Below are 72,089 nucleotides of genomic sequence, written 5' to 3' on the forward strand. Positions count from 1 at the left end.
CTTGTAACCGAGCCCTGCTGAGTGACTCGCGGCTCCCACAGACTCCCTTGGTCCCGCCGGACCCAACGACGACAAGCGTATCCCCCAGCTCGAGGATTGTGAGCTGTGCGACGGGTACGCTCCTGCATTTGATCCATATCCCCAAAGACTGTCCCGCTACCTCCTACTCCCCTCCAAGACTCTGAGAGCCCACGCTCTGCTTGTATATATTTGCCGTGCTGATCATAAAGGTCCTACCACTTCAATCTGATAAAGATTTGCTCGTAAGAATTCCTCGTATGGTGTCTCTCTGTCGTGTGGTACCGAGTGTGCGATCCTAGATCTGAGGTTCCTCCCCTGAGGAGTCTCCCGCCAGTGCCCGGCTACGATACCTCGAGGGTGGGTCTCAGGGCAGTCAGGGCCCCCTCCGGGCCCCTCTGAGGTCGCCTTCTAACACCACCCTTGCCTGTTCAAGACAAAGAAAAGCAGCCAGGATACATCTGTTTCTCTCCATGACACCTGCCTCTTTTTCCTTCCTTTCCTTTAAACATTCTACCACCCTTGCCTGTTCAAGAGAAAGGAAGGCTGTCAGGATTAAACTACTCCTTTCATGATCACCTTTAGGCTAAGAGAGTAATTTAAGCTCAAACTAAATACCAATTCTCGAGTCCTCCCCTCATCTTATCTCCCTATTCTGGACAAAATAGAAAAGACAATGTGCTTTGGGCCAGTCCTCAGTGGATAGCCCATGATATCCCACCCATCCCTCGAGATGCTCTCCTGGGATCTTGTGCTAGTGTAAGTGTTGTAGGATCAGAAGACTTTGATGTTCGACAGCGGGGGGGATGATGTTGAGGTCATTGCAACCCTATGGTACATAAGAAATCTGCACAAATAGCAGGTGCTAGTCATAGTGTACCTTCTGAAGCGCAGCGCACTGTATTAACCCACATGCACAGCGCATGGCACTATGCGGTCTCTGCAGGCTTGCTAAGGTGGTGGAATGTTGCTTGTCCGCTGACTTACCCTATGACTCTGGGTTCGAAACCTAATGCTGCTGTGAAATCATTTTTAACACTATGTGTTTGGGTTTCCTCCATCCCACAGTTCCCTGGATCCTAAAGCTGTAAAGTTAATGTACTGTAATCCACTTGCCCCAATTAAATGTAATTAAATAATATATTACGCGAGCAACATTGCCTTATGCACCAGCATTGCCCCTGCAAGGCACACCATGAGGTGGTGCCGGTACATCAGCTGTAGAACTGTTGGACTGGCTAGAGGCGGTAATTCAAACACTAGGCGACTTATATCAGGATGGTGCCCTACTTCCCTACATTACATACTTCAAAGAGCACACCTCACCCCAGCCAAAATAAATAGATTTTTCCACTGCAAGGATGCAGCCTGCCCTAGATGTGAGGCCACTGGCACTGATCTCCTTCACATGCTGCGGGAATGCCTTACCCGCCTGCAATGGCCACACACTATAGCATACCTGGTAGGAGTATATTTACACCTCTACCCTAGAGGCAAACATTTGAAGGTCACCTCCTGCTTTCTAGACCCGGATATACTGGCAGCTAAGCACCTGATCACGAAACGATGGAAATCACCTGATCACAAAATGATGGAATTCACCTGACCCTCCCACCTTCATGGCCTGGAGGCAATTGCTAATGGTATGGGCTAGGGCGGAGAGTGTGGCATTTTGCACTGAGGATACCTTATGTCTTCATAAAAAGCCTATAGCAGTAAACTGGGACACCATTCTGCATGGCTTTCAGGGCGCACAACCAGGCGATACACGGGTCTCCGTCTCTGCCTCCCTGACGAACCCAAATACTGTAGGTTCTCGATCCCCTCTTGCGCAGTTGGGGGGGTGGGCAGGGAGGGGAGGGGGTCCTTGTATCAACGCACTATCTCCTCCCCGCGGCGTTCGGAGATGTGAGAGCGCCGGACATACTTGCTACTGCCACAAATAGGGGCGAGTCAACACTCCACGTGGACCAAGCTCTTCCTGTTTCCTCTTATTTATCCAGCCCTTATTTTTCCCACTTCCCTAAACTATGTTGAGAGGCCACCGCTTCATTAGCGATGACTGTGGAGACACAATTTTATCCAATGTGCGCTAAACATAGAAGTACATAGAGTATTATATGGACATGACTCAGCATGAGCGTGCTCCTTATAAGGTAATAGAGAAATTATATACAATTTGTTGACTGTCGTATGTATGGTAGTTATGCTTGCACTGGAACTCCTATGCCTTATGGATGTGCCTGTTCGTTTTCTCAAACATATGCATGTAGAAGTGTAATAGCACAAACTGTGGTGAACAAAAAGAAGTGGGAAACCACAGTGTGATGGGGTGGGTCAAAGTCTAAGAAGGGCCTGTTGATCTTGTGTTTAGATTTCTCCTTCTGTTTTACTGAGATCACCTGTTTATTGAAGCGCATGCAAATGGTCTCATCACCGAGGTATATGGACTGTAGTGCACGGACCATCCGCACCAACAAACTGTTGATGGAATACTTGCAAGGGCTCTTACCTGTAAGGCCCTTTTGCTACAGTTCTCTGCTCAATCCTAAGCTCTCTGTACCAGATGCCTAGATTTGGTAACGTCGTCCTAATGTATCTTACGCCAACTCTGATAGCAACTGTGCAAGCTATATGCAATGATTGTAACACAAAATTCAATACACAGATTAAAAAAATGAAATGTAATTAAATAGGAACATTTTATTAATGCAGTTTTTAAACACTGTAAATAACAAATATTTCTATTACCCAATGTAATGGTTTGATATTTAGCAATCTTTGGAGGATGGAAGGTAGAAACTGCCTTGCTAGGATTAGAGCTTGTAATTTTCAGATGATTTTGGATGTCAGAGGTGTGCGTTAAGTTGCTGAGCAACATCACTAGCGGTGCTGGTGTTGAATTGTTAACGTGGCGGGTGCTCAGCACCACTGTTCCCTCTACGCTGGGCACCTGGGTGGGCGCTCACTTAAGATTCATCTCCCATGCAGTGAGCTGTCAGGGGTATGCATTGCAAAGGGTGCTCTTGCTGAACAGCTGGAGAGCTCGTTATCTACTAAGTGGAGAAAGGAAAACAAAACACAGCAGCAGCAGGAACATGAAAAGCAAATCAAAGGGTGGGGGATTTTTTCTAGTTACCTACAGAACATTAGAAAGCCCTGTGAGAATCATTTTACGTGTTCAAAATATTTTATTGAATTGTATAATAAAACAAGGACAATACAAAAAAAGAGCACCGGACTAAGTACCCATACAAGTATTTCTAAGGTGAATAATAAAAAAATAGCAGTGCCTATATATTAAACAGATACAATATAATATGATGGATGATATGGCAGTTGCGAACCATTTAATTACCAAACGCTGGAAGCATCCTGATCCCCCAAAGGTAAACATGTGGAGATATTCAATGTGCATCTGGGCCAAAGCAGAGAGCGTTGCTTTAAGATGCGAAGATACATTAGGCCTGTGTAAAATACCTCTAGCCGCACACTGGGACGCAATACTGGTGGATTTAGCGCCCCCGTGGGCTGCCGCAGCCTCGCCTCAGGTCCCAGCAGAAACCAAGACCTGACCAGCGGAGACACCCACAGATTTACCTCTTCTGTGCGCATGACGGCCGGGAGCCGTCACGTGTCATGGTGGGCGTGTGCGCATGACGGCTCCCGGCCGTCCGAATCCCCGCCCACTAATACAAACGCCCGCACGGCGCGGGAATTCCCCGCGCTTGGAAGGGGCTAAAACCAGGATAACACGCAACCTAGCACATATCCTCCACTACACTCATAAGCACTGCTAATGCAGAGTCATTCATAATAACAAAGGAGAGGGAGGGTTTAGGAGCACAAGCACCGGTTCCTAGTTCACACCTATTATGTATTGATTTGTCCCAGTTTAGTTGACATCCGCCTCCATGGTTTTCTTTCAAACCGAGCAGTAATGGTTGATATAAACAGAATGGTAAAATGTGAAGCTCACGAGATAAATGCTATTAATCTTAGATGTGATAACATGTAGCCATATGGGCAACTCAACTGATTGTACAGAAAAATTGACAAATAACCTGCATATGTTGGTAAAGACTGTTAAGCATATAAAATCAATTAAAACAGATTTTCACAAAAAAAATATGATGGATAATAAATTAAAAAGGAAGGGGAAGAATACATACTATCATCAATGTAGAACAATCTTAATAGACCTACTTATAATAACCATACATTTGTTACAGATCTCCAAATAGCATATGAAAAAAAATCTAATATAAACAATAATTATAGAATCATTTTAAAATCTGCTACAATTGCTGCATTTTTGATAATTTACTTTGCATAGTTTTCTTCTGTCTATCAACTTACAAAAAGATCCAAATAAATTATGAGTAACATGGTAAAACTAAAAGGGAAATGCCTGCTTTGGTGATAACACAAGCGTTACAACAAACAAATGATGGACGGAATGCTGACAATGCATACAATGCATATGGCCATGTCTGAACTGGGGTGGCGTAGTGGGCAAAAGAACGATGGATTTAACCCAGATCTCTTGACTGGGGGAGAATGTCTGCATTTTCAGCATTCCGTCCATCATTTGTTTGTTGTAACGCTTTTCGCCCTAAGTGGGATGGGTATTCCCAGATGTGGGACCCGTGCTCACTACGCCACTGGAGTCAAGCTATCCTGGCTGATGACGGCTGATAGCCAGAAACCGGTCCTAGGATGCTTGATTCCGGTCCAGGGAAGACATGGCTTGGCAGTTCGGGCTGGACTGTTCCCATGAGGCACAGGGTCAAGACTGATTTGCATATGGCCATGTCTGAACTGGGGTGGCGTAGTGGGCAAAAGAACGATGGATTTAACCCAGATCTCTTGACTGGGGGAGAATGTCTGCATTGCCAGCATTCCGTCCATCATTTGTTTGTTGTAACGCTTTTCGCCCTAAGTGGGATGGGTATTCCCAGACGTGGGACCCGTGCTCACTACGCCACTGGAGTCAAGCTATCCTGGCTGATGATGGCTGATAGCCAGAAACCGGTCCTAGGATGCTTGATTCCGGTCCAGGGAAGACATGGCTTGGCAGTTCGGGCTGGACTGTTCCCATGAGGCACAGGGTCAAGACTGATTTGCATATGGCCATGTCTGAACTGGGGTGGCGTAGTGGGCAAAAGAACGATGGATTTAACCCAGATCTCTTGACTGGGGGAGAATGTCTGCATTGTCAGCATTCCGTCCATCATTTGTTTGTTGTAACGCTTTTCGCCCTAAGTGGGATGGGTATTCCCAGACGTGGGACCCGTGCTCACTACGCCACTGGAGTCAAGCTATCCTGGCTGATGACGGCTGATAGCCAGAAACCGGTCCTAGTATGCTTGATTCCGGTCCAGGGAAGACATGGCTTGGCAGTTCGGGCTGGACTGTTCCCATGAGGCACAGGGTCAAGACTGATTTGCATATGTCTGAACTGGGGTGGCGTAGTGGGCAAAAGAACGATGGATTTAACCCAGATCTCTTGACTGGGGGAGAATGTCTGCATTGTCAGCATTCCGTCCATCATTTGTTTGTTGTAACGCTTTTCGCCCTAAGTGGGATGGGTATTCCCAGATGTGGGACCCATGCTCACTACGCCACTGGAGTCAAGCTATCCTGGCTGATGACGGCTGATAGCCAGAAACCGGTCCTAGGATGCTTCATTCCGGTCCAGGGAAGACATGGCTTGGCAGTTCGGGCTGGACTGTTCCCATGAGGCACAGGGTCAAGACTGATTTGCATATGGCCATGTCTGAACTGGGGTGGCGTAGTGGGCAAAAGAACGATTGATTTAACCCAGATCTCTTGACTGGGGGAGAATGTCTGCATTGTCAGCATTCCGTCCATCATTTGTTTGCTGTAACGCTTTTCGCCCTAAGTGGGATGGGTATTCCCAGACGTGGGACCCGTGCTCACTACGCCACTGGAGTCAAGCTATCCTGGCTGATGACGGCTGATAGCCAGAAACCGGTCCTAGGATGCTTGATTCCGGTCCAGGGAAGACATGGCTTGGCAGTTCGGGCTGGACTGTTCCCATGAGGCACAGGGTCAAGACTGATTTGCATATGGCCATGTCTGAACTGGGGTGGCGTAGTGGGCAAAAGAACGATTGATTTAACCCAGATCTCTTGACTGGGGGAGAATGTCTGCATTGTCAGCATTCCGTCCATCATTTGTTTGTTGTAACGCTTTTCGCCCTAAGTGGGATGGGTATTCCCAGACGTGGGACCCGTGCTCACTACGCCACTGGAGTCAAGCTATCCTGGCTGATGACGGCTGATAGCCAGAAACCGGTCCTAGGATGCTTGATTCCGGTCCAGGGAAGACATGGCTTGGCAGTTCGGGCTGGACTGTTCCCATGAGGCACAGGGTCAAGACTGATTTGCATATGGCCATGTCTGAACTGGGATGGCGTAGTGGGCAAAAGAACGATGGATTTAACCCAGATCTCTTGACTGGGGGAGAATGTCTGCATTGTCAGCATTCCGTCCATCATTTGTTTGTTGTAATGCTTTTCGCCCTAAGTGGGATGGGTATTCCCAGACGTGGGACCCGTGCTCACTACGCCACTGGAGTCAAGCTATCCTGGCTGATGACGGCTGATAGCCAGAAACCGGTCCTAGGATGCTTGATTCCGGTCCAGGGAAGACATGGCTTGGCAGTTCGGGCTGGACTGTTCCCATGAGGCACAGGGTCAAGACTGATTTGCATATGGCCATGTCTGAACTGGGGTGGCGTAGTGGGCAAAAGAACGATGGATTTAACCCAGATCTCTTGACTGGGGGAGAATGTCTGCATTGTCAGCATTCCGTCCATCATTTGTTTGTTGTAACGCTTTTCGCCCTAAGTGGGATGGGTATTCCCAGACGTGGGACCCGTGCTCACTACGCCACTGGAGTCAAGCTATCCTGGCTGATGACGGCTGATAGCCAGAAACCGGTCCTAGGATGCTTGATTCCGGTCCAGGGAAGACATGGCTTGGCAGTTCGGGCTGGTCTGTTCCCAGGAGGCACAGGGTCAAGACTGATTTGCATATGGCCATGTCTGAACTGGGGTGGCGTAGTGGGCAAAAGAACGATGGATTTAACCCAGATCTCTTGACTGGGGGAGAATGTCTGCATTGTCAGCATTCCGTCCATCATTTGTTTGTTGTAACGCTTTTCGCCCTAAGTGGGATGGGTATTCCCAGACGTGGGACCCGTGCTCACTATGCCAGTGGAGTCAAGCTATCCTGGCTGATGACGGCTGATAGCCAGAAACCGGTCCTAGGATGCTTGATTCCGGTCCAGGGAAGACATGGCTTGGCAGTTCGGGCTGGACTGTTCCCATGAGGCACAGGGTCAAGACTGATTTGCATATGGCCATGTCTGAACTGGGGTGGCGTAGTGGGCAAAAGAACGATGGATTTAACCCAGATCTCTTGACTGGGGGAGAATGTCTGCATTGTCAGCATTCCGTCCATCATTTGTTTGTTGTAACGCTTTTCGCCCTAAGTGGGATGGGTATTCCCAGATGTGGGACCCATGCTCACTACGCCACTGGAGTCAAGCTATCCTGGCTGATGACGGCTGATAGCCAGAAACCGGTCCTAGGATGCTTCATTCCGGTCCAGGGAAGACATGGCTTGGCAGTTCGGGCTGGACTGTTCCCATGAGGCACAGGGTCAAGACTGATTTGCATATGGCCATGTCTGAACTGGGGTGGCGTAGTGGGCAAAAGAACGATTGATTTAACCCAGATCTCTTGACTGGGGGAGAATGTCTGCATTGTCAGCATTCCGTCCATCATTTGTTTGTTGTAACGCTTTTCGCCCTAAGTGGGATGGGTATTCCCAGACGTGGGACCCGTGCTCACTACGCCACTGGAGTCAAGCTATCCTGGCTGATGACGGCTGATAGCCAGAAACCGGTCCTAGGATGCTTGATTCCGGTCCAGGGAAGACATGGCTTGGCAGTTCGGGCTGGACTGTTCCCATGAGGCACAGGGTCAAGACTGATTTGCATATGGCCATGTCTGAACTGGGATGGCGTAGTGGGCAAAAGAACGATGGATTTAACCCAGATCTCTTGACTGGGGGAGAATGTCTGCATTGTCAGCATTCCGTCCATCATTTGTTTGTTGTAATGCTTTTCGCCCTAAGTGGGATGGGTATTCCCAGACGTGGGACCCGTGCTCACTACGCCACTGGAGTCAAGCTATCCTGGCTGATGACGGCTGATAGCCAGAAACCGGTCCTAGGATGCTTGATTCCGGTCCAGGGAAGACATGGCTTGGCAGTTCGGGCTGGACTGTTCCCATGAGGCACAGGGTCAAGACTGATTTGCATATGGCCATGTCTGAACTGGGGTGGCGTAGTGGGCAAAAGAACGATGGATTTAACCCAGATCTCTTGACTGGGGGAGAATGTCTGCATTGTCAGCATTCCGTCCATCATTTGTTTGTTGTAACGCTTTTCGCCCTAAGTGGGATGGGTATTCCCAGACGTGGGACCCGTGCTCACTACGCCACTGGAGTCAAGCTATCCTGGCTGATGACGGCTGATAGCCAGAAACCGGTCCTAGGATGCTTGATTCCGGTCCAGGGAAGACATGGCTTGGCAGTTCGGGCTGGTCTGTTCCCAGGAGGCACAGGGTCAAGACTGATTTGCATATGGCCATGTCTGAACTGGGGTGGCGTAGTGGGCAAAAGAACGATGGATTTAACCCAGATCTCTTGACTGGGGGAGAATGTCTGCATTGTCAGCATTCCGTCCATCATTTGTTTGTTGTAACGCTTTTCGCCCTAAGTGGGATGGGTATTCCCAGACGTGGGACCCGTGCTCACTATGCCAGTGGAGTCAAGCTATCCTGGCTGATGACGGCTGATAGCCAGAAACCGGTCCTAGGATGCTTGATTCCGGTCCAGGGAAGACATGGCTTGGCAGTTCGGGCTGGACTGTTCCCATGAGGCACAGGGTCAAGACTGATTTGCATATGGCCATGTCTGAACTGGGGTGGCGTAGTGGGCAAAAGAACGATGGATTTAACCCAGATCTCTTGACTGGGGGAGAATGTCTGCATTGTCAGCATTCCGTCCATCATTTGTTTGTTGTAACGCTTTTCGCCCTAAGTGGGATGGGTATTCCCAGATGTGGGACCCATGCTCACTACGCCACTGGAGTCAAGCTATCCTGGCTGATGACGGCTGATAGCCAGAAACCGGTCCTAGGATGCTTCATTCCGGTCCAGGGAAGACATGGCTTGGCAGTTCGGGCTGGACTGTTCCCATGAGGCACAGGGTCAAGACTGATTTGCATATGGCCATGTCTGAACTGGGGTGGCGTAGTGGGCAAAAGAACGATTGATTTAACCCAGATCTCTTGACTGGGGGAGAATGTCTGCATTGTCAGCATTCCGTTCATCATTTGTTTGCTGTAACGCTTTTCGCCCTAAGTGGGATGGGTATTCCCAGACGTGGGACCCGTGCTCACTACGCCACTGGAGTCAAGCTATCCTGGCTGATGACGGCTGATAGCCAGAAACCGGTCCTAGGATGCTTGATTCCGGTCCAGGGAAGACATGGCTTGGCAGTTCGGGCTGGACTGTTCCCATGAGGCACAGGGTCAAGACTGATTTGCATATGGCCATGTCTGAACTGGGATGGCGTAGTGGGCAAAAGAACGATGGATTTAACCCAGATCTCTTGACTGGGGGAGAATGTCTGCATTGTCAGCATTCCGTCCATCATTTGTTTGTTGTAATGCTTTTCGCCCTAAGTGGGATGGGTATTCCCAGACGTGGGACCCGTGCTCACTACGCCACTGGAGTCAAGCTATCCTGGCTGATGACGGCTGATAGCCAGAAACCGGTCCTAGGATGCTTGATTCCGGTCCAGGGAAGACATGGCTTGGCAGTTCGGGCTGGACTGTTCCCATGAGGCACAGGGTCAAGACTGATTTGCATATGGCCATGTCTGAACTGGGGTGGTGTAGTGGGCAAAAGAACGATGGATTTAACCCAGATCTCTTGACTGGGGGAGAATGTCTGCATTGTCAGCATTCCGTCCATCATTTGTTTGTTGTAACGCTTTTCGCCCTAAGTGGGATGGGTATTCCCAGACGTGGGACCCGTGCTCACTACGCCACTGGAGTCAAGCTATCCTGGCTGATGACGGCTGATAGCCAGAAACCGGTCCTAGGATGCTTGATTCCGGTCCAGGGAAGACATGGCTTGGCAGTTCGGGCTGGTCTGTTCCCAGGAGGCACAGGGTCAAGACTGATTTGCATATGGCCATGTCTGAACTGGGGTGGCGTAGTGGGCAAAAGAACGATGGATTTAACCCAGATCTCTTGACTGGGGGAGAATGTCTGCATTGTCAGCATTCCGTCCATCATTTGTTTGTTGTAACGCTTTTCGCCCTAAGTGGGATGGGTATTCCCAGACGTGGGACCCGTGCTCACTACGCCACTGGAGTCAAGCTATCCTGGCTGATGACGGCTGATAGCCAGAAACCGGTCCTAGGATGCTTGATTCCAGTCCAGGGAAGACATGGCTTGGCAGTTCGGGCTGGACTGTTCCCATGAGGCACAGGGTCAAGACTGATTTGCATATGGCCATGTCTGAACTGTGGTGGCGTAGTGGGCAAAAGAACGATGGATTTAACCCAGATCTCTTGACTGGGGGAGAATGTCTGCATTGTCAGCATTCCGTCCATCATTTGTTTGTTGTAACGCTTTTGGTGATAACACAAGCATTATAATTACCCATTTCCTGCAGGGGAGACATATGGGGACCATTAACCTCAACATGTCGCGTCTTGCTAAACACATGTGCACGCTGACAGACGCAGTGCGGAACATGACCACAGTTGTGGCAGAGGGCAATGAAAAACTCAGTGAGGACCTCCAGGAACTCACCCGTGCCATCAGAGCAGGACAACACAGTGAGCGCCGGAGGCATAGACAAAACTTGCTCCGTTCCACTGCATCGACCAGGGTCATCACAAGGCTCTGCAACAGCACTGCTGTGTTGTCCCGCCGCTCCGTGTCACTGCAGGTGGACCTCAGCCATTACTGTGGTGACGTGGCAAAGACCCTAGGCCAGGTGACCACTGCAGTGGAACACTTGCAGTCTGGAACATTCAGTGGCAGCAACTTGGGAGGGGAGGACGGCAGTGAGGCTGCTTCAAGTGTAAGCAGCGTTTCCGTGATGGAGACCAGCACCAGGAGGCGCAGTTCGCGCTGCTCCACAGCCACAGGGACAGGGCGTGGTGAGGTGGAGGAGACAGGTGATAGGAGGCTGGGCGTTCGTGGCAAGCACCACTAGTCATACTGTACGGCATCCCTGACCATGGTGGGGTAACCATGGCCCACTTTTATTTTACTATTGCACTCCCGTGACTACAACGGGCATGTTTTTGTCCTCAATGTGTGGGGGAACCCTACTTTGCATTTCTGGGTGACATCACATACATCGGTGCTCCTGTGCATTAAACAGTAGCACCACTAATGAAATCGTCATGGCTAATTATTACCTGGGTCAGAAATGATGTTGCGTGATGTATGTCCGCCTCCTTTGGCCCTCAGCTGTGTTTGGAACGTGTGCCTGTCGGTGTTGTGCGGGTGGTCGGTCATCCCGGTAGTCGTCATTCCTGTCCACCTCTATGGGTATCCCCCTTCTGGTTGCAATGTTGTGCAGCATGGCACATACTGCTACAATCTTGCAGCAGGTGCCTGGTTTATATTGCAAGGCACCACCAGTCTTATGTAAGATTCGGAAGCGACTCTACAGAATCCCAAAGGTCCTCTCAATCACATTTCTGGTGCTTATGTGGGCCGCGTTGTAGCGTTGCTCCTGTGGTGTTGCTGGATTGATGTAGGGGGTGAGGATATATTCATGCAGGGCGTATGCACTGTCACCTACAGGATGGAAGCAAAGGATTAGTGACAGTCATGATGATACATGTGTGATGCTGATGTTTTGATGAGGTATGTGTACGTACCAAGCAGGAGTCCCTCTCCGAATTCTCCATTGAGTAGACGCCTGTGGATGCCACTGTGTCTGAATATGTAGGAGTCGTGTGTACTCCCTGGAAATTGTGCCACTAAGTCCGTGATGATGTGCTTGGCATCGCACACGACCTGCACGTTGATGGAGTGGTAGGACTTCCTGTTACGGAAGATGTACTCATTGGCTGAGGGTGGACAGATGGGGACATGCGTGCAGTCAATGCATCCTATGACATGGGGGAATTGGGCCACCTGGTAGAATGCCTGTTCGGTGTGGTCCAACTGCTGTGCGGTTGTGGGGAAGCTGATGTGGGTATGTATCATTGTCAGCATGGCATGAATTAATTTGTGGAAGAAGCGTGATAGTGCGCTTTGTGATACGCCTCCCGCTACCGCTATGACCCCCTGAAAACTTCTAGACGCCAGTAGGTGCAGGCTGCATAGGACCTGGACGTGCGCAGGAATAGCATTGGTCCGACGTGTCTGGTGCTGCAGTAGTGGTTCCAGGTCTGCAATTAGGCGCATAATCATAGCACGATTGAGACGATACTTTTCGTAGACCTCATCCTCATTTTGGCCAAGCAATGTGATGCGCACTCTGAATACGCTCTCCTGGACCCTTCTCCTGCGCTGTGCTGCTGCATTAATTCTCATCCTCCTTGCAAGCACGTAGAGGGCTGCCATTTTGTGAAAGGAAACAGGGTCACCTGGCCCTATTTGTATGTCTTTCTGATTGTTAGCATCTGTGGCACACTAGGGTTAATTTTTGGAAATAATGTTTTTTTCCTGCAACTTTACCTCCTGGTTCTGATTCCCCTTAATCTGCTCATGCAAAATAGTGAATTTGGGAGTTTTCGGTATTTGCGACTTTTGATGCATTCATTGGCGATTCTTTATTTGCGATTGGCTAATGCCAGGCGCTAATAGTGATTTCGGTATTTCCGATTTTTTTATTTAGCGATTCTTTATTTTAACGGGGCATTTATTTGCGATTCTTTATTTTACCGGGCAGTTATTTAGCGATTCTTTATTTTTTCGCAATTGGTGTTGATGCATTGGGATTTGTTTTTTGCCACTCACTAACGGGTGATTTTTGCGATTCGGTATTTTAGCGAGTGGATTTTTGGTTGATGCATGTGCAGCCAAATGTGCACCATTTTGAGTAATATGCGTAGCAACAAGAAACATTCTAAACCTTTCAAGATAGCTAGTAACATGCAGCCTTGCCAATGGAAAGTTTGGAAACATTGTTAATCAGATTTCTTTTACTTCTGGGGATACATTGATAAGAATACAGATGATGACAAAATGAATAATGGCACTAAAATCTCACTGAAAACCTGTGTATACTAAAGTTGTGGCTTTTTCGAGTCAATGGCCATTGGTTTCATATGCTGTAGATTGATCTGTTGTGACACATATTTTCTCTTATACTGTTGTGGTGTGTTTACTTTTGCAAAGCACATCAGGGTATTCAGTGTTTGTTTGCAGAAAACAGTTGATATGATCTTTTCAATAGCAACGAGTGTGGCAGAGGTACATACAACTTAGCTTTAGCTAGAATCTACGGTGCAGTTTGTTTACTACAGCAGTCATCTGTTTGTTTTGCAATAATAATAAAAAGTGTATCACGCAGATTTTAAAGTGCACATATCTGTTTTGGACTTGCCTGCCAAATCATCTGTTTATGTCAGTGGGAAGGGGGAAAGGCAGGACGTATATGTCACACAGTGGTCTCTATGTTAGTGGGGGTGGGGGAGCTTGTGTGATACCTTTATTCGAAAAGCTGGAGTGCCCTAAGTTTTGGCTGGCTAAAGCATGTGAATTCTATGTGCATGAGGTATTGTATTAATGGCCTCCATTTGCACTGAAATCTTTGGGCTGAATTAGTCAGGTTGTGAGATAACCGCTCCATTGCCAAGAGGTGCCATCCTCGAGCAAACCATTGTGCAGCAGAGGGAGGTACTGACTGCTTCCACATGCCAATAGTAAATGGCTGATAAGGGTCCAGTTTGCATGGGTCATTGCGACTAGTAGGACGTATGCCCAGGATAATCGTGGGGTATAGGCCTGGGACAGGAAAGCCTATGATGCCCTAAATATACCCCAGAATCTCCTTCCAATATGTAGCAATCACTCTGCAGGACCAACATATATGACAGAAGGTTCCCTCTTCCTCTCCACATTGCAGCAGAGTGGGAAGACATCCAAAAAGATGGTAGACAAACGGGCAGTTGTATAGTGCCATTGAAACATCAGTATGTATGCAGTCTCATGTAAAGAAAGGCTTCAGTAGATTTTAGGGATATCTCGCCATAATGTTTCCCATGTCACGGTTGCCGTTCCTCCCCCTACCGGCGAACTACAAAGATGGCCGCTGCCCAGGAGCGCGCATGCGCGGAGGCGGTCAGGCAAGTCAAATCCTGCCTCTCCCAAGCAGTGACGCTTTGCGTCTTATTTCGGGATAGTGTGTCACTTCTGCATTACTAACCTGGCACTTCCGGGGCGCATTGATCCTCGTCCGCGTCCTGCGTCATCGCGGCGTTTCTCCTGTTTAGGTCGTCTCGGTGTTCCGCGTCCTGGTCGTTCATTCTGCTACCTATATAAAAAAGAAAGGAGCACAAGGCAAAGCTGCATTACCGAATTTGACGATAACAGCGCTCTCGTGCTGACATTTAATTTAGTATTTTTTTTTGTTTGCAAATTACTTATCTGATCCTGTGTTCTCGGCGCTGTGGGGATCCATTCCTGCATTCTATGTACCTGTTTTTGGAGAAAGAATAAGGACAATTAATTACCTGAACTTTAAGGTTTTACTTCTGTTGAGTTGTTAATGATAGAGATCCACAGGAATAGTTTCACGTTAAGTCCTGGTTGATAGGTGGGTTCATCTGGTACGAGCATAGGTCATTTTGTATCCTAAACCCCTTTTCCGAGTATCCCATACTTAGTAGTTCCTCATTATTTTTCCAGCACCAGACACAAGCCCTACACCCTACCTATTCATATTAAATGGAAGAAGGGAGTCTTCAAGGTATGGCGTAGTATTGTATAGGGAATAAAGGGATAGAAGGTGAACCTTTCCACGTACTAATTTGTTCTCTCTACTTCTCTCTTATCTACAGCCTTTTGCCTTGTCCTGACGGGCCTGTTGCCATTAGGGTTTTGACATGGGATCTTTTCCCCTTTTTCCTTGTATTGTTTCCCTTCTTCCCCGAGTTACCATTGTCACTTTGACTATGTTGGGTGCAATAGGTGGCTCCTTGAAGATGTGGACCTTGCTTCATGTTCATGACGTTCCTGTGGAAACATTGTTGAGAACTTGACAGAACGCGAAGCCAAATAGAAAAGAACTCTTTTTCGCCCGAACGTCATGGAGATGAGTCAAGTGACCCTTACAGATTTAGCCCACTTTTTAGGTAGCTTGCAGATAGAAACACAGGCCCTATCAGCATGGGTGGATACTATTCAGCGGGGACTGAGGGCTGAACCCGGAGTAGGTCATATGGTCGGGACCCCGTTTACTCCTTCTACTCAGACTCCTGGTGCTAGCCTTCCGGTAATACAAGTCACCACACCACAGTCCATTCCATTGGCTCTCCCAAGCGGTTTTTTGGGGATCCTACTAAGTTTGAGACCTTCATTAGCCAGTGTCAGCTTCACTTCATGTGTAAAGCCACTTGCTTCCCAACAGATTAACCGAAAGTGGCATTTGTTATATCCTATTTGGGGGGGTCTGCTGCCAATTGGACCATACCTCTAATAGAAAGAAATGATCCACTGTTACAGGACTATACCGCCTTCAAGAGAGAACTCAGGAAATTATTCGATAGGCATTCCTTCATGCAATCAGTGGACTCTGAGCTCCTGAACTTGAAACAGGGAACTAAGGACTTAACTACATACATCTCCACATTTAACAGATTAGTGGGAGAAGCCGGATGGCCAGAGGACAAGCGTAGTGCCTTGTTTTATCGGGGCTTGAGAGAAGACCTAAAGGACTTGTTAGCACAGGTAGTCGACCCACCTGAATCTTGCACTGCCCTTATAGACCTTGTTGTGAAGTTAGACCATAGGATAACTGAAAGAAGGAGAGAAAGAGGCAGGTCAGAGGGACGTGCCTTTGTTTACAAAGAGAAAAAATCTGAATCCGAGAAAACAACCGAAGAACCTGAACCAATGCAAATAGGGAGCTTAAGAAGGCCTCTTGGCGAAGAAGAAAAGAAGCGTAGACGGGACAAGTAATTGTGCTTATACTGTTGAAAACAAGGTCATTTTCTTAGAGAATGTCCAGTAAAACCGACACAGGTAAGGCGTTCGGAAAACTAGAAAGCCCGAAGTCTCATGAGACAAAGGCTTCGGGTAACTCAGGAATGATTGTCTCGCAAACAGCTTCTGTACCATGTCATTTCTTTTTTCCTCACGTCTTATATGGGGCCACCAGGTTGCAGATGTACAAATAATGGTGGATTCTGGTGCCTAGGGCAATTTCATGGATGTACAATGGGCTAAAGAGAAGAAAATTCCTTGGGTGTCTAAAGATTCATGGGAGGAAGTCACCACCATAGATGGTAGCAATCTGAAGTCTGGCCCTATCACACATGCTACTATTGACATAACGTTAATCATTCAGGAAAGACATCATGAACTCATTGCATTCGATCTCATACAATCCCCTCAGTCTCCAGCCATATTAGGGTTACCCTGGCTATGTCAACATAGTCCACTTATTGATTGGAAGGCAATGATGCTCGCTTTTAATACAGAGTACTGTAACGAACATCTTCTTCCTGACACAAACTGTCCCGAGAGGGTCGGAGCTCTCACCAGTACTGAGAAAACTGAGTTACCTCTCATTTATCAGGATCTCAAGGAAGTGTTTGACAATGAGAAGGCCACTAGCCTTCCACACCATAGGTCCTTTGATTGTAGAATAGACCTATTGCCTGGAGCTCGCATACCCTGCAGTAGGGTGTACTCCTTAACGGAGAAGGAGAATCTGTATTTATGGGAGAATTTGGATGGAATGTTAAGGATAGGATTTATCCGCCCTTCCAGGTCACCAGCTTCCTCTTCTCTCTTTTTTATACCAAAGAGAGAGGGAGGTCTTAGGTGCTGTATAGATTATAGGGCATTAAATGCCATTACCATTAAGAGCAGGTATCCCCTACCACTGATATCCTCCCTCCTTGATCAAATAAAAGAGGCCCAAGTATTCACCAAGCTAGATTTAAGAGGAGCCTACCATCTCGTGAGAATCAAGGAGGGAGATGAATGGAAGACAGCCTTTTGTACTAAATATGGTTTATACAAATATTTAGTGATGCACTTTGGGCTGTGTAACGCCCCTTCGGCTTTCCAGTTTTTTATCAATGAAGTCTTAGAGGACATGTTGGACCTATTTGTCATTGCTTACATTGATGACCTCTTGATTTACTCCCCTTCCCAGCAAGAACATGAAATTCATGTTAGACGAGTCCTTGAACGTTTTTGGGACAACCATTTATATTGCAAGCCAGAAAAGTGCTATTTTCATACTCAGGAGGTAATCTTTCTTGGATTCGTGGTGACACCACAGGGGATCAGAATGGACCCACAGAAAGTCGAGGCCATTACACGTTGGCAAGCACCACAAAGGGTTAATAAAGCGTCTGTAACTTTTACAGACGCTTTATTAGCAATTTTTCCGATTTGGCTTCACCAATAACCAAGCTTTTGAAGGAAGGGGTTGAGTTTTAATGGACTGCTGAGGCAGAGAAGGCCTTTATCACACTTGCGGAAGCCTTTACTCAGGCACTCGTACTGAGGCATCCAGATCCTTCCCAACCCTTTGTGGTCGAGGCTGATGCCTCTCAAGTGGCCGTGGGAGGGGTGCTTTCACAAACAGATCCCATTAAAGGATGCCTTCATATCATTGCATACTATTCACGGAAACTAACCCCGGTTGAACTGATTTATACTATAGGTGACAAGGAGTTATTACCTATTAAGAGAGTATTTGAGGAGTGGAGGCAATACCTGTTAGGAGGCAACCATAGGATAACTGTTCTCACAGGTCATCGCAATTTGCAATTTCTGAAATCCACAAGGATTCTATCCATGAGACAATTACCCTGGACTCAATTTTTTAGTGACTATGATTTCACAATACAATTCCAAGTGGGGAAAAAGAATGGCAAAGCAGATGCTCTATCCTGCTTAGGTTGCGAAAACATAGAACTACAGGGTGAGCCTCCCCCCATAATAGCTAGAGAGAGAATAATCGGTGCTCTGTATTCAGAAGAGGACTTCTTAAGAACTGCTAAGGAAGAACAAAAATCCCCGGCTATGAAGGAAACCATTGGTACCCAAGAAGTCACTAGAGTTAAAGATCTATTCTACGTCCAAGGGGGTTTAGTACTCCCCACAAACGAGTTGAGGTTACAGGCTTTAGAGGGTAACCACGCTCATCCTCTTGCTGGACACCCAGGGTACAAGAAGACACTGGAGTTACTAAAGAGACACTTTTGGAGGCCTAGTATGGGGAGGGACTCAAAACATTATATTCAGACATGTCATGTGTGTGCTCAAGGGAAAGCCTCTCACCAAGCTCCTGTGGGACTGTTACAGCCATTACCCACTCCGCCTAGTCCCTGGCATACAGTATCCTTAGACTTTATTGTAGATTTACCAAAAACGACCCAAGGGAACACTGCTATCTTACTTGTGGTAGACTTATTAATCAAGATGGCCCATTGGTCCCATTAAAGACTCTCCCCACGTCTCGAGTACTAGCCTTTGTATTTGTTCAACATGTTGTAGGCTTACATGGCCTACCCACCATACTAGTGTCAGATAGGGAAGCTCAGTTCATCTCTAGATTTTGGAGGGGGTTGGGAGACCTGTTGTAGATAGACATACGGTTATCCTCGAGTCACCATCCCCAGACAGATGGCCAAACTGAGAGAGTAAACCAATGTTTTGAACAGTATGTCAGGGGCTAAGTCTTACATTCTCTTTCAGAGTGGGATGAGATGGTATGGATTGCTGAGTTTTCATATAACAACAGCTGCCACTCTTCCACTGCTTACTCCCCTTTTTATTGTACATATGGTTTTTACCCACGAACCATGCTATTCCCACATTCCTCCTCTTGTTCAACTCCTGCGGCTGCACACTTTGTAAAAGCGATACAAGATGTACACAAAACAGCACAGATAAACCTAGAGAGAGCTAAGGCAAGCTATAAAAAAAGGGCGTATCTTCACAGACGCACAGAGCCTGGATATAAGCAAGGGGACGAGGTTTGGTTCTCCACTAAGAATATTACATTGATAGGGTCTTGCAAATTCAAACAGCAATATATAGGCCCATACAAGATATGGAAGGTGGTGAACCCTGTTGCTATGAAGTTGGACCTTCCGGTCTCACTAAAGATTCATCCAGTATTTCATGTATCTCTTCTGAAACCGGTAGAACCGGGCATGCGTCTCCCTGACGTCCCAGCTCCTGTGACGGTGGACAATGACCTAGAATATGAGGTCGGGGCAATCATTGATTCACGTAGAGTGAGACGCAGGCTTCCGTATCTAGTGCACTGGAAAGGTTACGGTGTTGAGGAACGTACTTGGGAGTCAGCCAGTCAGGTGCACGCCCCTCGGTTATTGCGTTTGTTTCACAGGCGAAATCCTGATAAACCCAAGCCAGTAGGGGGGTCCGTGGGGTGTGTACTGTCACGGTTGCCGTTCCTCCCCATACCGGCGAACTACAAAGATGGCCGTCGCCCGGGTGCGCGCATGCGCGGGGGCTGGTCAGGCAAGTCCAATCCTGCCTCCCGAGCAGTGACGCTTTGCGTCTTGTTTCGGGATAGTGTGTCACTTACGCATTACTAACCTGGCACTTCCGGGGTGCATTGCTCCTCGTCCGCGTCCTGCGTCGTTGCAGCGTTTCTCCTGTTTAGGTCGTCTCGGCGTTCCGCACCCTGGTCGTCCATTCTGCTACCTATATAAAAAAGAAAGAAGCACAAGGCAAAGCTGCATTACCGAATTAGACGATAACAGCGCTCTCGCGCTGACATTTAATTTAGTATTATTTTTTGTTTGCACATTACTTATCTGATCCTGTGTTCTCGCCGCTGTGGGGATCCGTTCCTGCATTCTATGTACCTGTTTTTGGAGAAAGAATAAGGACAATTAATTACCTGAACTTTAAGGATTTACTTCTGTTGAGTTGTTAATGACAGAGATCTACAGGAATAGTTTCACTTTAAGTCCTGGTTGATAGGTGGGTTCATCTGGTACGAGCATAGGTCATTTGGTATCCTAAACCCCTTTTCCGAGTATCCCATACTTAGTAGTTCCTCATTATTTTTCCAGCACCAGACACAAGCCTACCTCTTCATATTAAATGGAAGAAGGGAGTCTTCAAGGTACGGCGTAGTATTGTATAGGGAATAAAGGGATAGAAGGTGAACCTTTCCACATGCTAATTTGTTCTCTCTTACCTACAGCCTTTTGCCTTGTCCTGACGGGCCCTGGGTTTCAACGTGGGATCTTTCCCCCTTTTTCCTTGTTTTGTCTCCCTTCTTCCCGGGTTATCATTATCCCTTTGACTAAGCTGGGTGCAATAGGTGGCTCCTGGAAGTTGTGGACCTTGCTTCATGTTCATGTCGTTCCTGCGGAAATATTGTTGAGAACATGGCATCCCACTGTTTAGGAGTAATTTCCCCTGAGATAATGTCACCCCATGTGGATTGATACTTATGAATACGATTCGGAAGCGAATGTTGTAGCACCTGGTAGGTATTAGATATCAGCCCTCATGTACCATCAAAAGGGCATACGAGCCTCTCGAAAAGGGTGTATTGGCGAACAACTGCTGGGTAAACCTCGGGGTACAGCGCCCAATGCTTCTGCTGGTGATATTGAAGATGCGTGGTGGCCAGGAGCTTAAATTCAGGCCTGCAATCTTAAAGCCAGAGATGGTCTCAAAGGCCTGTAGACATTCTACAACGCTGGGGAGCAACATCTCAGGTTGCGTCAGGGTAAGAAGGAGGTCATCTGCAAATAGGTGTAGGAAGGTGGAATCTGACTATATGGATGCCCTCACTTTTTTTTCCTGGTGTTTGAATGGTTTTTGACTAGTCTGGCTGGGATCCTGCTATCCAGGACCCCAGCCTATCTGCTTACTCCCTTAAATGATGGGTGTGCATATTAGATGCACTAGTGATTGGATACTGTGGTACCTTATGAGCCCCTAGTATATGGTACCTTAGGTACCTAGGGCATAGGCACTTCACAGGCCTACCAGGGGCTGCAGCATGTATTATGCCACCCCTGGGAAGTATTCACAATCTGACACCACAGGCCTGCTACTGCAGCCTGTGTGAGGTAGTGTTAGCACTCCTCACTGAGGCATAGGTTCCTATATCTCACCATACACCCACATATAAACCTATCAGTCACCCCTATTGCAGGCCCTAACAATCCTGAGGGCAGGGTGCTTGGTTTACTATGTGAGGGGGTGCTTCTGCATGAGCAGGACCCCTCTGCAGCTGGCAGAGTCTAATCTCTGCTGCTGTTTGTGGATGTGGTTAAACGATATACTCTTAAGTGCATTATAACCTCACAGTGAATGCTAACTTTGGAATGACTGCATCAAAACATGTTGTGTTTGGTGTCAAACAACTTGGAATCATACCCCCACACCAGTAACTGGTGTGGGAGTATGATCCCACCCTTCTAGAGGGGATGACGTGTAGCCACTGTACTAAACGGCAGAAATCTTCTAGAGCCCTGGCATCACAAAATGGATGCCACCAGCACAGACACTGGGCTGCCCTCCTGCTGCTGACCGAAACTCGCAGTGGAGGAAGCCCAACAAAAGGCATCCTGTCACAGGGAGGTGTCACCACTTCCCAGATAGGATTTACTGTATTGGAGCTGGGTGGGTGCACTCTTAGAGTGCTTTGAAGTCCTGCACTGGGGGAGCAGTAGGCTCCTCTGTGCATATGCCAGCTCAAACCGGTTCAGGGGCTACCTGCCCCTGCTCTGGCGTGAAACTGGACAAAGGGAAGTGGGTGTAACCACCCACTACCCTGACCCTCCTAGAGGAGTGGTCATAGAGCTAGTCCCTCCCCTATCTTCACTATAAGATACCAAGCATTGCCAATGCAATTCAGATTACCCTGGACGATGCTCCACAAAGAAGAATCCTGGCCCTTCGACATTCCACTATCTCTGGAAGACTGAAGAATCTCCCTTGGAGTCAAGGAGTGACTCCCCTGCTTGGCAGGCACCTGTAACTTCAATCGACGGTTGCAAACTTCACCGCTCCCGCCGGAGTCCAAAGTCCCTGCGTCCCCTGAAGCAGATTTCCTGACCCCTCGACAGCCATTTTGAGTCCCCAGCAAAGCTGTGGCATCTGGACCCCACGAGTGATGAGGAACAGCAATACCAGGGAACCATGCACTGATTTTGAGTGCAAACCCTATACAACGTTCTACGAACTTGTGCTTTAGACCATCTGTAGTCCAAGTCCCTAGCAGGTCTGGTTCCAAAAATCAGTGGCCTACCCCATCCCGAGTGACCGTGGGCTCCTGTGAAACTTTTCCTGCAAAGGTGTCTTTGCGGTTACTTGCCCGTTGGCTAGTGACTCAACCAAAGACTTTCTCATCAACTTCAAGTGCTCTCCTTGTTGCTCCGGGCCTGCCCTCACTTACCCTTGCTGGGTAAGTCCATCAGACCTTGCTGGTCTGCATCACCACCAATCTTCAGTCCACACAAGACTTGCAGTTGCCAAGACTTGTTGGCGCCAATCCGGTTGCCGACACCGTCATCAGCTGCAGACGTTGTGGGACACTCCGAATCCAGCTGCTGGTCATCGTCGATACCTCCTGGACCTCGTGAGCGAAGAGACAAATCACCATTGGCGACCTGAAACGACGCGACATCAGTGGTTATCCATCCTGCTGGCCACCGGTCACTGGCAAGTGACTTTGAACACTGTCCCCTCAATTTTCAGGTCCTCTTCATCTTCAAATCATCTTCGGACACCTCTTCAGTCGTCTCAAGCAGCAAGTCTTCATTGGTCTCCATTGAAAACAGCATCGCGACCCGACACCAAAAGACACCTATGCACCCGGCTTCCGTGGGTGAGGTAACTCGTGCACTCCGGTGCCCAAGTGTGTGTTGGCCCTCGAAATACTTACCCTGTAAGTGGCTTGCTTGTTGACTTCTTCGAAGTGCCCTAAAACTTTAAAATACAAACCGCGACTTGCTCCATTGTAACCTATAGGAAACCAGCGGCTGTGTTTAGACACTGCACGCGTCTCCCGTGGGCTTGTAACTTACCTGCTAACACTGCAGTAGTGAAGCTCCAGTGATTCCCAAGGCCCTAGGCTTTGTCATTTTGCAAGTCGACTTTGTTAAACCATTTTCTTAATATATGGTCTGGTACGCCCCTAGGGCAACAGCCATATTTGTGCTTAATTTATTGAGAACTGTTGACATTTGAATGTGTATCTGGGTTCTAATCTCATAAAGAGATTAGTAGAGTGTATCTAGAAATAAATACATATATATTTGATATATATACCTGTGTGGTGTCCTTTTCATTTGGTAATTCAAGAGATTATAAGGTAAAACAAGCTGCTTTACATTCCTCAGAGACTTAGCCTGAAGGCTGCTCTCCACAGCTACCACTAGGATAGCTTTCTTTAAAAGGTTGTCTTAAACCTATCTACCATAAGAGTCGAATTGGACTGGTGCAAGGTGGCCACTATAACTAGTGACCGGCATATGCCAGGCCAACTTCTCACAATAGGCTTATCTTGTGCACTTGGCCACCAAATGGTATGCCTTTGATCTTGTCAGTGTCACGGACCTGGATAGCCAAAGGCTCGACCGCCAGAGCGAACAATAAGGGCGAAGCGGGCACCCCTGCCACGTCCCTCACTGCAGAGATATAGAGCTCGTGGTCTGCCCGTTGACACAGATATGAGCTATCGGTGCTACATAGGAGGCCATAACTTTGGTGATAAACCCCGTCTAAGGCCTATTTTGTTCAGTACTGCCTTTAGATATGACCAATCTACACTTTTGAATGCCTTCTCTGCATCGAGTGAGACAAGGCAAGCCAGAATATCAAATCGCTGTGATTTTCCACCAGGTGTGCTATGCGACGAACATTATCTGCCCCCTGCCTCTGATGAATGAAGCCCACATGGTCAAGGCTAATAAGGCCTGGTAGATAGGGTTCCAGTCGGGTAGCTAGAATTTTAGTTAAGAGCTTGGCGTCTGTGTTGAGTAGGGCTATTGGGAGATAAGAGGAGCATACAACCAGATCTTTACCTGTTTTGAGTTTGAGAGATATCTCTGCCTCAGCCATTGTGGGCGTAAGGCCCGTGTCTTGGGGGAAGAAGTTAAAGAGACGAAGGAGATGCTCTTAAAATTGGGGCGAGAACAGCCGATAGAAGACCACTGGCAGCCCATCCGGGCCTGGTGTTTTACCCAAGGGAAGAGCCCAAACTAAAGTTCGCAGTTCGCAGCTCGTCAGCAGTGACCTAAAAGAGTGGCATGTTGTGGATGTAGGGGTTTCCAGGTACACTCAGCGAGGTAGGACTTAAGCTGCTCGGGCGAAGGGTCTTCCCACGAATATAGCTGTTGATAATAGTCCTAAAAGGCCTCTAGATTATCCCTCTCCACAGTGGCCCACTCCGAGCTCCCCACCTGGATCTTAACAGTGTGTGTCTTGGCACACTTTTTTCACAGCCTTTGAGCCAAGAGTCTCTCCACCTTATCCACGCTCTCATAATATCACTGCTTGAATGCCAGGAGAGTTCGCTCAGTCTTGCTTGAGCAGTGGGTGCGCAATTGGCCTCGAGGAATACTTCGCTGTCACTTGGTCCAGTGAGATGGGGCAGCTTTATCTGAGCGCTCCAATTGCTTGATCTCTGCTGACAGTTTAGACTCCACCAGTCTCGCCTCCCGCCCTGTGCAATAGCAATGGATGTTATTGTTCCCCTAATAGTGACTTTGAACCCATCCCAAAGCGTGTGAAGGGAGATCTCAGGGAGCGCAGTAAGCTGAAAATAGTTGGTAATTCCTTTGCATATCTCCTCAAGCTTCTTCTTCAGGACCGGGGTGGTTGATTTGGCGGGATATTATTCCAGGGATTTATAGCCGAGTGGGCAATCCCACCACCCGGTTTCGAGCTCATGAGGCAATTTTCTCTTTACAGCAAGTTAATGGACCATATAAGACCTATCTAGGCATTATTAACCATAGGAGGTTATTTTCTTCCTGCATTGATTTATTCACTCTTTTCATTTTGAACACATCACTGTGAGTTTTAGGAAGGGATCCTTAAGGTCCTGAAGAAGAAGCTTGGGGAAGCTTCGAAACATGTCGGCACCATCAGGAGGCACAGCTCATTGAGGCATACTTCCTCCTCCCCCCACTGTTTTACTAATACCAGCACAAACGGTATAATACATTTCTTTAGACCAAAGAGCCAGGTATTTTTTAATTCACGTTTCCATCCACTCCTGACCCTTCCTCTCACACCCTCGCATCACACATAGTCGTCTCATTTATAACAGTGCTCCCGCGTAGACGTAGGTCGTAGCACGCCCCGTCCCGTAGAGGGGCGGGAAGACCCCTATGATGAAGCATGACACCAAGGGCCCTTTTGGTGTGTGAGGGGTATTTAGACAACTGATTTGTATTCTCCACGGCTGTGGGATACATATAATCCTCTTGTGGGAGTCTCTTGACATACTCAACCTACGGGTGGGTCCCTATGTTTATTAGTGTGCTTATAGCGCCATGCGTCTACCAGTCCACGGTCCTCTATGTCCCTCTTTACACGTGCAGGCATGGCCCCAGGGTTGTGAAACGCCGTTCCGCTTCGATCTAGTGAAGGGTACCACACCAGGTTGAAATATGCGCAGACTATGATATCACCTTCCACCCCATTGAGTTTCTCTCGCAGAATGTGCCTAATGTATGTGTCCTAGGAAGCATTCGGGGCATAGAGATTGAGTAGCGTCAATTTGTGTTGTCCTCGGAGTAGATGTAGGGACAGGTAACACCCCTCCTTGTCGTGGACCTCCTTTACTACTGAGGTATAGAAGCTTGCTTTGCAAAGAATTCCCATTCCCAGCGTCCTAGCAGTTGTGCATGGCCAGTGTCGCTTGGGGTATTTAGGGTGGGCCATGCGATGGCGATCAGCCCCCATTAAGTGAGTTTCTTGGAGCAAAAGGACATCTGGGTCATGCTGCAGTAAATAGTGCCAGATTTTCTTTTGTTTGGGGAATTTAAGCACCACACATTTAGGGAAATCAGTTTGAGGTCACCCAGGATAGGCAGAGGGTCAGGACGTGTGCATGAGATGTTATGTGGGAAGGAAGGCAATTAAGCTTGAGCATGCGACTAGTCTGGAGGTAGGGGGCCTAATCTTGCTCGGTTTCTTTCCATCTAGGGCGACAGCAAACCTACGTGCCGGCACCCATCTTGGCGATAGCTTGTCAATGGGATCTTGCCGGGGTTTGAAAGTAAACTGCGGGCAATGCCCGGTCCTCACCCCCCAGAGGCCACAAGAGCGGGTGCACCATCGCATCTAGCCCGCAGCATACAAGATATGACCTGTAATAGAGAACATAACATAACCGCAGACCAACAGGGTCCAACCATCACTTCTTCATCTTGCGGAGGCTGGCACTGAGGGGCTCCAAACCCGCTGAAGGAGTCACCCTCCAGAAGATAAAGTCATTGGAGAGCAGCCATCATGAAACCCACGGAGGTGCCAGAGGTCAATCATTCTGACTCCCTTCATCCCCGAGGCCCATCAGCACTGGTAGCAGGACAGTTAAAAATAGATACAGCTGCATTTCAGTCTTGTGGAGACGTGGTTGCACCACATAACACGTGGGGTTACAGCGAATCAGCAGTGGAGAAGGCAGGAGAGGCACCACCGCTGAGAGTACGGAGATGCTGGATAATGTCTCACTTTTTTCTTGTGAGGATGACTCTGCTTGTCGTTTAACAGGCCATCGCAGTGGGACTGTGGACCATTGCGGGGCTCAGAGGCAGGGAGGCACCCTCTTGGAACAAAAGAGCATGAAGGGGTGGCCCCACTGGTAGCAAATTCCCGCGTAGCTCATCAGTGATAGGTTTGAAGTCACGGCGCTGCCTGAGGGTGATAGGGGAAAGATCTTGGTAGAGTTATATTGTATGGCCTTGGAACATAAGCTCATTCTTCCCCCTGGCTGCCTGCATAATCGCTCTCTTCTCTGGTAAAAAATGGACTCTGGTCAGGATATCCGGATATCCGGGGAGTTCTCCGCACAACCATTAATTAGCAAAGGCAACCCGATGTGCTCTATCTAAAGCGGACGGGAAGGCATCTTTGCCCCTGCAAATGGCCTGGAATAGCTCCACTGTGAAGGACACAATATCTGTGCTGTCTGCCCCTTGTGGTATTCCTCGGATGTTATTCCGGTGGCTCTTATTTTCCAGGTCTTCTTGCTTTGTTTGTAGTTCAATGTGTTGATCTTCAATCACCATAGCATCTCCTGATCCTCAGACCTAGCGTCAGCAGTCCGTTCGAGGTCGTCTCATTCTCTAAATGTTGCGCAAGCAACATTTGAATTCATCCTTGAGGGAGGTGATATCTGTCCAAATTTCCTGTAGGAAACAGTCCATGTACTCCTGAGCGAGGGGGCAAAGGACACATCTTCTGCCATTGGTGAGTGTGCGGGGAGGAGGGATCACCCCCTCTGTCCAGAGGAACATCGATGGAGTGTCCTTAGTCGCTTTGAAGCTTGGCATAGCGAGGAGGCCAGGTTGGTCGCGGCCACAGGCCTCTCATCACTTCAGCTTGCCCACTGTCAATAGGTCTTGTGTTGCTGGTGGCTCTGTTCGAGGAGGGGGTGGTGTGCAGCTCTCACCCTCCCTAGCTGCAGCCGGGCCCGATGTCTAAGAACCCAAGGGCAGGGCGCTTTAGGTCACTTCAAGTGGAGAGTTTGTGGCGCTAGGCTGGCTTGTTCGAGGGCACCTAGTTCAGAGTACCAATGCTGATGTGGGTGGGACCTTAACTCTCTTCTAGTGTGGCAGGCGTCTCCCACAAACTGCCCACTATGCTGGATTGAACAATGTGGGATTAGCCAACTCAGCTAATTGCCCTCCTCAGTCGAGCACAGGAGAGTGAGTCAACTTCTCCAGCGGCGTCTGCCTGTTGAAGATGCACCTTTTGTGGGTGTTCAGTACTTGAGAGGCGCAGGCCCATTCTAAAACAGGCACCAGGTGATTGATGAAGTCCTTTTCAAAAGTTCCTACCAGTTTGCCCCGGCTAGGAATTGCCACCTCACTGGAGCCATTACCAGGCCTCTGTTTGCCGGGTTTGCCACTCTCGCCGTTCTGTCCCAGGAGGCGGCCAAAGTACGCTTCCAAACTGTGTAGCGACCTAGCTCACCATGCTCCATATAATAGGTGTCCTTCACCCTTTGGAGGATCTTGATGGGGTTCTTACTGCTTTCTGCCTCTAGATCTTACAACGGTGCCCCAGAGTTGGCTCGTCCAGCCTCCGGCACTCCACTCCCACCTCGTGCTTGCATTGACAGGGGGGATGTGCCTTCTGACGTTGCAGCGGCCCACCCGCCCACCGGGGGTCAAGGAGTGAGGGGTCTACTGATGTCGGGAGGCCTGTAACTCACGGTGAGCCCCCACCTCTGTGCTCAGTTTGGGGTGGGCCCCTGTCCACTTCTCGAAGCAGCCCTCTCTTCCACGGCAGCTCGGCAGTCTCTGGTGAAAAGATGGAGTCCACCACTCGCCATCACCACCACTGGTCTCCCCGATCCTCTGGCCGCCCGTCTTTCTTCGTGGTGGTTCCTGACTCTTTCAGACAGCTGCAGGGCACTGCGTGGAATCCACATGACTGTGATGGCGATTCAGTCGTCCCTCTGTAGCTGATAGCGGTTTGATGGGCCCCGGGGAGACGGAGACCAAAGGGAGCATGTCTTACACCATTGCTTTCCAGGCCACGCCCTCCCCCCAAACTTTCTTAACCAATTGCACCCAGCTCTTTTCCATATACGGCAAGCATAGTCTGGCCTTAACTATGTCTTTTATATATTGCAATATTTAATCTTTATACATTTAATAAACTAATGAGAATGTATGTATGTCTTTAGGCTTCATGTGTAATGGTGCTTGCACCTATATTAAGTATGGCATATAATGGTGCTTGCATTAGATTGTATTTAGTACATACTCAACATATATTGAATGGTTCTCCAGGACCTCCTTCTTCCACCATTGGCTTGAGACATTTGCTAAGCACTTTCATGTCTTTATAGTAGCTTAAATATGTCCTTCTGCTTTATGTGAAATGCATGAGGAACTATTTTATATCTAAAAAGCCGACTCTGTCATCAGACATTTAATTATTTATCTTATCAATGGGTTACATGTAGAAAGCAATTTATTTGTTTTGTATTGCAGCAGGAATATTTTATTTGCTTTTCTTATCAGCAGACTAGGAGACGTGAGACTTTACACAACCCAAAGTTGTAAAACACCATTCTGTTTTCCCTAGAGTGCCATGAAGTTGCTAATGACAACCTAGCTAGGACCAAGACAGCTGCAGGTTTACTATTCAGCTGACAGATGTCCTCAAAGGAGAGTACTCTTGCTTGAAAGCTGAAGCTGCCCTAGATAGCCGAAAGATATCCTCATAGAAGAACACAATGGAGATGGAAATCTGCAGTTGCACTGTACTACCAACATATTTCCTGAAAGAAGATGGAGGACTGCAGCTGTACTAAAGGGAAGACAGGTATGCTCACATATAATAAGGATGTCGGGAGAGAGAATTGGAGCAGAGCTAAACAGTCTCTTTTGAAAGATTAATGCAGAAGGAGGATGGGAGAGACATAGAATTCAGAGGATGGCAGCACTTTCTGAGTTGCACAGCTCTTCCTGAGTGTACATGGTTTATTTAGTTCAACTTTTTCGCTGCACTCTTTTATCCATGATTTTACACATTCACAGCAGTACCAGAGCAAAACGAAAGTAAATCAGGACTTCTTATCCCATTCTGTGTAAATGTGGAACCCTGTGTGACCCTTACAAAACAGACACATGAGTGCTCACTTACAAAGTTTACATCTTAAGAAAATGTAAACAATCACTGCCCTGCATATAGATCAAAGTTTTTCACGGCTTTAAACAAGTGCTGGAAAGCTGCAGTGTCACTATGCAGCCTACAAATGTGCTCACAAGATAATACAATGGAGATAAAAAGCTTGTTTCATTGTTCTACAAACAGCCGTCCTCAGAGGAAAATACAAGAGTGCTTAAAAGCTTACGTTGCCCTATAATACTAACAAAGGTCCTCATAGAACATAGACAGAAAGCTGCCATTGCACTATACTATCAACAGAGGTCCTCACAGAAGAGTTCAATGGAGATAGAAAGCTGCAGTTGCCCATACTACCAACAGAGGTCCTTAGAGAAGAATATAATGACATGGAAAACTTGTTGCACTCTTCTATCACCAGAGATTCTCACAGAACAGTATATAGGAGCTGGAGATGAAAAAGTGCAGTTGTGCTATACTACAAATGGAGAGTGCAATGAAGATGGAAAGCTATAGTTGCACTATACTATCAACAAAGGTCCTCCCAATAGACTTCAATGGAAAGATGCAGTTGTGCTATGCTACCAATCAATAATGAGCCTCATAAAAGAGTGCAACAGTGTCATAGCCCATCCTGGGTGTATACCTGCATGTTAGAAGAGCAAGGTATGTAAAAGGCACACAACATTGACATGCTGAGAACATACATGCACCTCTGCTTTGCTCCTAGGTCCAAGCTTACCTCAAAGAAGTGCAATAAACAAATATATTACCTTCTGAAAGATCAAATTTGCCTTGGACTAAGCATTAAACGTTTGCTTTCTTTTTAGCAATTAAGATGTGCACCCTAATGGCAACTTCACAACTATTCCGGGAGGACTCTAACATCCTGGAATTTTTGCACACAATGAATACATGTACCTGCAACACCAGTGTATCTGAAAGAACTGCAAAGGGTGCAAATTTGCTGCAGTTGCTGAAGTCGTTACTAGATGTCTCAAATCAGACACACTTGCTTGAAATGTCAATCACAAAGTTGACTTGAACCTAGAAATTTGCATATACACTTTGCTACTCTTATGCCTTGTGCTGGTTTTTCTAAAGTAGACATAAATATGCCAAAGCTGGTTGATAGTGATGAGTCAGCATTGCAACTTACAATAAATGTCTTGAGTGTTATGTAAATAGTTGATGACACTCTTTTATGCTTAGGGACCAACAGCCACTGGGTGCTGTACAATGGCTTGTCACCTCACTCGCCACACTACATTGACTACTTTTTGCTACTCTACTATGCAGTGTGTTCTCTGAAAGGATGTCATTTCAGCTTCATAAGTGTTGTTATCAATGCTATAATTTAACATGCTGCAAATCACGCAATATGCAAGGGTATTAGGGATGCATGGAGAAAGGGCAAGTTGTAGTTAATGTATGTGGTGTGGATATATATATATATATATTCACTGAAAAAAACATAGGTTTCACACACGTTATAGTTAGGAATTAGCATTTAAAAAACCTTGCAAATTCAGTGAAAAAACCATAGGCTTCACACATGTTATAGTTAGCTGGACATTTTACTGATAAAAAACCAATGAAATTCCCCCGTTATAGTTAGTGCAGGCAACTATAACTCACGCGACCGCAATCCTCTGCTGATGCTAATACTGTATTTAGACAATTATTTGCCCATGTCTTCTTCCATTAAATTTTAGCTATACATATATTACAAATATATTTTTTTCATAAAGACACATATGTCATCAGCAGAGGATTGCGGTCGCGTGAGTTATAGTTGCCTGCACTAACTATAACGGTGGAATTTCATTGGTTTTTTATCAGTAAAATGTCCAGCTAACTATAACATGTGTGAAACCTATGGTTTTTTCACTGAATTTGCAAGGTTTTTTAAATGCTAATTCCTAACTATAACGTGTGTGAATCTTATGGTTTTTTCAGTGAATTTGTACGTTTTTTTAAATGCTAAGTTACTTTACGCCATTCGTGGCGTGCGCGCCCACTTAACGCAGTTCGTTCCGTGCGCGCACGGTGCGCTTTGCGCACCGTGCGCGCACAGTGAGCACGCGGTGCGCTTCGCGCACCGCGCGCCCACTTTACGCAGTTACTGCCGTGGATGGGCCATGTACGCACGATGCGCTTCGCGCACCGTGCGCACATGGAGGACATATTATGCGCTTTGTTGTGAAAGGTAAGATTTTAAATTTCCGTTGTTAGTTATAAGCCATGTAAAAATGGTGACCTGCGGGCCCCATTTGCACACGGGGTGGGGAGAGTGTGGATAATTTTTTTTTTATTTTATTTTTTTTACCGTACGCGTACGGTAAGCGTAATCGCCGATTTTTCGTAAAAAAATAAAAATGATTTTTTGGCCTTGGGGGTTCTTTGGGGACACATTCATCAAGGCTAGGTGGTTAGGAGCTGTCTAAACAGTCCCTTTACATGTTTTTTGCCTTTGTTTTTCCTCCCCCCTCAGAGTGCGAGAGAGAAAATGGCGGCCGCCGCTTCCTGGTTTCGAACGATTCGAATGTTTACTAAGATCTAACAGCCAATCAGAATCGCGCTCGCGCACGGCACCGTACGCGTACGGTAAGCTTACCGTAAGCGCACCGTAAGCTGGCTCAGATATATATATTGATTTAAATGCTATTTTCTCAGGAACTACTGAACAGATTTACACCAGACCTACAAAAGGCACTTCCTTGACCTGAGGACTACCTCTCTGCCAAATTTCAAGTAACTCTGTTCAGCCGTTCGGGCTGTAGCTGTGTCTAAAGGTCCTATGGAAAAATGCATGGGAAAAACGCGTTATGGGACCCCCCTTTTATCTCAGCCCCCGCTTGACGAATCCCCCCGAGACTTTCAGGGCAGGAGCGGAGCGGAGCGCCCCACCTATTTTGAAAATTTCGCGAGGATTCGTCGACCGGCGCCAAAGTTATTCCAAATAGAATGTTGCGGATTTCCTATGGAAGCAGGGTCCTAACTATAACTATCTACTGGCGACCGCCAGTAGATAATATAAATATATATATATATATATATATATATATATATATATATATATATATATATTCACTGAAAAAACCATAGGTTTCAGGGGTGTTATAGTTAGCTGGACTTTTCACTTGTACAAAACCATTGAAATTCCCCCGTTATAGTTAGTTCAGCTAACTATGACTCGCGCGCCCGCAATGCATTGCTGATGACGTCACATATTACATCACTCATGACATGGTCAGTGACATCACTCATGACATCACTGATGACATCTCAAATGACATCACTGATGACATCACTGATGACATCATCCAGTGAATGTGTGTTTTTCTGAAAATTAAATATGTTTTATATATGTATATCTCAAGGTCGATGGAAGAATAAATGGGTATGAAAGTGTCTAAATGGATGATTTGTTTTTGAAAAATTGATTGTGTAACTGACTGATTAAGTGTATCATAGTGAATACATGGCTTAGTGAGTAATGTTTAAATATGTAAATATCTGTATCAGTCTCTCACTTTGTGTATAAGTGGCTGCATGGGTTGGTGAGTAGCTACATGGGTGTCTATATAGGTTATTAGTTGGTTTTTTGAGTATCAGTCTGAGTGTCTGCATGGTTCGGTGGGGGGTATTACGTAGTGCATAGGTGCATGAATGAGTGACTCACTGTTTGTATGTGTTGAAGACAGCATGTGTGCAGGACTGTATGGGTGGATGAGTGTGTGTATGGGTGTGTTAGTGAGTTAATGACTCTCTCAATAGTGTCTTTATGAGGAACTACATATGTTTTAAACTAGTATATGTGACTATTGGTGTATATAAGTGAGTATATGTGAGAGTGAGAGATTGAAAGAGTTCCTGTATGAATAAGTATGTGTTTCTATAAGTGATTGTTTAAAAGACTAAGTATGTGTAAGTTTTCGTAGAAGTAAGTGTGGTGGTGTGTGTATAACTGTATATGCAAGTAAATGTATGTTTGATTCTTTATTAGCATGAGTGACTATGGGTGTGAGTAACTCTATGGATGAGTGGCATTGTGTAACAGGATGTATAGGTGTATGAGTACATATGATGAGTGAGTACATGTATGAGTGACTGTTAGGACTGTTGGTGAATGAGTGGATGTGTATGTGGATCTTAGAATTACTGAAGGGGTTGTTGTAACTGGTATTGGTATGTCCATTGTTTTGAAAATTTTAGTCTCTATTTTTGAATGTGTGTATCAAAGGTTATATTAGGGTGATGTCATCCGTGATGTCATCAGTGATGTCATTTGAGATGTCATCAGTGATGTCATGAGTGATGTCACTGACCATGTCATGAGTGATGTAATATGTGACGTCATCAGCAGTGCATTGCGGGCGCGCGAGTTATAGTTAGCTGAACTAACTATAACGGGGGAATTTCAATGGTTTTGTACAAGTGAAAAGTCCAGCTAACTATAACACCCCTGAAACCTATGGTTTTTTCAGTGAATTTCTGAGGTTTTTTAAATGCTAATTCCTAACTATAACGTGCCTGAAACCTATGTTTTTTTCTGTGAATTTCAAAGGATTTTTAAATGCTAATTTCTAACCATGCCTACAGAGATAGGACATGTGAAGAAAGAAGAAAAAATGCACAGAAAGAAAAAAAAGAAGTGCAGAAAGAAGCAACAGAAGTCCTCAAAGACGAAGAAAAGTGCAGGAAGAAGGATAACGTGCAGAAAGAACAAAAAGAAGAGCAGAAAGAAGCCTTGTTGCAAAATCATCCTGTACCCTCAACTTTTTCAGACGGATACTGGTGGTAACTGAGTCTGACTAACCAGTCCTAGAGCCAGTGCTATGTTAAAAGACACTTAGAATACAGTGAAAACACCTACATACACTAGGGAACATTATGCGTTGGGGTCCCCCTGTGATTAGCATGACCTCCTCTGTAAGCCCCTAGTATATAATAGGGCAGGGGGATTAAAACTACCTCTTAAAACAGGCCACAGGGCGTTTTTGCACACGTTAACTCAGGCCCCGTCCCCTCCCTTCACCACTGTGTAAACACGCCCTGTGTCCGTTTTTAGTTGGGAGATTAAGTTCATTTGAATCCTGAGGGTCCCTAGGGTCCAACTAGCCCACTAGGCACCTCCAGTAAGTGCCACAGAGCTGCTTTGCAGTGAGGTGTAAAAAGTGGCACAGCCTGGACCACCTCTCTGCAATGCAGCTCAGTGGCGCTTACTGGAAGCACTTGGTGGGCTAGTTAGCCCGCAGGGGCCCTCAGTATTGAAGGGAAATTATATCCCCAATTTAAAACGTGCCATAGTGCGTGTTTGCACACGTCACCTCAGGCCCCGTCCCCTCCCTTCACCACTGTGTGAACGCGCCTTGTGGCTGTTCTAAGTTGAGAGATTAAGTCCCCTTGAATCCTAAGGGTCCCTAGGGTCAAACTAGACCACTAGGTACCTCCAGTAAGCGCCACAGAGCTGCGTTGCAGAGAGGTGTAAAAAGGAGCTTGGCCTCAGAACACCTGTCTGCAGCGCAGCTCCCTGGCACATACTGGAGATGCCTGTTGGGCTTGTTGGACCTCAGGGACCCTCAGTATTGAAGAGGAATTAATTCCCCAACTTACAATTCGTCAGGGGGCGCGTTTGCAGAGTGCTGCAAGGAGGGGGAGTGGCCTCCAGCACGATGCCAGTCTTTTATTTATTTTAATTTTTTAAGAAGGGGGGCTGTGTGGTTCCCCTTCTTATTCTAATTTATTGGCCCTGATGACCCCATCCCCCAGGGCCTGTCTCCTAATTATATTTTTTTTACCCCAATCCCCAGGGCCGGCCACTGTTTTTTATTATTTTTAAAAAATATATATTTATAGACACACCTAGGACATGCTGGACAAACCGTACGTACCTATCACCATGACGATTTGCGTGATATTCATTAAAAGGCGACCATGCATACAATGAATCCACGTGGAATGCATTTACACCACTAGTGAAGCTCTGACATGTCTGATGCCCTACCGTGCCTAATCCCGGTAGACACCCTTGTCGTTTATTTATACAAACATGGGTAGCTATTGACTGGCACTTTTAATACACATGCACACCAAGCCATTCAAAGGGGATTCGACAAAAATTCGACCAAAACTATGCAAGAAACCCCCCTCATGGTTAATAAAACACACATCCACTGCCGGATGTGTAATACTTTTAATTTACTCTCTGGAAAGGGGACGAACATCACTTGAGAGTCACAGCGCGCTCCTGGCAGAGCCCAATGCTGTGTTACACCCACCATTGCCTGCTGAGTGCCACACACCTCTGTGTTGTATTCCACTAGCTAGTGCATATGCTATGACACTCTCTAGCCCATGTGCACTGTAACACCACCCGTGAATATGTCATGCCACACTTGTCTTCGCACGGGTTATATTGCCCCATCTAACGTGCCTTCCTCGATGCCTATGTTATAACGCACAGTGCTATGCCATACATATTACAATCTGGGATCCATATCTTTGTCACAGTTCATATGCAACGTTACACTCCCCAGCACATATTTTATATTACAACTTTAGAGACTAGTTAGGTTACACAACACTGCCCTGTGCATATTACACTCCAAGGTGCATATCGCATAGCACGCGCTAGTGCCTGTGCTATCTCGCGCTCTCCAATAAATCTGTAATTGCGCACAATGTATTGCATTTTATATTTCACGCCCGGTTCATCTTATATCACACTTTTTGGTGCATAGTTTATACCATACACTATATCTAGTTTTCATTTTCAATCGTGCTCTCAGGACTATGTTCTATATAACACTGTGTTCACCTACCCTTTTCACGGGCATTACATTTTGCGATAGGGGGTGGAGGGTCAGGGGGTGTTTCTGCCAAGTGAGCCCGGAGTCACAGTCACAAACGTCCTCTTCTTCCTGAATAAAAGTGAGATTCTGCTGCATACTTGTTCATATTTTAAGTAGTTCGCACAGACACACGTTTTAAAAACAATAAAGTTCCTAATACCCGCCTTTTTCTGACCAGTTAGCTTGCTGCCCCATCCCCCTCCTCCCTATCCTCTGTTGTGTGAATCCATGGACTAGCCGCCTCCCTCCTGCCATGCATGGTCTGATGTGCTGCCACTGCCCTCAATTTAGTATGATGTACCAGTCCACTCCTCCTGCCCTCCATTGCCCAATTCTATGCTCCATCATTGACCTCCTGCTTAAACTCTGTGCTTAGCTTGCTGCCCCTATTCTCCTTCCCCCTGCCCTCCGATGTCTTTGTGCATGCCCCTGCTCCATCCTTTTTTCCCACCATATTCCATGGACCTGCCACTCCTATCTACTCTGAATGTTCTGTTGAGCTGCCACTCCCCTCCCACCTGCCTAGCATTGTCAGATGACTGTAACCTGTCCCTGCCACCTCCACCCTGCCCCTATCCTCTTCCTCCTGTCCTGCATGGTCCATTGTACTGACACACATTCTTCTGCCCTCCCTGGTCTGTTGTGCTGCAACTGCTCCTCCTGACTGCCCCGTGCGGTCTGTTGTGAGGCCCCTTCCCCTGAACTTTCTTGTCTGTGCACAGGCCCTGACCCTCCCTTCTATCCTCCATCGTCCTTTGTGCATGCCCCTGCACCCTCCTTCTTGCCCATCATAGCCATTGTGCTGCCACTAACCCTCCCACTTGCCATGTATGGTCTTCTGTGCTGCCATGGCCCCTCCCACCTTCCCTGTGTGGTCAGTTAGCTGCTCATGACCCCCTCCCACCTTCTCTCCATGGTCTGTGTGTATGCCATCACAGTCTCAGTGTTGCTCTTCATGGTGTGTCTTGCTTCTAGTGCCCATCCTGCCTGACCTACATCGCTATCTTGCTGCTCCTGCCCTGCCTCCTTGCCCCCAGCCCTCTGTTTACATGTGCAGACCCCTACTCCCTCCCTCCTGGCTTGTCTGTTCCATTGTAATGCCCATGATCTGTCCCTCCTGCCCTTAATGGTCTGTTATGCTGCAGCTTTCTCTCCTGCATGGTCCTGTCCCCTCCCTCTTGCTTTCTATGGATTGTTGTGCTGCACTCCCGTCCTGCATGCCCTGTGTGGTGTATTGTGCTGCTGCAAACCCTGATGCCTGCCCTGCAGGGTCAGTTTGGTGCACCTCTCCATGTCCCTCCTGTCCTCTGTTATCCAAGTCCATGCCCCTACCCCATTTCCTTCCATGATCCAATGTACCATACTTGCGAACATTTTGAACTTGGTAAGAGGGAGATTTTGAAAAAAAACTGGGGTATTGATTTTCCCCTTTGAGTTACATTGAAAAAGAGGAGATTGTAGACAGGAGACAGATCAAATAAAGCCCATTTGAGCTTAAAAACATTGGACGTTTCCTGGCTGAATCGGGTCTGTTGGCATGTATGGTTGTACTACCATTGCCTCTTCCTTCTGCCCACAATGGTCTATTACATTGCCACAGCCTCTCTTGCAAGTCCTGTATTGTTGGTTTGTTGCCCCTGCCCCCCTTTCCACTGCCCTCCATAGTCTGTTGTGCTGCCACGGCCCTTCCTGCCTGCTCAGTGTGGTTAAATTGTTGCCTTTGCACCCTCCTACCTGCCTTCAATTTTCAGAGTCCGTGCCCCTGGCCTCTGCCGCTCAACAGTATCCTAATGAACAACTAGATTGCTAACATTCTATATTTATTACAAAAGTGTGGAACGCCTGACGTCATCTTGATGTAATCAAAACTGTAATACCTAGAGCATTTCCTTTAGAAATTACATGCATGAGAGGGTCTTATTGGCATCAAAATTATGGTTAGTGCTCTAAAAGACTAAAGTAAGGACATATTTTCTGAGTTTTCAAATAGCGACAAAGCACTTTTAAATTATTTGTTATCTTTATGTTTTTTTATCCAGTTGACCACTTGATTAAATGTTGCACTTAGGGGAGAGGATGTGGTGTTACGTCCAGAACTGCAGACTTTGCAACTGGGGAACCAGGTTGGAGTTTCTGCTTCAGCTCGATATTCTGTGATTCTGGTCAAATCACTTAGTCTCCCCATGTCTACAACCAAAATGAATTTGTTCTTGTGTGATGTAACCAATGCTCATGTAAAGCACTCCCATACCTGACAAGTCTGCACTATATAACACTGCAAAAACACAAAATAATAAGTGTTTTGCACACTTCTGTCATTGGGCTATATTTGGGCTACATCTGGGTGATTTTGGGCTACATTTGGGCTCTTTTGTCTCTGGTGGCCATCTTGGGAGACTTATTTGTTATGAAGTTTCCTAATTTCCTCATTTACTGCAGTCTCCTCAGTAGGAAATACTTTCAGTTTTTTACTTTGATTCCATCAAGAAGGCATTCAGATGTGTCACACATTTGCCATAAATTCAGAATGTTAGCACTCTTTTTGCTCATTAGATCACTGTAGTAAAGCTACAGCTCACCAGGGAAAACTGCTGCTGGTATTGAAAGTGCATGTTTCAGTCTGCATGTCAGAATCTTTTAATGAAATAGAAGAGGATTTGAGAAGTCACTCAAAATGTGCCCTAATTTTTCTTTCTGCAGCACTAATCATACTTTTTATAGAAAAATGAACCCCCTCATTTTGTTCCTTTTTAAATTAAATGTTTTAAGAGTTACCACTTTAATCCAAGCAAGATGGCTTCAGGTGTGCCATATGTTTATCATAAGTAGGACTGTTAGCGCTCTAGTTGTTCTTTGGAACACTCTGGGAAGCTGCAGTAGAACACAAAGGAATCAACTGACAGTCTCTGCCCTTGTTGGATGTACATGTTTTACTGAGAATGTCAGACTTCATTCTCACATGACTGAGAAAGATAATGTGAATTTACAGAAAATAAGCTCTCAGTTTAGCTTATAGATCACCTTCCAAACCTCTGTGGGAAAAGCATGAGAAAATATTTTTCTCTCAATCATGATATCCCAGAAGAAGGCTTTTTCACATGGTGAAATCACCTTAGAACATACCACAATTCCTAAAATTCCTAAAATGAGTATGGTACCATCAACAAATGATTTATAATGTAACTAAAGTCTTAAAACCTTCTATTAACTGCAATGCTTTTTAATGAGGTGCTATCATGTATATTGGTCCCAAGATGGCTGCCAACACTTCTTGGGTGAAGTGCTGACAGCCAATCACATCTCAGGATGAAATGTGTGGTTAGGCTCCGCCCACATATATATATATGATTTTACTTTTGATTTTCTCAGGAACTACTGAACAGATTGACACCAGACCTGCAAAAGGCACTTCCCTGACCTGAGGACTACCTCTCTGCCAAATTTCAAGTAATTCTGTTCAGCCGTTCGGGCTGTACCTTGGACTAAAGGTCCCTATGGAAAATTGCATGGGGAAAATGCGTTTTGGGACCCCCCTTTTTTCTCAGCCCCCGCTTGACGAATCCCCCCGAGACGTTCATAGAATGTTGCGGATTTCCTATGGAAACACGGTCCTAACTATAACTATCTACTGGCGACCGCCAGTAGATAATATATATATATATATATATATATATATATATATATATGTGTATATATATATATATATATATATATATATATATTCCCAAAGTCGCACTCGCAACACTGCTGCTTTGATGTTAGGGACAACCAGCAATAAAACAATCCTGACCCGTTTTGTTCAGCCATGAACTTTATCGAAGGTAACAACTTGACACCAATTTCAATCACTGACCTCGGAAACAATTGCATGTTATATAGTTTCTGGCCCCCTAGTGGACACCCCGATGGGTGTGTAGTTGTTGCATGCTGGGACTCATAGTTCGTGATTGGTTAAAACATTTAACTTCTGTGACCCTCCAGTGGGTTGTGTCAAGGCTTGTTGCTGGGTCAAGGGCAGGTCCCATTTTGCTGCCAGTGTTGCTCCCAAAGCGGTCCTATTTTCGAGGCTGCAAGGGAGACCATGCCGCATCCAGTATGCGGCGGCGTCCGCCACCCTGAATCGTTACCACGATGCACACAAAAATGGTTCAGGGTCGGGTGGTTTTGGCGCTCTTACTGGTGGTGCGTAACTTTGTGGCCGAACCAAGGCGCTATGTATTCCCAAACTTCTCCCCTCTCGGGCAGATGAAGTCGCACTCGCAACACTGCTGCTTTGATGTTAGGGACAACCAGCAATAAAACAATCCTGACGCGTTTCGTTCAGCCATGAACTTTATCGAAGGTAACAACTTGACACGAATTTCAATCACTGACCTCGGAAACAATTGCATGTTATATAGTTTCTGGCCCCCTAGTATATATATATATTCACCCCACATGATCCCTGTTCCCCTCATATTTCTCCGAGGAGGTCCATAGACAGGGGCATTCTGGCGCCCAGCGACTCTTCAGCTGTGACGGACCTAGTCTTTAAGGTTTTCAGCTGGAATGTCGCAGGGATTGCAAGAAAATTGGCACTACCGGATTTTACTGCTTCGGTTGATGAGCATTCCCTGTGCCTTTTCCAAGAGACATGGACCTGTGTACCGGTCCATAGGGTGGGCTTTTCTTCCTATTCCTCCCCTGCGCAGGTTTCGGAAACAGGGAGAGGGCGACCTGCGGGTGGCCTTCTCATCTGGGTCGCGGCTTCTCTAGACTGCAGAGTCTTGGAGTTTCCCACAGGCTCCCCTGACATACAAAACATTACCCTAATAGATCAAAGGGGAAGAACTGTCCTAAATGTTTATAATGTTTATGCCCGGGGAACCGTGGGCGGGAGAAAGTCCCCTGTAATATCTCTCCTCGAGACCTTGCTAAATAATACCCCATATAAGTCTCGTACATTGGTTGCTGGTGATATGAATTGTACGTTCGAGCCCTTGGGCTCGGACGTCTCCCTCGACCAAGACGAGGAGGATACCAGGTTGGGGATTCCGGTACTGGAAATCCCACCGATTAGAAGGTGGTCAGAAGTGGCGCTCCAGTTATACTCCCTGAGCCTTGAATTCAACTTAAGGGCAGCAAATGGGAGGACATCCTCGGATAGGCTGGGTGTCCACACGTACAATAGGCCAGGACATACCTCTAGGTTAGATTATTTTCTAATAGACGTATGCCTATGGCCTTATGTAAGGGACATGCAGGTGGTCCCCTCGACTGAAAGTGACCATAACTTGCTCTCTTTAAGTATGGTCCAGTGGTGGCGCCCCTCAAGTAAGGATAACATTAACCGGGTAGCCGCACCCCCGGATGAGTCTGAAGTCTCCCCTTGTGGTAGACGAATAAAATGGGCCAAACTGGTTTTATCAGAGGCAAAGGTAGGGGAAATTCAATTCCACTTAAACCACGCGGTAACAACTCTTGGAACCTCCTTGGAAGGGGTGGGTAGTGTGAGTGGGCTTTTCGTCTCCCTGGTAGAAGCCTTAACTAACGTCTTTACATTATACCATAACAAGTCGGGTAACAAAGACTTTAAAAAACCAGTCGATGGTTGGTATACCCAAACATGCAGGTTTCATAAGGCTAAGTTAGTTGAGGCGCTCAAAGCTAAGTCCTGTAGTGAGATACAGGAAGCAAGGAAGGCCTACAATAAGTCCCTTAAATTTGCCAAGAGGGAGTGGGAAGATAAATATTGGGAAGACCTGCTCCAGGCTAGTAAAATTAGGGACTCTAGGGCCTTTTGGCATCTCATAAGCACGCGGAAAAACCCCGATGCATTTGTGAGACCCTGCAACATCCCGCCTCAAAGCTGGGTAAAACATTTTGGGACCCTATACCTCCCCCTAGATGGGGAACGCAACGTGGGGATGGACTTTACACGAGTAATCGAACCTCACGCCTATGATCTCTTCACTCCCTTAGAGATTGAGGGGGTTATAGGGTGGGTAGCCCCTCGCTAGGCAGCGGGCCCAGACGGCCTTCCGGGGGACCTTATGAGGGCATATCCAGCGGATTGGGCACGGGTCATAGCAGCTCTTCTAAATGATATCATGATGGGAGGGGCAGTGCCAGAATCCTGGAAAGGGGCGGTGGTGGTCTCGATCTATAAAAAAGGGTGCAGGGAAACACCGGGGAACTACCGCCCTATAAGTCTGATTGACTCCACCCAAAAGATAGCTGGTAAAGCAATCCTCGGAAGGATTCTCGATTGGGTGGAGGAGAAAAAAATCCTATCAGACTTTCAGGCAGGTTTTCGGGCTGGTATGGGGACAATAGAACAGGTGTTTAGGCTGGCACTACTGGGGTGGAAGGTGGTGGAACTGGGCAAGGGTAGTCTTTATTTGGCCTTTATAGACCTGAAGACTGCCTTTGACCTAGTCCCCCGGGAAGATCTTTGGAGGGTACTTTATGAGTTGGGACTACCCCCTTACATCTTGTCCCTTCTCATTAGCCTTCATGCCCATACCTTTGCTCAGGTCCGCTGGGGTAAAAACGGAGAACTCACTGAGAAGATTCCAGTGTCCAGGGGCGTAAGACAGGGCTGTGTCTTGGCACCCACCCTATTTTCACTATATGTGAACGGGGTGGTTAAACATCTACAACAAGAACCAGCCGACGCCCCCTGTCGCGGAGGAGTTCGTATCCCCACCCTGCTTTTTGCGGATGATACGCTCCTGATCTCGAAGACCCCTCAAGGCCTCCAGAAATTACTAACGCGTTTTCAGGAGTTCTGTGCTGCAAAAGGACTAATAATAAATGTGGACAAAACTAAATATCTAGTCCTAAATCCTCCTAAGAAATTGGGCCGTCCACCCACACTTAACTCGATCCCCTTAGAGAAAGTAGCCGAATTCGATTACCTCGGTATTCGGATTACGGATAGGTTGTCTTGGGCTAATCATATCGATAAAATGGTTCTCAATCATAAGAGAGTAGGAGGTGCCCTCATGAGGGAGTTCAGGGCCTCTCCTAGGAGATCACTTACCCCAGTAATTGATATCTACAAGGCCAAAGTAGTGTCATCAGCCTTGTATGGGGCAGAACTGTGGGGCCACTGCCGATTGGACGCCCTAGAGACAGCGGAGAGCAAGCTTCTGAAATCCTTTATCTCCGTTCCACTGAGCACACCATCTGTACCAGTGCGGTTGGACACGGGCTGTAAAAACATTAAAGACCAGGCCCAGCTTCGCCCGCTCCTGCTATGGACACGAATCTGGAGGGGTGAAGAACTAAAATCCTATGCTGATGCCCTGGGGGAAATAATGAGTCTGGGGGGCTGGGCGAAGATAAAGTGGTTAAGAGAAACTAAAAAGCTTCTGGAGATGATCGGATTAGGAGGCTGTTGGTCATCACGTTCAGCCCCTCCAAAAGAAGTTGTTAAGGCGCTTTTCTGGAAATGGACTGTGGAGCGTCTAATTACAAACTCTAACCACTGCAAGTCCACTGTCGCCTTTTTGCAAATTAAAGACATTGTGGCTTTTGAACCCTACCTGGACTTGATCACTCTCCCCTTTGACGAGCCCTTTATTTTAAATTTAGAGTCGGATCCCTCCCCCTGGGTGCAGTGGTATCGAGTTGGTCATCAGCGGCCCGTTTTTCTCCCAACTGTGCATGTTGCCCGAGTAGGGTTGAGTCCATTGCGCATGTCTTATTTGAATGCCCGGATTATGCAAGGCCTAGGAGTTCCTGGTTGAAACCCCTCTGTCGCAATATGGGCACACGTAGCCACCTAGTAGCCTTGCGTATCCTAACTACGGACACTTCCCCCCCTATAGTTTGTGGAATAGCAAAATTTCTAAAGTCTTTTTGGCTTATTCGCTGTAAGAGATTGTCAGTAGCTGTTTAATTCTCTTTTTAGCTAATTTAATAACGGGCATTTTATGTCCTTTTATCTTTTTATGAATTTCTTACTGGCTTCTTGTAGCATTGTTTTTTTTTTTTGTACATTGTAATGATTGTAGTTTTATTGTGCTTACAAGATATCTTGCATATCGAATAAAAGCTTATGACTGATATATATATATTCACTTAAAAAACCATAGGTTTCACACACATTATAGTTACGAATTAGCATTTAAAAAACCTTGCAAATTCACTTAAAAAACCATAGGTTTCACACATGTTATAGTTATCCGGACATTTCACTCGTAAAAAACCAATGAAATTCCCCCGTTATAGTTAGTGCAGGCAACTATAACTCACGCGACCGCAATCCTCTGCTGATGACGTCAAATATTACATCACTGATGACATATGTGTCTTTATGAAAAATAAATATTTGTAATATATGTATAGCTAAAGATTAATGGAAGAAGACATGGGTAAATAAGTGTCTAAATACAGTGATGTAATATCTGACGTCATCAGCAGAGGATTGCGGTCGCGTGAGTTATATTTGCCTGCACTAACTATAACGGGGGAATTTCATTGTTTTTTTCCGAGTGAAATGTCCAGCTAACTATAACATGTGTGAAACCTATGGTTTTTTAAGTGAATATATATATATATATATATATATATATATATATATATATATATATATATTTCACCTTTGTTTTTTTCAGTGAATTTAATAGTTTTTTTTTAATGGAAAGTAATTTTTTATTACCATACCTAAAGCCAACCCCCAGCCCCATACGGCCGAATGGTTGGCCTCCGTGGCCAACAAGTAGGCACCAGTCCTGCAGGCAGCAAAGCGGCGTACATCCTTTGGCTGCATGTGGCTTGGGGTTGGCTGTAGGGTCTGGCCTGTGGCTATGCCCCGCATACAACCCCAAGCTGCCCACTATCTTCAGTTGTGAGCAGCCTGGGGTTGGCCACATGGTTTGGCCTGCAGCAAGGCCCTATGTTCAACCTCCTCGGCAGCCCACTCCATGCCGTGCACCACCTCTAGCATGGGGTTGGCCATAGGGCAAGTTACTTTTGATCAGGAGTTCTAGTTACTTGAGATAACTATCACTGGTGAATTTCAATGGGTTTGTATATTTAAAGTGATATGTTTTAATTGACCTAACTATAACGTCCCTGTAATGTCGTAATGGAATATGTATCTTTAGCACTTACCAAGAACTTTTTCATGTATGCTAACCGAATGTATGAACAAAGACACGGTACCAGCATGGGGAGTACCTTTGCTCCTAGTGTGGCAGGCCTCTATGTACACCATCTGGAAGTAAACAAAATTCTCAACACCATCAACCCCTTCCTCTCACACATCAAGGTCTGGAAAAGATACATTGATGATGTGCTGGTCATATGGGAGGGTGATGTTGAGTCTACCGAAGCATTTATATTGTGGCTCAATCAACAAAATGAATTCCTTAAATTCACGCATACAGTATCATGTAACAATTTGGTCTTCCTGGATCTCAATATCTAGCCAGAAGAAGGCATACTGAAAACCACCACACATTTCAAAACAACCGCTAAAAACTGTCTACTTCTGTTTGATAGCTTCCACCCTCGCCACCTAAGGGAGAACCTACCCTATGGACAATTCCTACGTCTACGAAGAAATTGCACTGAAATACGCGAGTTCAGAAAACAAGCATCTGAACTACGCACTAAATTAATCAGACGGAATTATCCTGACAGAGTTATCGACAAAGCCCTAAAGAGGGCGAGGAATAACAACAGAGAAGCCTTATTGGAAGACAAAGTGGTCACTCAGGCCGAAGAAAGATCCATATGTGTAACCACCTATAACACACATTCCAACAAAATCACTAAGATAGTGAACAAACATTGGCGGCTTTTGGACAGTTGTGGTCTCAACATTACAAAACCTATGTTTGCACACAAAAGAGGTAGAAATCTCAGAGACATGCTCGTCCGGACGAGACCCAGGAACATACCTAGGTCTATGATTGAGGGCATGCTACCACCGATACAGGGACATCACCCATGCGGAAACTGTAGTACATGCCACCTCACGAAAAGAAGTAGACACATCAGATTCAGGAATGGTGATGAATGGGACCAGAGAAGGTTCACTAACTGCAATAGCAAAAATGTGGTCTATTTAATCACCTGCCCATGTGGTCTGGAATACGTGGGGATGACCACTAGACCAGTCAAGATTCGTATAGGAGAACATCAAAGTAATGTCAGGTGTGGTAGGAGTACCACTAAGATGTCCAATCATTACATATCCAACAAACATGGAGTTGATGACCTACAGTGGACAGTGATTGAACAACTTGACGGAGAAAACGGCCTCCTTGAAAAAGAACAACGTTGGGTGTTCCGTCTGGGTACTCATATCTGTGGACTCAATGATGACATACCATGGAATCAATTCCACTTGTGAATTCCAACCCATCTGTGCAACTGATAATTCATGCCTAATTATGCGTTTTCACCTTCTTCTTTCTGAAAGGCTGCCTTTTGACAACTTTATTTGTTGCAACAACACCGTACTTCTGGTGGGTATTGTAATGATTATCCCATAAGGTATATGGCCTCCACTGTGCACCATCGGGTACTTCTGCTGAAACACCCGGGTACCACCCATACATCATGTCTATCTAGGCTTTTTTGAGGCTCGTTGTCATCTGTTAAACGCTGGTCCCTGGGTCCATGGGTATTTTCCTTTATATTTGGGTGAAGAACGGGTCTTATACCTGGTTACTATTTCCGAGGTTGCTGCTTGCTGCCACATATTATAACAGTTCGTTCTCTGTTTTAAAACCTATTTACACTCTGAACAGTGACTCCATAACCAAGGTCTGTGTTGCCTTGTTTATATCGGCAACTTCCTCTCTTTCCGCCGATGCGGGTATAATTCTTTTTACCGCACCTCCAATGGAACGTTATCCCCCGTTCCCCCTCTACTTACCCAATACCATGCCTTAAGTTTTTCTTTCCAGAGTAGTAATACTTTATTAACCACCAAAACAAACACACTCCCTTGACCCGGCCGGTCTATTTCTGGTTCCGGGTCTATGTCAACAGAGTCAGCGGATCAACGCGCAACAGTGTAGCTGCTGCTTTTCACGCGTTTTCCTTAATTGAAGCTTTTACTTAAACACCCGCCTACTTACTCAGTCTCACCGACGGAGCTGACCGGGCTGGTTATCGTGGCAGGACATTGTTCCTTTGGGGTGTAAGTACGGCATAGCCGCTTAGTACAGGTGGTGCCTCACCTGGGCTCCTTCCACGTAAGTCATGTGGCATATATATATTTTTTGCATAGATTTTTTTCTCCTTTTTGCTTGTAGAACGCTAATTTGGCACTCCTACCACTCGGTCTACAAGCTCATGAGGTCATTAAATTTCTCTATAACAAGTAGGTTGATATTTTTTTCCCCCGGACCAACTGACCTGACCTAGAATTGATTTTGGATAGTATGATCATAGGAACTGCGTTCCTTTACTGTATAGAGTGTGTGCTTTATGTTACATGTACGTTTTGTCCAATGTCTGTGTTTACTTTCACTCACCATTTTTCACCACAGACCACGTGATAACGTTATGGATAGCGTCAAAAGGAGATTACCTAATCACTTTTTTTCAGATCACTGAATGCTCACGATGGACTGATCATCTAGCTACGTGAATATGGCTTTTATCCCCCACTTTAGTTTTTTTCTATGTTTATGGACTATACAAGACCTATTTAGGCACTACTTTCCTTAGGAGGTTATTCACTTCCTGTTACACCTTGTTTTAAGTACACATCACAGTGAGTTCTTAGGAAGGGATCCTTAAGGTCCTGAAGAAGAAGCTTGGGGAGCTTCGAAACATGTCGACACATATAGGAGGCATAGCTCATTGAGGCATCCACACCCCCTCCCCTTCACTTTTTTATTAATACCAGCTCAACGGTATATTAAAAGTTTCTAGACCACAGAGCCAGGTATTTTTTAATTCACTTGTCTATTCACTCCTGACCCTTCCTCTCACGCCCTCGCATCACACATAGTTGTCTCATCAAGATCAGTGCTCCCACGCAAACATAGGTAGTAGCACGCCCCGTCCCGTAGAGGGTCGGGAAGACCCCTATGATGATGCATGACACCAAGGGCCCTTTTGGTGTGTGAGGGGTATTTTAACAACCTGAGTGTATTCTCCACCACCGTGGGATACATATTTTGTGTGGGCGATTCTGACATATTATTCCTACCTGTGGTGGATCACTGTGTTTATGAACTTATGATTGGGAGGATGTATCCACCTCCACTACTCTTTTGAGTGGTACCTCTCTACTCCCCACTTTGTTCCTTTTCATGTAACTACAGCAGACTAGGAAGGGCAGAGGGGCACCCTTAATATGGGTAATCAATGTCTCCTGCTGTTGGATAAACTAGGGAAGCGGGGTACCCATTCGGCCCTGTGCACGTTAGGACTGAAGAAGGTGATAACCCTGCAGCCACAGTCCATGGGTTTGCCTGGAGATGTCAATATGTGGGTACCATGCTTCCCTTGTCACCACACACAGCAGTGATTTACCCGAGATACCAGCACCAGAGCAAGCATGGTCCAGGATAAGCCTCAACTACATAACGAGCATGACTTAGTTGCCAAGGAATGTGGACTGCCCCTAATTCCACGCCTGGGTATCCTGACCTATGATGAGGCATCAGGATGCGATGTTGTGCTCTCTTAGGAAGGCACAAAATTCATTAGCTACAGCTCCTTAATATCTCCACCAGTTAGATGGCCACCTTCTCAATTAGTGGCACTTGATATAGGAGACTGCTAACAGAGGTCATAGGTTTGTTTCTGAGTATTCTAGAAGAAGAGGAGTCATTGTCAGGCTGATGTGCTCTCGGGCCTTCTGGGATCCTCAGCCTCTGTCAGATGGCTGACTGTTGCTGGAGACAGACACCCTTTCTCCATACTTGAATCTACAGGCCTTCACCTCAACACTCTTAAACCACAGCTTGTGAATGGTGACCATGTAAGGGCATCAAAAAACAAAGTGATGGATTTAATGTTGAATTAATCTCAGACACTAGTGATCGCTCGTGACTGCATCCCAATCCATAATTTCTCATCCACCATGCCACCTTATTTTGAACTCAGCCAATTAGCCTTGACCCCGGTCAATGGGAACAGTCTAGCCAAGACTGCCAGGCCAGGTCCTCCATGAGCCAGAACACCAGCAACACAGGACTGATTCGCTCTTATAAGGGTTAATCAACCAGTTATATCTTGGTTCCAGTGGCACAGTAAGTCCGAGACCCATGTCAAGGCACACCTGTCCCACTTAGGCCATCAAAAACAAAGTGATGGAGGGAATGCTTGATGGCGATCTATTGGGTCAAATCCCAAACCATTGATTTTCACCCACCATGCCACCTCAGTTTGGACTCTGCCATATGCAAATCAGCTTCAACCCTGCTCCAATGGGAACAGTCCTGTCCGAAAACCAGGCTAGGTCCTCCTTGAACCGGAACACAAGCAACCCAATCCCGGTTTCACCCTTATTAGGTCCTGGGTTGCTTGTGTTCTGGTTTAGAGAGGACCTTGCTTGGCAGTTTGGGCTGGACTGTCATACCCCGCCCGCCACCCATTGTCCCTCCAACATATTAGTATGGCGGGGGGACCCCGGCGGATGGAAAGACAGTCTGCCGGTTTTCTGCCGGTCGACCAGTCGACTGGGCGGAAAAGGGACTGGATATGGTGGCGGTGTCTGCTAGACACCGCCATCCATATTAGCATGGGTGGTAGTGCAGGGCTTTCCATGGCAGAGACCCGGCAATGGAAATCCATGCGGATTCTGCTTTTGGGGGTCTGTTGCGGGCCCCCAGGGTATTGAGGGTGTGGGGGGAACATGGGGGTACCTATGGTACCCCCCTAAATTGTCACGGACAAGGTGGCAGGCACCGCGCAGTGCCTGTCACCTTGTGCATGGCAATGCACAACGTGCATTCCCAGCATTGTGGCGGTGGTATTGTGAGCACCGCCCGCCACAATGCTGAGAATAGAGGATGCCACCGCCACGGTGATGGTGGCATCCTAATTGCCGGTGCGGGAACACCGCACCACTGGCGGCCGGTCCCAGCACGGCTAGGGTGGGGCCATCCTAATAGGCCCCCTAGAATCTTGGTGCAGCATAGCCTTCGACTCTGTTGCTTTACAGGTTCATTGCAATTAAAGTAAATCTTACCATAAGGAAATAACTGATGCAAAAACAACTTTCGTTTTGAGGCTTACTAAGGGAGTCCTGAACAAACCCTGCAAATAGTATTAAGTCAGAAACAAACTTATTTCTCATGAATGTTTGCACACCACATTAGTAAAGAGTACAGAGTCAAAATATATAACCAGCTAAACCAAGGGCCTGAATGTGAGGTTGACAGATGGTACTCTGTCCCTCAGGGTGACAGAGGGCATTGCCTTCGCCATTTTGACTACTGTACATCAAATTTAGAGATGACCGCAGGGCCTGGCTGTGATCTCTGTACATTGAAAGGAACCACGATCATGTCAATTCCTTTCAATGTACAAAAAGTTTAGTGTATGGCCACCTTCAAACTTTGAAACAACAATATAGCAACCTAGGGTCTAAATGGTGATGAGCACAAAAAAGAGTTAATTAAGTACTCAAAAAAAAGAAGAAGAAGAAGAAGCAAGTGAACATCATCATATTGAATAAATCCCACCAGCCACGAAAGTAGCAACCATCATCATTTGGGATTCTTTAAACCATGCAGAACCCTCCAACATGTCAGGGCTGCATCATGCATTAGCAACTATACCTTCTTTATCTTGTTTGAGATACAGTGCTGCTCAAGTATTAATGTCATACCATGAATCCTTGATGTTGCTATCTACTATCTAGGTGGTGGTAATGGAAGCAGTGCAAGTGTATAGTGAGTGTAAATATTAAAATCATCTAACGGGACAGAGAAAACACTTTAATAATTACTGTCCAGGTGATGAGGTTAAAAACCAGTGTAGAAGCAGTTTTAAAGAATAACTGCTGAAGTCCAAAATAGGGGGTCTACATGTTTCAGCCTCAAGATTCGGTGGCAATCAGGCTTTCATCAGGACCTTCAAGAACTTCTGCTACTGCTGTATCGATCTTAGTGTGATTAAATAATGAAATGAATAAACCCAACCAGTGATGCGAAATATGCAACCTACTTTAGTCAGGGATTTTCAAAAGACTCTCATAGTTTGCTGGAGTATTCACCCAAATCCTGAAAGTGAATGAACAATAAAATAATATTCATGATGATGTTCATAACTCGCTTAGTCATTCACAACCATATATATCATTATGACTGTGCAGGGCAATAGCAATGTGCCCATCATTTGTAAACTCAATAATCGCTTACCCGTCAATGTACGGGAGCACTCCTCACCTCACCTGGCATCCGCTCAGAGAAATGAGGCCCCGCTCTGTATAAAAGGGTGTCACATGCTCTTGTATTTATCAACCCCCAAGTCTTTAGTAAAAGCGTAACACATATTTCAAAATCATGGCATGTCAAAATGTATAGTCATATCTGAAACAGTCAAGTTGTTTAAGATTTTTTCATGTATCTGACATAATGGCATCTTTAAAAAAAAAATTTAAGGAGTAATAAGGTCAATATGGCTCTTCTAAAAGTAACCTGTTTGCAATGTGGAGGTATTTTCTGATAGTATTGAAACTAACATTACAATTCCTAAATACTATCATTCTCTGACGGATACCAGTGGATGTTAAACACGAAAGTTTACATTATAGCTCGTATTTATAAACATGCTACAATGTAGCCAGACAAATAGAGGATATTATCACCAGCCTCAAGGCCTCATACTGTCATCTAAATACTAGATGCCGAAAGAGGCAAATCTCCGTACTAAACCAGATGGCGCTGAATGACAAGCCTATTCACCTTCAAACTTTTACATTTTTTTTTCAGAAACAAACTCATGAAGCAAGAGTTTGGTTCAGAAAAGCAAAACTGATGAAACCCCAAGCCAGTGGCGGCTCCTCTATTTAAGCAGAGGATTGTGGCCCCCCAAAAAAGCTCTCAGAAAAGCGCCAAAGCTGAAAAATAAAATGGTAATAAAGTTTATTTAATACCATTTTATTTTTCAGCAACCCGTCCTGAATTGAATGTAAGGACGGTGCGTGCCATTATTGTTGAATAGCAGCAGGAAGCTGGGAGTCTAAGGTTAAAATGTGCATGTCTCTTTGGCAAGACAGCCAGCCAGACATGCTATTTTAAGCCTCTCTAACCTAGCTGTCTAAGAAAGCCGGGTTAGAGAAAGCGCAGACCTCCAGTGCTCGTAAGAGCATTGCAAGAGGCCGCTCCCTTCATTCCTGACACATCTCTCATGCTGAGAGACCCACCCGGATTGATCAGTGCAGTTTTCCTGGGTCCCGCGTTGGAGACTGCCCTTTAGAAGACCCGAGCAAGGAGGATGTCATGCTAGTAAGGTAAGTGTATGTCATTTATTACTTAGTTATTTTTGGACCACCAGCTTCACTGACCTCTGTACATGCCGACCACCACTGTCCCACACTGTGGGAATTTCCTCCCAGGGTGTGGGGGGCTCATTATTTTTTTATGTCCTCACCATCAGGTTTTTCCTAGTGGTGACTGTTAGACTTGGCATCTTTGCCGTAGTATCCGCTGACTTTTTGCCTCTAGCTCCCATTTTTTTGATGCTGTGCTGGATTTCGTTTTTTCTGGCTTAGATGCTTTGGGCACTTTGCCACTGCCACTGCACTGTCTGTGCGCAGGTGTTAACTGCCATGTCAACTTGGCAAGTGCACCCACTTGCCATGCCCTAACCTTCCCTTTTCTTACATGTAAGGCACCCCTATGGCAGGCCCAAGGTACCCCCCCCCCCCCCGAGCAGGGTGCAGTGTATGTGAAAGGTAGGACATGTACTTGTGTGTGTGACATGTCCTGATAGTGAAATACTGCCAATTCCGTTTTTCACTATTGAAAGGCTATCTTGCCACAAAGGATAGAATGGGAAATGCTTTGTAACATCTTACAAGTATAACTTCCCATTGGGACAAGATAGAGAAATACAGTTTAGGTTCTTTGAACTCAGAATTTAATAACAGATCTTTTAGTAAAGATGGTTTTTAAATTGTGTGTTTAAAAATGGCACTCTTAGAAAGAAGGCATTTTCTTGTTTAAGCATTCTGTGTGCCTCTGCCTGAACATGTATTGACTGTCTGGTTTTGGAGTGACAGGGGCTGGGGATGTGCATTCACTGTAGACGGCCACTGGGAGGGTTGAGGTGTGCCTGGCACTTCCTGGATGACTCAGAGCTGAGCTGAATGGGGCTTGGCTGCATATAGAGTAGTGGGAGGAGATTGATTTCCTTGCACCTGAATAGGGCCTATCTCCCTGTCACAATTGTGTCTCCACCCCCTGTGGTCATACTGCACTCGTGAGGACAGAACTGCTTTGGACTGGGCAGAGAAACCCTTTCACAAAGAGAACAATAACTTTTGGAGTATAAGTATTAGACCTAAAACCCCAGAACTTTAGATTACTTCTGGACTCAAGAGGAACCTTTGCCAAGGAGAAGAGCTGAAGATCAGTGAGGAGGGGTACTGCCCCTTTGCTGTGTGCTGTGTGGGGTTGGCCTACAGTTGCTGTTTCTGCCAAAAAGAGGACAAAGACAGGAACTTTTTTTTGAACCTGCTTGAAGAAGATTTCCAAGAGTCTGTGTGTGCTTGCCTCCTGTTCTGAAGTCTCAGGGACACAAAGACTTCACTCCCAGCTCCCCTGAACTCTGCTGCTAAGAGTTCTGAACTGCCAGGAGGCGCATGTTCCAATTGCAGGCCTCTGGTGGTTGTGCTTACTGCTGGGAGCTTCAAGAAACCCAAAGAACTGAAGAAATTGATGCATCGCTCTTCTTGCGGCTGTTTTTCCAACGCAGCACCGCTGTGAAAGAACAATTTCCATGAATCACCGCATCGCAGTCGAAACCGACGCAGCACCTGTAGCCGCTGCAAGAACCAACGCATCGAGGGATCGCGGTTGAAGAAACCGAAGCAGCACCGCGCGACACCGCCGCATCGATCGCTGACGTATCCAGGATTTCCTCGCATCGTACCTGTGTGGCAAGTTTTCCCGACGCAACACCCGCGGACCAGAACCGTCTCAGAATCGACACATCACTTCCCCCTACAGACTGGATTCGAAGCATCACTTCTGCATGCAGCAGAACTGTTGCATCGACTCCTCATGGTCTCAGGAACTGACTCACCTCTGTTTTTCGACGCTTCCCATCTCTGCGGCTGTTTGGCCTTGTGAATTTTTACGCTTCTTCAGGTACTTTGTGTGGAATCACATATTCATAGTTTTCTATGGACTCATTTGAAACCTTTGAAAAGTCATATTCTTAATACATGTATGTTGGATTTTTGTCGTTTTGGTCTTGTTGAGTTTAGATAAAGATACTTTATTTTTCTAAACTGGTGTGGTGTCCATTTGTGGTGTTATCACTGTATTACTGTGTGTTTTGAGTACAACTAATTTACATATTGCCTTTGGGATAAGTCTGTCTGCTCATGCCAAGCTACCCAGGGGGTGAGCAGGGATTATCTAAAGTGTGTATTCCCCTTACCCTGACTGGAAGCAAGGGTCTCTATTTGGACAAAGGTACCTACCTATGCCAACTAGAGACCCCAATTTCTAACAGTGACTAACAGGAAAAAAGACATTACATCATCTAACCTAAATAAGGCTGGTGGTGTAATGTCCTTCCTCTGGCGGCCCCAAACCATTGGGCTGTCGGAGGAAATTTTCCAGAAAAAGTTATCATCCACTCATAACTAAATTATGCATTCACACTGAGGGCTTGGCCGACAGGGACACATTGTTGCATTTGTGACCCTGTCCGCCAAACTCTAAATGGGCCCCAAGTGTTTACAAAAAAAGTGGAAAGAAGTGGAAAAAGCAAAATGGTAAATTAATCATTACCCACTTCCCTCCAATTTTAATGCACCGAGTACACACTATAACCCAGCAAGGACGAGAGAGGGCCCCCCTGCCAGGCACCCCTGGACAGGGTTGATATCACTCCATTGACCCTCACTCTAGCCATCAGAGCTTGATATAAAAACTTAACCAAGCCACAAAATTTAGGTCAGGCTGCCAATCTGGGCAAAACGGCAAACAGGTAGAACCATTCTATACTGTCAAATGCCATAGAGTTGTATAACGCCATCAACACAGTCTGTAGAGTCTCCGATTCACTTGTCTTGTGTAGGATCCCATGTTGTCTTCGTAGATTGTGCCAAGTGCTCCTGCGCAGCATAAAGCTGGATTGGTCTACATGGATGAGCGACGGAAGGACAGCCAGGAGCCGGGTCATGAGGATTTGGCTAGTACCTTCACCTCCACATTCAGAAGGAAGATTGGTCTATAGGAACTACATTGCCTGCTTTGTGTATAACTACTATCGTAGCTGTTTGCTGGTCCTCCAGTAGGTATCCGGTCTCCTTCGCCGCTTGAAACATCTCTAACACCACCCCACTGATCTCCGTACACGCCAGCTGCCACTGTCCCATGCCCTGGGAATTTTCCCCCAGGGTGTGGGGGTCATTATTTTTTTCTGTCCTCACGGTCAGGTTTTCCCTAGTAGTGACTCATAATACAACTTGTAGATGTATCTGAAAGTAGATTTGTGACAGTTTTGGAAATCCATAGGTTTAGATACTTAGAAAGGTGAATCAATGTGCCTTAGATAAGTAATGTTACCTGGCAACATTCTTGCTGATGGATATTAAGGCATATTAGATATCGACGTTACCCTTGATCTTTATTTGCTATTAGAAATTGAACGGTTATGGGTTTTCCATAATTTGACTGTACGTGATTTGACATTTTAGGATGACCTATATGACTATTTTCTTGCATACTTGGAAATTTACCTTTTTAACTTTATGACTGCTAAATTTCCCTTTTTAACTTTATGACTACAAACATTTTGGTGTGACAATTTTAAGGTTTGCAATGCATTCCTTAATTTATATTCTCATACAGTGCAGGTCGTTGGCAAATTGGTGCTTGGGATGTTGCAAGGCACAGGGGAGTTGAGGCAACATTGATGGCATGGCGCTGGTTCCGCTGCCGGCGAGGCATCCATTCCACTGGCAGTGCGGGGTCGATCAAGTGTCAAGAGTCAAGCCATGCGGTGTTGATTTCGCTGTGTCGATGTCACACCATAGGGCCACCAGCGCGGCAGCGGAGTCGGGCGCCTCGGACTTCGGTGGCGTGGTCCTCAGGACTCCCTCTATGGCAGTTCTACAGAGAAGCTGCAGTGGCATCGGGCCTGTGTTGCAAGTCGTGATCAGTGCGTTAAGCGGGTCCCATGGCTCTGGTGCAGGCAGCAGCGCAGTGTCTAGAGCGTCGCCAATTTTGAGGTCACACTCAGAGTCCATGTGCTGGTTTCTTCTTGTTGAACATAGAAAACTCACTTCCAAGGGTCCAGGAACTGGATTTGGCACCACTTGGCAGAGTAGGGCTCTCAGCAGGAAAGCTCAGATGCTGTAGGTGAAGTCTTTTATGGCAAGCTCAACTCAAGCCCTTGGAGAATCTTTGAAAGCAGGATGTAGAAAGAAAAGTCTAGTCCTTTCACTCCCAGGACAGAAGTAGCAGATGCAGGCCAGCCCAGCAGAGCAAACCGCAAAGTGACAGTCCCTTCTTCCTGGCAAAACATCCTCAATACTGAAGTGTTCAGGGTATATGGTGTCAAAGGCCCAGTACTTATACCCATTTCAGCCTTTAAAGGAGGCACACTTCAAAGGAAAGTCTTTGTAATGCACAAGACCCTACCCTTGCTGGCCCTGGCTCCGGACACACTACAGTGGGGTAGAGACTGCTTTGTGAGGGGACCTGCCCAGCCCAATTCAGGTGCAAGTGTCTCCTCCCAATACTCTAGTTCAGGAAGACCCATCAGCCTGGTGATGGACTGTCAGAATTTGCCGAGCACACCGAGGTTCCCTTTGTGTGCGACTGTCTAGAGTGAATTCACAAAGCCCAACTGTCATCCAACCCAGACATTTATTCAGAGACAGGCAGAGGCACAGAATCCTTCTTTCAAGTATCTACCCTGATGTCAAAAGGAAATTCCCTGCGCAATTCCTCTAGGGCTAACATCTTGTCAGGAACCTAGGGAAAGGATGGTGCTCTGCCTTGTTCCACTCATGTGAAAGAACTTTGCAGGCTGCCCCATGCAAAGAAAGACTTTCTGGTTCTTTTCTTTGGCAATGGACAAAAGCATTTTCTCCTTCTGTGGAAGTAGCAGGCTCAATGAAGCATACATGATTCCTAAAGCGGTTTAGGATTTCATAAAGTTCAGCTCATTGCATGAAAAACCCACTTATGTCTTTCTCTTTCATTTCCTCACTGTCATCACCCCGCACGTGACCCACTCTAGGCGATTTAGGTGCTGAAGATCTCTTTCTAGTCAGGTGTCACCTGTCCATTATTTGTTCAGTAGCCCCATTTATGGTATGGTATCTAGGGGTGTATGAAGGTCCGGTTTCTCAGCTGCTGATGAAAGGGAGGTATGCTCTTCAAAAGTCGCCATTTTTTTCTTTCTTTTTCAGTTGCTCCACACTGATGTAAAAACCACACAGTAACCCAGAAGCTAAACACTAATTTCCCTAGCTCGGTCAAACGCTTCTCACTCATGACTCATTGCAAGGAAATAATTTATTGCATCTGTGCATATTCTCAATAATAAGGGAAAGGGAGCAGGAGCACACACTTTTAGGATCTGCTAGAATGGATACCTCACCAAACTTTTCAGGAGGGGAAAATCTGGCACCATTAGAAAGACTGCACGAGCAAACATGCTTGTTCAGTCAATCAATCAATCTGGGTTGGTAAAGCGCAGCTACTCACCCGCGAGGGTCTCAAGGCGCAAGGGGAAAGGGGGTCGCGGCTCCGTTGAGTGCTGAGTTACAAAAGTGGTTGCAAAATACAGGTACGTGCTGGTCACGGGTTGATTTACTGCTTGAAGTCCCTGGGGAGCGACAAAATTGTAATGACAGTGCTATATGAAGGGACAGAAAGTATATATGATATACATCCCTACGACGTAGTGGGAGCTGGTATGTGGGCCCATAGCTCCCACTAGTCACTCTTTTTGATGTTAGATGTCCAGGGAGGTGATTGTTGACCACGGTTGCCCTGACGAATTTGCCAGTGATATATAATTGGCAATGAAACATGTTGGCCGTCCTTGAAGTGGTTTACAACATGCTGTGTTTTTAACCTGGTGCAGACTCACAGTTCGGAATAAAAGTGACTAGTTAGTGTGAGTCTAGTCCAATTTTAAACAGAGACTTTTTGAGTCTCACTGTTTTCACAGGGTCTTTCCTCTTTACTTCTTTCCTTTACTGGACACACTACTTTAATTTTTCTTTGAGAAAGTTATCAATGATGATACAAAACGTGGGCAAGCTGGTGAGAACCTACCAGTAGCTCCTCTGGTGGTGCGCACGTGAGATACTTTCTCTTTCCTCCACACATTTTTCAGCACATATACACTTAAAATAGAGGGGTTATGTGATGATATGAGTGTACTGACTGACCAACTTCTTTTCTTTTCTGTTTCTATAGCTGTTTTAAAACTAGTGGGCATGGAGGATTTGGCCATACTGTGCTATAGCATAGCCGGCTGGGGGTATAGATAAGAATATCTTTCCTCACTTTAATCCTACAGAAAATAATAAAGAATTGAGAAGGTGCCTGCAAATGCCAGATCTTTGTTGTATGAACACATTCTGTAGCAGCCTAAGTCTTTAAGGACTGCTATAGCAAATCCTTAGCTGTAAAAAAGTTAGAAACCTAAAAAACACTAAATGCAACCAATAACTGATATTTCTACTTCCATATAATGCATCTTCTTGGATTGGAAAACAAACACGTCAGTGATGACAGAAAACTAAAACAGGAAGTGTGTGGACTGGGCTTCTCTCTTTTTCTAAGAGGGGAGAGCACATCAGTAGGAGAGGAAGCCATATTAAAGTGCTTGAAATGCTTACTCAGATAGGTACACATTGTATGCGAATGGGAGCAAATACTCATAAGGTATGGACTGGGATTAGGAAAACAGACGAGGAGGAAATGATAGGTTTCCATTCAGAGCCAACATTAGGGCTGTGCGGCCGGTGCAGCTGCACCTGGCGGTGAATTTGGTGAGGGGGAAGCACTATGTTTAGAAATAACTTTTGGTTTAAAAGCACAGGCACTTCTATGTGCCTCCAGCAATTGTCAGGCAACAATAAAGATGTTCTGGTGAGAGATCTAGTGGCAGTTTTGGCTTATCATAATGTAGCACAGAGGGTTAATGTACCTGCTGCACAAAACGTGTGCCATGCAGATCTGAGTGTGAGTGAACTATGAGTAGCACTATACACCATTACATTTATGCCAGAGAGTGACTATGGAGAGATGAGGTGCACTGTTGGAGAGAGGTAGTGTAGGAATTCATGGAGAAGGAAGTCATGGGGAGGAGGGCAAAAAAGACTGTCGCACCGGGTGCCTCCAGCGCAAAAGCCAGCCCTGTTTCCATCTATAATTCTCTACATTGCTTACTTCCTGGGCATGTTGTCCTATGGTACTCAGTGCCTGTATCAGAGAGTGTCTTATATCTTAAAAAGTGTCAATATACAAAATTATATCTTCCCAACTTGTACATGAGCAATATTATTTTCATCTCTATCTCTCTCGTTTACACATGTATTTTGTCCAGCTTTTTTCATTAAAGATTTACGTGGTAACAAAACAGTCCAACATCCAAAAATCTGTACAATAAGTTTACATTACTGGTTCTTTTACAACTGCCATTTTATATTTTACAGCAAATTCTAAATAATATTTATTAGGGAGGAACAAAGTGTAAGTTATTTTTTTATACTATAATATTGAATATGTTCATTAAAAGGTTTTCCTTTCTGATAAATACAACAAACATCTTTCATATATTTATTGTGCTCATATTGAGTACAATCTCTCAGTAATGATCTGTCACAGCTTTTGTTTTCAGAGGGTATCAATAGAAGACATTTCTTAATGTTTCTTTAGACAGGGCACTTAGGGTGTAGTCAAAGTTTCTGCTTGAGATCCTATTTTAAAGCCTTACCTGGGATCAGGTATTTTGCAGCCCTTAAAATGCATTTTACAATCTTCACTGTGAGATAGATATAACGGTCTTGCTCTTCTCAACTCCATATGATATAGCAATTTGAAATACAAAACAAGCATTGGTAAATGCAATAGGTTTCACCTATATGATTAATAATACGCTGTTTTTTGTTGTAAGTTGTAGTCTGGTGAGTAGTTGTGCAATATAAGGTACTGAAGCCCCTTTTAAGATTCATATTAAATACAATAGATTTCACAAGCACAGCGCACGTGTTGTGCAGGCGAAACCTGACAAGCAAGCACAGCACTGTGCAGGTAAAACCTAATCACAAAGCACAGCACAAGGGGTGTGCAGACAAAACCTAATAAATAAACAATATAATTTGTATTTAGGTCTGTCCTGTTAACATCTTAATGTAATTCTTTGGAAGCAAAGTCCTTTGGCCTCTCACAACTATTTGAATATTTTTTCCTTAAAATCAGCTAATCTCTTCACAATGATCTAATCAATTTATTCACTCATTATTGTTCACTGTATTGATAAAGAATTCGTTGAGAAATTATTGTTTTTACCTCGTGAATTTAATATGACATTATAGCACTCTCAGAGCATTAAATCTTCAACCAAAACCATATATATTATTTATGTACGTATTCCACATTTTTCAGTGAAAGGTCATTGGCACATGAATCGAACTTCTGTGTATAGTTTAATGCCTTTTTCCTAAAAAAAAGTAATAAAGTAACATTTAGTTAAATAAATATCTATAATGACGTTGGACAAGTTTATACACTTTCTTAGAGCATTTAACCTTTTTAACTCGTGTTTCACTCCAAACTTGATTGTCATTTCATTTTCATTTCCAATGCTATATTTCACATTATTTTACAGCATAAGCGTACAAAATTATTTAAATATCATATATTACATTCCATTAAAACCTCTTAATACGTACATCACCCTAATAACAGTTATTTCATCAAAACACAAATTCCTACTACCTGCAACAATAAAACAATGCTTTAAAACATCTGAAGGGTTAAGTGCCTGGGCTTTGCCACAGCCCACAAAAAGGGTGGAAGAGCGTAGCACATACAAGGCTCTTCCAAGCACTGAATAAAAAAAAACAGAGCAGGTCTACATTGGACAAATGTATACTTCCGCAACATAGGGACTAAAAAATCTTTCCTTTTGGGGACCATAAAATAAACAAAAGAATAAAATATGGAAATTTGTTTGCGGTGCTGTCCCATTACAAGGACATGGTGGTAAATTACTCAAAGAGTTAATGTTGGCGGGTAAGCTGAACATTCAAGGAATATAATTTAGACAGAACCTTGTCAGGATGTTTCAATGTTGGGAGTTCTGGACAAAGGACAACTACGATTGTAATACACATTTTACAGGGGTCGGAGACTATATATAATGATGGTTGGTTCTTTTTTGCTTTGTTCATCTCCCACCTATCCCCAGCATCTTTTGCTAAGAAAATCTTTTTTAATTTAGCATTGGAAAAATTAACAAATGACAATGGAATGTCAAATATGACTCGAAGTCCCAATGCAGTCAAAGCGGTCTCTATATATTTCAACCAGGAAATCCTACGAACATAATCCAATTCTAAACAATCCTTAAGGACCGCCTGGTTCAGCTGTACACATCCCCTTTTCCATATAGATAGCCAAATTTGTAACGGGGCCAATATGATTGAATCTTCCAAATATAGCAATTCTAACTCCGTATGGGAGGTATAATTTGGACAAGTAGAGGACAAAAAAAGCATTTTCTTACAGAACGCGTCCTCCATTTGCTGCAGAGGACTTTGATTTATCGTGTCCCAAATTGCTGCCCCAAAAATGGCACTAGGCTTAGCTTTCGCTATATAAGTGTTTAACATTTCAGGGATAAGTTTAGATCCCAATTAGTTTGAAAACTTTACAAATGCCGCAATACCATTTTCCGAAAGGGTTGTTCTATTTAAGACAATATTTTCTCAAGATAGTTTCGTATCGAATAGGACACCCTAATAAGAGAATATGTCATCCACTTCCAATCTTCTCTTCTCTATATGGAAGCTTAAGACTTTCCTTGGGTGCAGCCCATCAATTAGAGCAAAGGATTTAGCAACATTCACGCGTAGATCTAAATTAGCCATGAATCTCGTATACTCCTCTCTGAGCTTCTACAGTGCCACTGGAGTGCTAGCCAGGAGTACTGCATCATCTGCATAGAGGAGTATAGGTAAAGGGGGATGCCTCAACATATGGGACGTCCTTAGTACATTCACCCAATATTGCCTCTAATTCATTGGTATACTGAGAGAACAAAAAGGGGGCAATGACGCAACCATGTCTCACCCCTCTCTCAAAGTTAAAATATCTTGTGCATTTCCCTTCTCTTCCAAAACTGAAAAGTTGCTCCTATTTATAGATGCCTTATGAAGGAAATAATGGGAGGGTCCACTCCGATTTCCTCCATGATTGCCCATAATAATTCATTGTGGGCCACACAGTTGAATGCGGCTGTCAAATCCATGAATGCTATGCATAACTGTCCGTCTTTGGCAAGTGTGTATTTAGAAATTATCATGGTCAAACTTAGGCACTGGTCAATCGTTAGCTTACCTTTTTTGAGAACCATATTGGGCCTGCACTAATATTCTCTAATCCCTTGCGCAATCATCTAATCTATTTAAGAGCATCCTACCCATTAATTTAGCTGTGCTATTAATAAAAGAGATAGGTCTATGGTTCTTTGGGTTTAACCTATCACCCTTTTTATAGATTGGCACACATTTCGAGTGTTTCCATGTACTTGGCAGTCCCAGTTTGGTTACAACATTAAATACTTTTGTCAGAGCAGGACCCCACAGTACCTTGTTTCTAAAAATATATCTAACGGGACCCCATCGGGTCTGGGTGCCTTCATGGGGCAGGTCTAGGCCAATGTGCATTCTATTTTTCCCCCATCAAAAGTTAGCTGGGTAATGGTTTGACCTTGTGTACTTTGGTTATTACTTACACTCACCTTAGTATTTCAAAAAATATTTTGAAAATGCGTGGCCCACACCTCCTGCTCTATATGCATATCTAATGACGGTGCCCCTTCCTCTTTCAAAAAGGAAGCCTTTACCACCTTCCAAAACTCTGGACTATCCCTTTTCTGCAATGCCTGCCTTAGATCTTTCCATGCCTTGTCTTTTTAGCGATTTAGTCTAACCCACGTCGCCTTTTTATAGTTTGCTCTTAGGGACCGTATAAACAACTGACCCCTAGGCACTGCTCGCAGGGCACTGTGTAAATTGGTGGCAGTCTTAGTACAATTATGGTCAAACCATGGCTCTTGAGCAATCTTTCTATTCTTAAATGGTTGTGTCATTTGATTTCTTATCCATTTCAGGACCTCTTTGAAGGCTATTACCACCTGCTCTGCAAGTCAGAAGCACTGTCATCTAAACAATTCATAATCTCTGAATGTCTATAGGCAATCAGAGTATGAAGGAAACCTTCCCCCTCCACCCTATCCCATTTTTTTGTATGTAGCCATTATTTCTGGCCAGAACAGATTTTGGTACTCGCTCTATTTGATTATTAGACTTAGTCTCCCACCTCATATCATATATACGGGAAGCATGGACACTAAAGGCCATAAAAACAACCTTCTTCTTACTAAGTCTATCACTTAAGGATTCAGAAGTTATTATAAAATCAATTGTAGACCGTGAGTCAGGGCATTCATAAGTTTTGTCCATGTCTCCTGATACCGGGTTAATATTATTTTCAATCCCCAAATTCCTCATAATTAAAATCCTATTCAGTGCCTCTCCATAGGTACTATGTTTAAAATGGATGAGCAGGTCTCCTCCACAATCTGTTACCCCGCACACTGATTTAGCCAGTAAATGACAAACTCTAATATTAAAGTCACCCATTCAAATAAATCTCAGTGATTTAGGATGTTGGGGAGTTATTTCATCAATTGCCCTTTCCACTTTATTTACCACGGTGCTCATCATACCATCAAATTTGCTGTTATAAAAGCTAATTATTAATAAGTCACAGTCTCCCTGTCCCAAACATATTAAATAATGACAATATAAAGTCCTTAGTATTTTAATACTACGGTATTCGCAACCAAAGTCACAATACCACCTTTTGTCCTACTAGCTCTAGATGGAACCACCAAAGTTTGGTAAGATCTGAAGCCATGCTAAATACTAGTGCCACCTCCCAGGTTTCCTGGAGGCACACAATATCATATTTGATTATCTCGATGTGCCAATCATTATCATCCCTCTTATGGCTAAACCCTGCTATATTCCAGGAACTTATCTGAATTTCCTCCATTCCCACCATCCCCTGCTCATACTCCTCGTTGAACGGTAACCTGCCTTCTCCCTTATGACCTTGCATGATACCCCACCTGAGAGTCAATCACACTCCTCCAAGTCCTCTAATGGGGCAAAACTGTTATTTGTATATACTTTATTGAGTCCACTTGAGGGGTTAATTTTCTAAGGGGGTATACCGCATAATGCCCCTGCCTGAGTCCTACAGACTTCAAGGGGTTTATAAAAAACCCTAATGGTAGGGAATGTATCTGTGTTCCTATTAATGGTGCTATGGGGAGTTGCCCTAACAAGTCCATCACCAATTCTCGGCTATTAAATTTATCACAATACAATCTCCTGAAATAGATTTTGGGGCCGGTCCAACCCGGGGGATTCTCCTCGCCATGAGGATAGGTCTGTCTATAAACGTGCCCATTCTGCCAAATTTATTCAACCAGTGGAGCACTTTCCCCATAAATTGCACTGTTGATTTATATTGGGACTTACTTAATTCAGGTACATTGACCAAAATGAGGACATATAGGCTTGCTTCGGGTTGGAGAAAAAGGGTCTAGGCTCTATTTCCCTCCGTCTCCCACAATACTTTTTTTCCCTCACCATCATGCCCCTTATATATGTCCTTCATTGCTCCCTATCAGAGACTACCTTGGGCCCTATATGTAAATTAAGGGCTTGGGCTTCTCTATAGACTGAATTATTTTGGATATTAAAGGCTTATGGAAATACCAGGCATAGCTCTAGGACCAGAACCCTCCCTGGATGAAGATCTCTCTCTTAGATGTAAGACTTCTCTATTCTGGCCCATTGATTGTAAGCACAATTGCTGAGACTAAATATGCGATTCCTCCACCCCCTCACCTCTCCAACTTTAGCATTTCCTCCAGCATTTGGCACAAACGATTTTGAATTCGGGTTTATACCCTTTAAAGCATCATTTGGGGTAATAATAGTGTCAGTCTTCTGAACTGACTCACCCTGTTCAATTAATGACCTTAAATGTTGTTCTGAAGACTCCAGCTATTTTATCAAGGGCTGGATCAAATTTAACAATTCATGCTCCAATATTATATATACTTCCTGCAAATTATCTTTTGATAGGGCCTGCTACTGCAACTGCTCAGTACCAGTAGTTATCCCCTTTAATTTCCTCACTTTTGGGGGTTGCTGCTGTCAAGTCCTTCCTGTTTTCCTCTTTACAGGTGGTTTCTTTGGGGAAATAACATAATTGTTGTTTATGCCAATCTGGGTATTAGGGAGATCGGGATAAATGCCCCCCAGTGGGTCGATCATTACAGTGCTCAAGGGGCTCTCATTAATAACGTCACCACTATTTGGCTCTCCTAGGGACAATGTACATTCCGTAAGTTCTATCTCCTTTGAGATTACACTAGCAGCCCTTACAAAGAAAGAATCAAGAGTCATAATAATCTCCCCACCTGTGTCCGCTTGCATGGTCTTGATTTTAACTATTATAAATCTCAGGACCCAAGCGTTAGGGGGGTGGCCCAGCCCTCCCTCTTCCAGGCTCTGACGGGTGCGGACGGGTCCGCCCTTGGCCTGGGCAAGCCCTGTGCCGTGAAACCACAATGCGCTTATGAGCGCGAGGGTAGCGGGGTCTTGAGTGGAGGCAAAGAGTCCTCACTTTGGCGGCTACACTGGCCGCGAGACTGCAACGCGCTGATGAGCGCGAGGGAGGCGGGTTCTTGAGTGGAGGCTGCTGGATGTTGTTGTTCTCCCGAAAAACAGTGCCCCGTGTAGGCAAAGAGTACTCATGCTGGCAGCTACGCTGGCCGCGAGAATGAGACACACTTATGAGCTTGAGGGGGACGGGGTCTTGAGTGGAGGCAGCAGGGTGTGGTGGTCCCCCTTGAAAACAGAGCCCCCATGCAGGTAAAGAGTCCTCACATTGGCAGCTACACTGGCCATAAGACCGCAACACGCTTATGAGTTTGAAGGGGGCGAGGTCTTGATTGGAAGCTGCTGGGTATTGTGGCCCTCCCAAAAACAGTGCCCTCATGCAGGCAAAGAGTCCTTACATCGGCTGCTACACTGGCTGTGAGACCGTGACGCGCTTATGAGCGTGAGGAGGAACGGGGTCTTGAGTGGAAGCTGCTAGGTGTTGTAGTCCTCCCGAAAAACAGGGCCCGATGCAGGCAAAAAGTCCTCATGTTGGTGGCTATGCTAGAGCAGAGTTTTCAGTTTGAAAATAACTGGGTTTTGAAGCTCTGGTATGTCTATTTGTTATATTAATTTACTAATTATTAATTATTAATTATTTGTCTTGTGTAAGTGTTTATACTTACTAATCAACTCGTTTGTTTTAACAAGAGAGAATTACACGTGGGAATGCATAAGTGTGCTATTTAACAATAATGTGCATGTTTTCATGTTTAAATGTTGCTGAGTGCTGTTTATTTTTAAGCACGAAACGCTTTTCGAATTAATGCTTTTCTATGTTGCAAGAGCTAGATAATTGCATACACATAAGGGTATTAGTGGGGTTAACACTGTTCAATCATTATGCTGTGGTAACGTTGTTTTTGTCTCTTTTAATTAAGATGGTCTATTGTGGCCTATTGTGGCCTAAAAAAAGATGGCCGATACGTAAAGCCTGGCCTCGAGTAGAATTCGTGACGAGAGAGAGCCTTGCTGAATATGGTCCTGAAGTCAGCTGACCACAGTCCTTGCTTTGCCTGATTGAAATTTTCCGTGAGGACAGCAGCAGTTTTGGGCGATCTCCAAATGAAATGAAGCGTCCTTGGCAGCTTTGGGAAACAAAGGAGCTTTAAAGAAAGACTCTGAACTGTGATCTCATTGCCGAGGAGACGTGGAAGTTATAAGATACAAATGTATTTTTTGGTTCCTGTTCCGTTATGTTTATTTTGTGATTTTTCCTGAGCGGAGATTTTTAAATGTAGCGATGCTACATCCTTTCCTTCTCGCTTTGCTCAGAGGTTTGACGGAAGAAGTTAATACAAATTATATTTTCCTTTGTTCGATTTGCTATAAGAATTGTTAGCCTAGAGAGGGATTTGCCACTTGCCATTTGCCTTTTGCCGCGTTCCGAATCTGCGTTGGTGAGGATCGTTGCTGAGAGGACTTCGTCTTGAGAGACTTTACCAAGAGACTTGTCCTGACCCGTTCTGACATTTAGCTAGAATAGGTAACTATGAGAAAAATGATTTATTCTGATTGATTTCCTTTGACTAATTTTAGATAAAGCAATATAATTTTGAATATGGTGTTGGTTATCATTTCTTGTCAATTATTGAGTATCCTATTTTGATTATTATTGTATGGATTGTTTAGATTATGTATAAGGGCAGTCTCAATAACCAGATCTTATCGACCCCGGTATAGATGCAGGGTGTTTAGGAGTTTTTCTTTCCACAGGTTATTGCTGGTAGAGTATTTGAGCGTATGTTAGTGAAATGGGCCCTAGTGTATGAAGAATGTATGTGCGTGTAACTGTGAGATTACTCTATCCGTGGAAGTAGTGATATTATATACACCCTGATCTCTATCAATTTCCTGGTAGCAGAGCAGGATGGTTATTGATGATTGTCTTGATCTGATTAGATTACATATTGATTATTGATTATTGATGTTGGTATATGTACTAATACTATATGTTGGAGTTGTCATGTTGAGTTATATGTAGTGCTTCTGGAATTTGGAAGCTGGTAGCAGTTCCGTAGTAGGGCAGAGGGAAGTATATGCTGCTCTCGGGAAAGACGGGATTGTTGGTCCTGTATGTATGCAGGAAAATTCACATTGTCTGGGTTCGGAATCAGTGACATTATTGTATGTTACTATTAGAATATATTTCTGGTATATAAGGAGTGTGTATGGTAGTGAAGGTTATCTGTGAAACTCTGGTCTTAAGTCCCAGGGATCCGTAAGGTTTACCGTTAAAGCTTATCGCGGGAGGAGTAATAGGTATTTGTTGAAATGAAGTACCTCACACCAATGGAAGATTTGTAGTCTTTATTAGTGACCATCCGCTCTCAAACTGACTGGAGCTCACCTGAACATTCTAAGGTGAGCTCCCTCGGAACATACCACTTCCTGGTTGGGGGAGGGGTGTTGGGAGATACCAACTACAATATGCATACAAGATTATAACACATCTCCCCTTGCAGGGATACAAAACTTTTGAACAAGAAATCATTCAGTGTTTACAACTCTGTCTTTGCTCCATGTTTGTCCGTTGTCCAGGCGAACTACACTCTTACTTGTGCTTACCACAGTTTGAGGTGCTCCGAATTTGCTCGTTCCCGGTTGCACCCTGCCCGGTTTCCTGACCCATACTTGGGAGTTGGGTTTTATCTCTACCTCTTTAGCTCCATGTTTCTCATTGTACCAATCTCTGTACTTGTGTTGATGAGACTCTATACGCTTCTCAACACAGCCTAAGTCTGGTACAACTCTTCTTCCTCCCCCCAACCACCTTGGGTTCATCTTGGTGCTGGGTTCCCTTCCTCTGAGAAATACAAACGGGGATATTCCTGTTACCCCATTGGGCGTGGTGTGATATGCCCATAAAGCTTCTCTCAACTCTTCTTCCACATTCAACCCATTGGTGATGGCCAGTTGTATTTGCTCTTTAATCATCCGATTCACCCTCTCCACTAACCCATTGGCTTTCGGACAATAGAGAGCAGTCCTCTCATGCTTTATGTTGAGTTCTTCCAAAAACTCTCTCATGTTATCAGAGATGAACTGCACACCATTGTCCGTTACAAGGGTCGCGGGGATACCTTCATACACGAAGATGTTTTTTAGAAACGCAATGAGATTGGAAGTTGTGGTGGACGCTGTAAATTTACAATTCACCCAATGGGAAGTGTAGTCCACCAACACAAACATGAATCTTTTCTGTGTCCCCAGTATGTCCATAGGACCCACAATGTCCATAGCTAGTTTAGTCCATGGAGATGTGGGTACATTTATGGGAGCCAGAGGAGCACAGTGGATGACTTTGCTTTTGTCACTTCTGGCACAACTAACACACTCCTTTACTGCTCTCTCCACCTCCGAATCCATTCTAGGAAACCAAAAGCAACTCCTCACTTTGTTCTTAGTAAGGCTCCTGCCCAGATGCCCTTCATGGGCCAGATCTATGACCCTTTTTCTAAGCCCTTCTGGCGGGACAATCTTCTCCCCCCTTTGCAGGCGGCCAGCTATGATGGACAGTTCAAATCTGACTTCCCAGAAATCTTTAACTATGTCAGGGACCTCCGATAACTTGTCCGGCCAACCCTTGACGATGAGTTCTCTCAACATACCCATGGCCTTATCTTCCTCCATGCCCTTATTCCATTCTGCATCAGTCAGCGAGGGGAGATGCACCGCGCAGATGGGGACATCTAATACTTCCTCACTATCATTACCTTTGACAGGTAACCTAGACAAGCAATCTGCAATCACATTCTTCTGCCCCGGTAAGTACTCCATTTTGAAACTAAAGTTTTCCAGCCCCAGCACCCACTTGCTTATCCTAGGTGACATACTTTGTGCTTGTTTGGGGGAAAACATGAATGTGAGTGGCTTGTGGTCTGTGTGAATGGTAAACTTGTTGCCCCACAAAAAGAATTTGAAGTGATGTACTGCCCAGAAACATGCTAATGCCTCCCTCTCGATGACCGAGTAATTGCGTTCTGCATCACACAAGGTGCGGGAGGCAAACGCTATCACTCTTTCCTCCCCATCACTTCTTTGGGATAACATAGCACCCAAACCTTTGTTGGAGGCATCGGTGGTCAAAATGGTTCTTTTGTTTGGATCAAAAGACCCCAATGCTGGAGATTCCAAAATGCACTTTTTTATCATTTCAAACATCCTACTGTGTTCTTCTTCCCACACAAAAGCCGTATTTTTCTTCAAGAGCTCGCGAAGGCCCACACACAAATCTGCAAAGTTCCTGACAAATTTGGACATGTACTCCACTAATCCCAAAAAGGATTTGAGCTCCTCCTTATTGGTTGGGTGTGGGGCCTCACTGACAGCTTGGATTAAACTATGCTTGGGCCTAAACCCCTCTTTGTTGATAGTATGCCCCAGGTAGTCTACAGATGATACTTTTATCTTGCACTTGTCCAGTTGTACAGTTAACCCTGCCTCACTTAGTCTGTGACACACTGCATGAAGGGTGTCGTCATGAGCTTCCTCAGTGTCCCCATACATCAGAATGTCGTCTTGGAAACAAAGGGTGTTCTTTACCCCTCTCAGTACCTGTTGCATTATTTTCTGAAATACTGAGGCTGCAGAGGCAAGACCAAAAGGCATTCTCACAAACATAAACGCCCCGAACGGTGACGTGAATGCCGTCAATGGTCTTGACTCGGGATGCAGCTCTACTTGGTGATAAGCCCTGGACAGATCGATAACTGAAAAATAACATGCCTTGCCCATGGTGCTCAACATCTCATTTATGTTGGGAAGAGGGAATCTCTCCACCCAAATGTTTTCATTCAACGAGCGTAAGTCCACACATAGGCGAATACCTTTCCCAATACCCTTGGATGCTAGAACTAGGGGCGCAAGCCATTCGGTGGCCTCAACGGGTTGTATGACCCCTATTTCACAGAGTTTATCTAACTCCTCCTTAAGTGTTTCTCTC

This window comes from Triturus cristatus, chromosome 5_2 (genome assembly GCF_964204655.1).
Source record: "Triturus cristatus chromosome 5_2, aTriCri1.1, whole genome shotgun sequence".
Lineage (NCBI taxonomy): Eukaryota > Metazoa > Chordata > Amphibia > Caudata > Salamandridae > Triturus > Triturus cristatus.